Source organism: Octopus sinensis, unplaced genomic scaffold, assembly GCF_006345805.1.
Source record: "Octopus sinensis unplaced genomic scaffold, ASM634580v1 Contig15624, whole genome shotgun sequence".
Lineage (NCBI taxonomy): Eukaryota > Metazoa > Mollusca > Cephalopoda > Octopoda > Octopodidae > Octopus > Octopus sinensis.
This window is the reverse complement of record NW_021833832.1, coordinates 1-54,105: the sequence shown is the minus strand read 5'-3', so window position 1 is coordinate 54,105 and position 54,105 is coordinate 1. Positions and strand designations below refer to the sequence as shown.

The 54,105-nt window shown below is 41.7% G+C and overlaps 1 protein-coding gene across 1 annotated transcript; it reads left to right on the top strand.

Annotated features, from left to right (window-relative positions):
- Positions 1 to 2,946: 2,946 nt before the first annotated feature.
- Positions 2,947 to 51,723, top strand: LOC115230486 (CD109 antigen). The gene is made up of 16 exons (XM_029800651.2): positions 2,947 to 3,061; positions 6,512 to 6,672; positions 8,677 to 8,702; positions 10,996 to 11,128; positions 13,291 to 13,361; positions 15,416 to 15,464; positions 20,007 to 20,080; positions 21,150 to 21,189; positions 26,673 to 26,775; positions 28,772 to 28,850; positions 34,542 to 34,754; positions 36,204 to 36,377; positions 41,190 to 41,300; positions 44,993 to 45,052; positions 48,638 to 48,826; positions 51,545 to 51,723. Exons 1-16 carry the CDS (start codon positions 2,985 to 2,987, stop codon positions 51,707 to 51,709), a joined length of 1,725 nt encoding a protein of 574 aa, XP_029656511.2. The 5' UTR covers positions 2,947 to 2,984; the 3' UTR covers positions 51,710 to 51,723.
- Positions 51,724 to 54,105: the final 2,382 nt, after the last annotated feature.

Genomic DNA, 54,105 nt, shown 5'->3' with positions numbered 1-54,105 from the left:
TTGTGTACATTTAAACTAATTAAATATTATTTTACAGAATAATAGAATTAAAATTTCTTTGTTTAAAACCCTTTCTAACATGGAAGTATCCAAAGAGCATTTGAGGCACATAATGCTTTATGAGTACAAAAAAGGAAACTCTGCAGCCGAATTGACTCGAAACATACTCTCAGTTTATGGCAAGAATGCTTGAATGAAAGAACTTGCAGAAGATGGTTTGCAAAATTCAGAAGTGGAGATTTCAGCCTTGAAGTTAAAGATCAAATAGCACGTTTCGCTACAGCTCAGCTACTGGGAAAGATTCAAACAGCTAAGACTCTACTCCCTGGAGAGTAGACGGGAGAGGTATGCAGTAATATATATCTGGAAGATCCTGGAAGGAATTGTGCCAAATTTTGGCATTGTAAGCTACACCAATGCCAGAACGAGATAGTACCAAAGATCCCAGCAATGCCATCACGCTTCAGGACCTGTTACTGCAACAGCCTGGGTTTCAAGGGCCCACAGCTTTCTAATATTCTCCCAAAGAGTCTGAGAAACTTGCACAAAGTAGATGTAGGGGTTTTTAAATCAAAGCTGGACCTCTTGCTGTCGAGAGTCCCATACGAACCTACCTCATGGCAAGTGGTGCAAATGAGGGTCGCTATATCAAATTCCATTCTTCACCAAGTGCCACATATTAGAGGAGGCTCCTAGTAATAACAGTGTAGTGCAAAACAGCGGTGCATCAGCACGGCCATAGCTCTGAACTGAAACTAGAGAGAAAATATATATATATATATATATATATATCACACACACACATACATACATATATGTATAGATACATATATCATCGTTTAGCGTCTGCTTTCCATGCTGGCATGGGTTGGACGGTGCAACTGGGGTCTGGGAAGCCAGAAGGCTGCGCCAGGCTCCAGTCTGATCTGGCAATGTTTCTACAGCTGGATGCCCTTCCTAACGCCAACCACTACATGAGTGTAGTGGGTGCTTTTTACGTGCCAGATGAGGCTGGCAAACAGCCACGGTCGGATGGTGCTTTTTACATGCCACTGGTATCACAGCTACAATTTCCATTCATGTATCAGTGATATTGGCTAAAGGAGAGCTAACAAAATTCCAATCATTTTGGATAATGTGAGAGTTATTATAAGTTAAATGATGTTTTGTTACTTTGAATACAAAGCTAGTGTAGGCAACAGGAGCTACAGCTATTATTAACATTGCTTCAATATTCAAATTTCAGTATTTGCATGGGTCAGGCAAAATTTGCTAAGGCAGATTTACAATGGTCAAATGCTCTTGTTCTCACCAATCGACACCTTTTTTCCAAACATGACAATTTACCTAGTTCTTTGAACACAATACAAAGTCACGCCTGTCTCCACAGAAAACTGTAAATAAATGACACTGCTTGTACGATGATGATGATGTTTTGTTTACATTAGCATGCCATGTCAAGGCAGACCAAGATACACACAAGATAAAAATGTAACATTGCCCATGGGGTTCTACACTACCCTGCTTTAAACCAGCCATATTAACCAATGTACCAAAGCAACACCAGATCTGTAACTACCCAAATTAAGAAACTTAACCTAAATAACTAAAACTATATACTAGTGGCCTGTCAACAAAAATTTCAGTCCATGCAGTATCGAGGTTTGGTATTACATAAGTATCTAATATTGAAGATATGTATATGTGTGCACACGTATGTGTATTTTCACATTCATACACACACACAGAGGCTCCAAAGACACTTGCAGAAAGCGAATGCAATGGGACAGATTATATATATATATATATATATATATATTATATATATATACAAAGAAGTAAATATATGGCACAACTAAGTACCGATATTTACTGGAAATAGCGAACGTAATAATACGACGCTAATGTATAGCTTCACCGTGTATGTACTAGCAAAAATGCGTGAGTGCAACAAACTTGAAAAAAATTGTCTTACCTCCAGGGAGAACGTCTGAAAGATGAAATACCTAGAAAAGGATAATGTGGGACCGGCACCGGTTTCAGATTTTTCAAGATATATCTGCACCCATAAACTTGATCTATCTTCATCAGCCAAACATATACCACGACAACATTTCAGATGTTACCACATTAATGCCAATACACTCGACTGAAACGCCGAAACGCTAACAGCACGAGAAAGGTGAAGAAGTTTCAATAAATTAGCAATGCAATTCTAGAGTATTGCTTTCCAGTAAAGAATAGCCCATGAGAGAAAAATATACAAAGAAGTAAATATATAGCACAACGATATACATATATATATATATACACACACATACATATATATGTCAATATATATATGCACACACACATATATATATATATAATATTAATTAGAGACAAAACCACTATTTTGTAAAACAAACAAGGAAAGACTTAATCAATACATAAAATTTTAATAAATTGAAACTGATTTGAAAATCGGAAATCCACCTGAAGATTGTCATTGAGGACATGAAACAATTGTAGTGGCGGTCTTTTTACTTTTTATTAAAATTTTATGTATTAAGTCTTTCCTTGTTGTTTTACAAAATAGTGGTTTTGTCTCTAATTAATATTATATAATATTTTACTATAAAATTGGATTTAATCCTAATCTGATTTTTTCCCTGTAAATTTGGATTTATTCCCTAATATTATTATTATTATTATATATATATATATATATATATATATATATACATACACACATATATATGATGCCCATTAATTCCAAACTCCAGAAAATGCTGCACAGCATATCCCTGGCATGAAGTCATGCCTTTTGAAGGTTTACAAAGCAAGTAAAGACTTCTTGGCAATATCCTCCCGATTTCTCAAATTGCTGCTGAAATGTTCTTGATGTGGTTTTGGGGTTTTCTCCTTTGACATGGAGTCATGAGAGAGTATCTTCTATAACCTCAGGTTTGTAAACTTTTGGCTTTTTTTTTTTTCAGTTCAAGATGGTGTCCGTGCTCCAGTTGGGCATATTTTTGACCATATCCATTTGCCTGGTTGGTTCTACCAAAACAATCAATACGTAAGTTATTTATGCCACTCTATCGTCAGGATTTGTCTGCCTGCATGCCTGTCTGTCTGCATGCCTGTCTGTCTGCATGCCTGTCTGTTTGTCTGTCTGTCTCTCTCTCTCTCTCTCTCACACACACATGCAAACGTGCGTGCACACACACACACACACACACACACACACACTGCTTGTGTGTGTGTAAGTTCCAAATTCGGAATTCAATGTAGCATCAAATATTCCAGGAATATTCTTATCATCATCATTTAACATCCATTTCCCATGCTGGTTTTGGACTGGATGGTTGGACAGGGGCTGGCAAGGCTGGAAGCTGCACCAGGCTCCAATGTCTCTTTTAGCATGGTTTCTACAGTTGGATGCCCTTCCAAATGCCAACCATTTTACAGAGTGTACTGGGTGCTTTTTACATGACACCAACACAGTTGCTTTTTACATGACACCAACACAGTTGCTTTTTACATGGTATCAGTACTGACAGGGCAGCGAGCTGGCAGAATCGTTAGCACGCCGGGCGAAATACGCAGCCGTATTTCGTCTGCCATTACGTTTTGAGTTCAAATTCTGCCGAGGTCGACTTTGCCGGCAGCGAGCTGGCAGAATCGTTAGCATGCCGGGCGAAATGCGCAGCCGTATTTCGTCTGCCGTTATGTTCTGAGTTCAAATTCTGCCGAGGTCGACTTTGCCGGCAGCGAGCTGGCAAAATCGTTAGCACGCCGGGCGAAATGCGCAGCCGTATTTCGTCTGCCGTTACGTTCTGAGTTCAAATTCTGCCGAGGTCGACTTTGCCTTTCATCCTTTCAGCGGTCGATTAAAAAAGTACCAGTTCCACACTGGGGTCGATATAATCGACTTAATCCGTTTGTCTGTCCTTGTTTGTCCCCTCTATGTTTAGCCCCTTGTGGGTAATAAAGAAATAGGTATTTCGTCTGCTGTTACGTTCTGAGTTCAAATTCCATCGAGGCCGACTTTGCCTTTCATCTTTTCGGGGTCGATATAATCGACTTAATCCGTTTGTCTGTCCTTGTTTGTCCCCTCTATGTTTAGCCCCTTGTGGGTAGTAAAGAAATAGGTATCAGTACTGACAGGGTCACCTAGTACTTTGCAAAGCAAAAACCTCTCAAGTACCAATAGGGTGTGGCTTTGTGCCAGTTGAGAGATTTCAGGTATAGAGGGTAAGGTAAAGGTAAAGTTACCTTCTCAAGTCCTACCAACTCATAACGGCTGGTTTCCTGATGTGTATATTCCCCACCTGGACGGGACGCTGGTCCGTCTCAGGATTACTAATTTTGCCAGCTGAGTGGACTGGAGCAATGTGAAATGAAGTGTTTTAGTCAAGAACACAACTCATCGCCATATTCAGGAATTGAAACCACAATCTTATGATCATGAGTCCAACACCCTAACCACTGAGCTAAGCACCTCCACTGAGGTACAGTGGGACAGATATATAAGGCGGCGAGCTGGCAGAATCGTTAGCACGCCAGGCGAAATGCTTAGCGGTATTTCGTCTGCCGTTACGTTCTGAGTTCAAATTACGCCGAGGTCGACTTTGCCTTTCATCCTTTCGAGGTCGATAAATTAAGTACCAGTTACGCACTGGGGTCGATATAATCAACTTAATCTGTTTGTCTGTCCTTGTTTGTCTCCTCTGTGTTTAGCCCCTTGTGGGTAGTAAAGAAATAGATATAGGTGTCTTGCTGGAGAGTAGATAAGTATATTGTTACTTCAGTTGGAGAAGAGTGATTTGAAGTGGAGGAGGGTGAGAGAAGGATGCATGGTGACAAAAACAGAGGCTAGAGGTATGTAGCATGGATATAATGAATGACATCCAACGTGACCTGGGTGTTATTGTCGACAGTGATTTGCGTTGGACAAAAACACATCGCTAAAATTGTCAAGAAGGCTGAGGGTGTCTTGGCATCACTCACCAAATCCTTTGTGAGCCGCTCTCCGGCTATCTATCTGCGGCTTTATATAGCTATGGTAAGACCTCACCTGGAATTTGCATCACTGGTCTGGAACCCCTATCTTGCCCAGGATATCAATCGTCTGGAAGCTGTTCAGCGACGTGCAACCAAAAGAATACCCTCCATCAGGCATTTGCCATATTCTGAGTGCCTTACTTTCCTGGGCATGGACACATTGAAACTCCTACGTCTGGCAGCTGACTTCGCAGACACCCATAAAATTATCAACCATCGTACAAACAATAACTCTGAGCACCTTTTCAAACTCCACCCATCTAACACCCGTGGACATATTTACAAAGTAAGTAAACAGCACAGCTCCCATGACTTTCGGAAACATTTTTTCACGCTCAGAGTTGCTGAAGCATGGAATAAACTGCCTGCGTCAGTTGTTGACTGTCATGACACTGCATCCTTTAAGGCCCTCATGCTTTCCGAAATCCACCGAAACTACACCTGATTATATATACACTTTAGATGAGTTGTAGTGCACCTGAGCACTGTACACAATGTTTATTATTATTATTATTATATAAAGTGCACTAGTTTCATTCCTCTCTGGTCATTGCATATCCTCTGCATTCAGAGTCCACATCTTACTACCATGTAGAATCATTGTTCATACACAAATGCCATACAATCTTCCTTTAACTTGGAGAGGGAGACCTTTAATTACAAACAAAAGCAAAAATTCTCTGAATTTTTCTCCCCATCTTCATCATCATCATCATCATCGTTTAACGTCTGTTCTCCATGCTAGCATGGGTTGGATGGTTCAACCGGGGATCTAGGAAGCCAGAAGGCTGCACCAGGCTCCGGTCTTATCTGGCAATGTTTCTACAGCTGGATGCCCTTCCTAACGCCAACCACTCCGTGAGGGTAGTGGGTGCTTTTTACATGCCACCTGTACTGGTGCCAGGCGAGGCTGGCATCGGCCACGGTCGGATTGGTGCATTTTACGTGCCACCTGCACGGAAGCCAGTTGAGGCGGCACTGGCTTCGGCCACGATTCGGATGGTGCTTTTTACGTGCCATCGACACGGAAGCCAGTCGAGGCGGTGCTGGCATCGGCCACGATTTGGATAGTGCTTTTTACGTATCTCCAGTCCAGGGGTCCTGGCATCTGCCGGGTGCCAGTCATAGGATTGGTTCAGTTTCGATTCCGATTCTTATTCTTATTATTAGCAATTATACTTTTGGAACATTCTCCTCCTCTGCTAATTAGGTCTCCGAGGTAACAGAAATTATCTACAACCACTAGAGGGCCTCTGGGGCATTTGGGGAAATTAATTTCCTGTGTATCAGTAAATTTGATGGCTCCTGTGCATCTTCTACACAAACACTACTCTCTCCATTAGCCTTCTTGTGATTCCACACCACCTCTTATGTGTATATGTGGATGTATGTTTGTGTATGTGTCCATGCATAGTTGTATGTATCTATGTATGTAATGTTGTGATATATTCTTTTTTTCTAGTACGTACTATTTGCTCTATGCACCAAGACGCTTCAGTATTGATGATGGACTCAACATCACTATTGTATTGTTCGGAAAGGTTGAACCTACTACAGAAGTTGCTATTAAACTCAAAGATGGTGACAAAGTTCTTAAAGAAATATCTCAAAATGTTTCTGCTGGTAAGTAATCTTGTTTTTATTGTTTAATTTCAGCTGAACTAGGTTTACTCCTTTGGTTACCATATTTTTCTTGAAATACACTACTTCTGTTTCAATCCTCCTCATCATCATCATCGTTTAACGTCTGCTTTCCATGCTAGCATGGGTTGGATGATTTGACTGAGGACTGCCGAACCAGATGGCTGCACCTGGCTCCAATCTAATCTGTCAGAGTTTCTACAGCTGGATGTCCTTCCTAACGCCAATCACTCTGAAAGTGTAGTGGGTGCTTTTACGTGCCACCAGCATGAGGGCCAGTCAGGCGGTACTGGCAACAACCACGCTCAAAAGGTGTTTTTTACGTGCTACCTGCACAGGAGCTAGTCCAGCCGCACTGGCAACAACCTAGCTTGAATGATTTTTCATGTGCCACCGGCACAAGTGCCAATAAGGCGATGCTGGTAGCGATCACGCTCAAATGGTGCTTTTTACATGCCACCGGCACGGAAACCAGTTAGCTGCTCTGGCAAGGATCACGCTCGGATGGTGCTCTTAGCGCTCTCCTAGCACGGATGCAAGTCATCGAATTTGATTTCGATTTCACTTGCCTCGACAGGTCTTCGCAAGCAGAGTTTAGTGTCTAATGATGGAAAAGTACGCATAAGCGGGTTGGTTACACCCCTGGCATAGGCCACAAGGTTATGGTCTCACTTGGCTTGCTGGGTCTTCTCAAGCACAGCATATTTCCAAAAGTCTTGGTCGAATCACCTTCAAATGAAGACGTTAGCATTTAGCATTCAGATTACTCTGCCAAATGTAATGCTTATTTATTGTTTTCTCTTGTAGCTTTGAGGCTTCAATGATGATGATGATCATCATCATCATTTAGCGTCCGTTTTCCATGCTAGCATGGGTTGGACGGTTCAACTGGGGTCTGGGAAGCCAGAAGGCTGCATCAGGCCCAGTCTGATCTGGCAGTGTTTCTACGGCTGGATGCCCTTCCTAACGCCAACCACTCCGCGAGTGTAGTGGGTGCTTTTTACGTGCCACCTGCACAGGTGCCAGATGGAGCTGGCAAACGGCCACGAACGGATGGTGCTTTTACGTGCCACCGACACGGGGGACAGGCGAGGCTGGCAATGGCCACGAACGGATGGTGCTTTTTGTAATTACTTATTATTAGAACGACATTATAGGGTAGGCATGAGAAGCCAGATCCGGCCATATTGAACGTAAAAACAGGTAGAATATTTAGGCACACCTGGTTAGTTTATATGTTGTAGGATTAACCCTGTAGTATTCAGATTGCTCTGTGGTATGTAATGCACATTTATTCATACTTTCAAATAATCGTGCACTAATTCAAAATATGCAGAATATGGATATATATGTAGGGGCAGGCATAGCTATATGGTAAGAAACTTACTTCCCAACCACATGGTTCCGGGTTCAGTCCCATTGCGTGGCACCTTGGGCAAGTGTCTTCTACTAAGCCTCGGGCTGACCAAAGCCTTGTGAGTGGATTTGGTAGATGGAAACTGAAAGAAGCCCGTCGTATATATGTATATAAATAGGCGTAGGAGTGACTGTGTGGTAAGTAGCTTGCTTGCCAACCACATGGTTCCGGGTTCAGTCCCATTGCGTGGCACCTTGGGCAAGTGTCTTCTACTAAGCCTCGGGCCGACCAAAGCCTTGCGAGTGGATTTGGTAGACGGAAACTGAAAGAAGCCTGTCGTATATATGTATATATATGCGTGTGTGTGTTTGTGTGTCTGTGTTTGTCCCCCTAGCATTGCTTGACAACCGATGCTGGTGTGTTTACGTCCCTGTTACTTAGCGGTTTGGCAAAAGAGACCGATAGAATAAGTACTGGGCTTACAAAAGAATAAGTCCCGGGGTCGAGTTGCTCGATTAAAGGCGGTGCCCCAGCATGGCCGCAGTCAACTGACTGAAACGAGTAAAAGAGTAAAGAGTATGCAATGAAATAGAAATCTTATTTTACCTTACAATTTCTTTCTCTTTCAGACAAAAAGATAGCATTCTTCAAGATGGTGAGTACAGTTCTTCGTTCTTCCATTTCACCTCATTTCTTCTGTGTATATGTATGTGTAGGTAGATACCTATGTAATGACTGACTGGGTGGCTGGTCAGTTTAAATAAATGTCTTGATACATACCACTACCTGCTCCGGAGAATATCTTTATATATATAAAACTGTAGTTGTGTGAGAGTCTGTCTACTCCGATTTAGATTCCTAACTACTCCCACATTTTGCGGTGCAGTTTAACCAAATTCGGGTATCTTATAGTCGTGATTAATATTGAGCCCGTCTGGGTATTAGCGCGCGTCTACGATGAGTCTACGATTTTAAAAATAATTTAACATTATTTTTTTCCATTTTAATGCATTTTTTCGATATTATATAAGGGAAGTAACCCTCTAAAAATGTCTATGATGAGTCACCGATTTAAAAAAAAAATTTAGCATCATTTTTTTCCCATTTTTAATGCATTTTTTGCTATGTTTTGGCTATAACTCTCTAAAAATGCTTATATAGTTATTTCCCTTACAAACCCGAGCAACGCCAGGTGATACTGCTTGTTACTGTTAAATTAAATGATGGCAAGATATTTTCTAAATTGGATCTCTCTGACACCTACCTGCAAATTAGAAACTGGTGTTTCAGGAAAAAAATATTTTAAGGGTGAATTGATAAGTAACATTACATTTCATGAAAAAAACCTTAAAAGCTAAAGTTTTTGTATTTAATACAACAGACTTGTTCAGTACTGACTGAATGGAATTATTTAACTCATGGGACCACCCCATAAATCTTTTCTGTAAAAAAGTGAAAGGTTTTTCCGCCAGCACAAATAAGTCATCAGACGAATTGAAAAAGAGATTTTTTAATATTTTTCCTGAAGTTCTGTCTGATAAATTAAGTCTACTCTTTTACTCTTTTACTTGTTTCAGTCATTTGACTGCGGCCATACTGGAGCACCACCTTTAGTCGAGCAAATCGACTCCGGGACTTATTCTTTGTAAGCCCAGTACTTATTCTATCAGTCTCTTTTGCCGAACCGCTAAGTAACAGGGACACAAACACACCAGCATCGGTTGTTAAGCAATGCTACGGGGACAAATATATATATATATATTATATATATATATATATATATATAGGCGTAGGAGTGGCTGTGTGGTAAGTAGCTTGCTAACCAACCACATGGTTCCGGGTTCATTCCCACTGCGTGGCACCTTGGGCAAGTGTCTTCTACTATAGCCTCGGGCCGACCAAACCCTTGTGAGTGGATTTGGTAGACGGAAACTGAAAGAAGCCCGTCATATATATGTATGTGTTTGTGTGTCTGTGTTTGTCCGCTCAACATCGTTTGACGGTGGTGTGTTTACGTTCCCGTAACTTAGTGGTTTGGCAAAAGAGACCTATAGAATAAGTACTGGGCTTACAAAGAATAAGTCCCGGGGTCGATTTGCTCGACTAAAGGCGGTGCTCCAGCATGGCCGCAGTCAAATGACTGAAACAAGTAAAAGAGTGAAGAGTATATATATGTTGGAGAATGAAGAATTTGAACATTCAAACTTTAGGTTTATTTCCAGTTCATTTACCTGGATATCCCTCCTTTTACTATATACATATATTCCAGCTCAGTATTTTGTCATTGCTGGGCAATTTTAAGAATAGAATACCTTTATTTCAATTCTGTTTTTGTTCCATGTCTGACCAATTCTTCTCTAAAGGATAGGTCTGTTTAACAGGACATATTTCTGCATTATTTGAAGGAATTTATAATTTACTAGCAGTATCACCCGGCATTGCTCGGGTTTGTAAGGGAAATAACTATATAAGCATTTTTAGAGATGTAAAGTATAATAGCCATCTCAATATGGCTAACCACAAAGGGGGGGGGGTGTTACTGTGGCTTTTTACGTTCTGAGATTTAATAATACATTTTTAGAAAGTTACTTCCGTTATATATGCCAAAAATGCATTAAAAATGGGAAAAAATTATGGTAAATTTTTTTTTAAATCGTAGACTCATCGTAGACGTGCGCTAATATCCAGAAGGGCTCGATATGAATCACGACTATAAGATACCCGGTTTTGGTTGAACTGCACCGCAAAATGTGGGAGTAGTTGGGAATCTAAATCATAGGAGACAGACACCACACAACCTCACTTTTATATATATAGATTGGTAAACTAAGTTTTTGTTTTTCATTTGGTGTATAAATGTAGCTGGGAAGCAAACTTTTTATCATACAGTCATACCTTTTCTTATTAAAAGTGAATATTTTGTGTAATAAACTTTCTTTCTGTTGTAGTATACTGGAGACCTTAATGTAGGACACTACACACTAGAGCTTAATCTTGGTGGCTCATTGAAAGTCTTCTGTGATTATGGGTCTACAACAACCATCCTGACTGCCAAAAACATACACAAGCCAGGAGATACAGGTAACACACCATACATCACTATATCTGCCCATCCATCTTCAACCACTATTTCAGGGAGGTTATTTTAACTAATGGGATTAATGGAGAATCTTTGCCTCTCACAATATAGAAACATTTCTTGTAGCACCAGCAGACAAAATAGAAAAGGTGAAAAACCATTCTGACTCACAAGGCTTGAACTTGCGGATAGCAATCACTGCCCTGATAATGGTGAGCAGAGATAATGTCCAGGGGCCAAGAATACCAGAGGTCTCAAATAAGTCGGTGTCGAATCAGCGTCACCAAAACAGCTCTGCCAAAACGTTTTATACCCTTCTAGAAAAATCTACACAGTGTGATGAACCAGGGTGTTGTATGTGCAAGTGTAGGGAGATATGGAAGTTATAGATGTATTAAAATAATAAAAATAATAAAAATAATAAAATAATAATAATAATTGTGTACAGTGCTCAGGTGCACTACAACTCATCTAAAGTGTATATATAATCAGGTGTAGTTTCGGCGGATTTCGGAAAGCATGAAGGCCTTAAAGGATGCAGTGTCGTGGCAGTCAACAACTGACGCAGGCAGTTTATTCCATGCTTCAGCAACTCTGAGCGTGAAAAAATGTTTCCAAAAGTCATGGGAGCTGTGTTGTTTTCTGACTTTGTAGGCATGTCCACGGATGTTGGACACATGGGGATCAAAAAGGTGTTCAGTGTTGTTGTTGGTGAGGTGGTTGATAACTTTGTGGGTTTTTACCAAGTCCATCGCCAGACGCCGGAGCTTCAGTGAATCCATGCCCAGGGAAACAAGGCGCTCAGAATATGGTAGGTGTCTGATGGAGGGTATGCGTTTGGTTGATAAAAGCATTCAGTACACTCTGTAAAGTGGTTGGCAACTCTGAGCATGAAAAAATGTTTCCGAAAGTCATGGGAGCTGTGTTGTTTTCTGACTTTGTAGGCATGTCCACGTGTGTTGGACACATGGGGATCAAAAAGGTGTTCAGTGTTGTTGTTGGTGAGGTGGTTGATAACTTTGTGGGTGTTTACCAAGTCCGTCGCCAGACACCGGAGCTTCAGTGAATCCATGCCCAGGGAAACAAGGCGCTCAGAATATGGTAGGTGTCTGATGGAGGGTATGCGTTTGGTTGCACAAAGTGAGCTCCTCTGTTGTTAACCTTATGATTGAAATGGATCCATACAGTGGACGTATTTACAAATCCCACTGTGGTTGTCTTCATATTGCTGTTGTTGATGTTTTTGTTGTTTTTGTTCTTTCTTTTCTCATTTTATTCTTTCTTTTCCTCTTCTCATTCTTCTTGTCCTATTTTTATTCTACTTCCTCCTCTCCCCTCCTCCATCCTAATCTTTTCTCTTCTGTTTTCTTCTTCCTTTTCCTCCCTCTCCTGCACCTCCTCCTCATCTTGCTTTACTGCCTTCCCCTTTTATCCCCTCCAGACTCCCCCTTTTTCTGCTCACCCTGCTTTCTCCCCCATCCTCCTTCACCCCCCCATCATCATTTTTATTCTACTTCCTCCTCTCCCCTCCTCCATCCTAATCTTTTCTCTTCTGTTTTCTTCTTCCTTTTCCTCCCTCTCCTGCACCTCCTCCTCATCTTGCTTTTCTGCCTTCCCCTTTTATCCCCTCCAGACTCCCCACCTTTTTCTGCTCACCCTGCTTTCTCCCCCATCCTCCTTCACCCCCCCCCATCATCATTTTTATTCTACTTCCTACTTCCTCCTCTCCCCTCCTCCATCCTAACCTTTTCTCTTCTGTTTTCTTTCTTCCCTTTTCCTCCCTCTCTCCTGCACCTCCTCCTCATCTTGCTTTTCTGCCTTCCCCTTTTATCCCCTCCAGACTCCCCACCTTTTTCTGCTCACCCTGCTTTCTCCCCCATCCTCCTCACCACCCCCCCATCATCATTTTTATTCTACTTCCTCCTCTCCCCTCCTCCATCCTAATCTTTTCTCTTCTGTTTTCTTCTTCCTTTTCCTCCCTCTCCTGCACCTCCTCCTCATCTTGCTTTACTGCCTTCCCCTTTTACCCCCTCCAGACTCCCCCCCTTTTTCTGCTCACCCTGTTTTCTCCCCCCCCCCCCCCTCATCATCATCACCATCATTAACACCAAACGCTATCATCATTATTGTCTTCATCTTTGTAAATTCTCTTCTCTTTTGCCAGTGAAATTCCGTGTCTTGAACCTTTACCGAAATCTCACCGCCAGAAATTCTTCTGCGAAAGTCAATATAAAAGTAAGAACTTTTGTGAGCCATTTTCCATGCATCACCACATCCATCACAACTAGTATCACTGCAACCACTTCAACCACCACCACCACCACCACCACCAGTGCCTTCACTGTCCGTCTGCAATCACTACCACCATTTCCACCATCACCATCACAACTACCACCACCACCACCACCACCACCGTCACAACTCCCACCACCACCATCACCACCACCACCACCAGTGCCTTCACTGTCCGTCTGCAATCACTACCACCATTTCCACCGTCACCATCACAACTACCACCACACCACCACCACACATCACCACCACCACATCACCACCACCACCACCAGTGCCTTCACTGTCGTCTGCAATCACTACCACCATTTCCACCATCACCATCAACAACTACCACCACCACCACCACCACCACCGTCACAACTCCCACCACCACCATCACCACCACCACCACCAGTGCCTTCACTGTCCGTCTGCATCACTACCACCATTTCCACCGTCAACCATCACATCACAACTACCACCACCACCACCAACCACCCACCATCACAACTCCCACCACCACCATCACCACCACCACCACCAGTGCCTTCACTGTCCGTCTGCAATCACTACCACCATTTCCACCATCACCATCACAACTACCACCACCACCACCACCACCACCGTCACAACTCCCACCACCACCATCACCACCACCACCACCAGTGCCTTCACTGTCCGTCTGCAATCACTACCACCATTTCCACCGTCACCATCACAACTACCACCACCACCACCACCACCACCATCACAACTCCCACCACCACCATCACCACCACCACCACCAGTGCCTTCACTGTCCGTCTGCAATCACTACCACCATTTCCACCATCACCATCACAACTACCACCACCACCACCACCACCACCGTCACAACTCCCACCACCACCATCACCACCACCACCACCAGTGCCTTCACTGTCCGTCTGCAATCACTACCACCATTTCCACCATCACCATCACAACTACCACCACCACCACCACCACCACCACCGTCACAACTCCCACCACTACCACCACCACCACCACCACCACCACCCACCACCACCACCACCGTCCACCATCACAACTACCACCACACCACCACCACCACCACCATCACAACTCCCACCACCATCACCACCACCACCACCAGTGCCTTCACTGTCCGTCTGCAATCACTACCACCATTTCCACCATCACCATCACAACTACTACTACCACCACCACCACCACCACCACAACAACCACCACCTCCACCACCACCAGTGCCTTCACTGTCTGTCTGCAATCACTACCACCACAACTATCACTAATACCACTACCACCATTTCCACCATCACCATCACAACTACTACCACCACCACCACCACCACCACAACAACCACCACCTCCACCACCACCAGTGCCTTCACTGTCCATCTGCAATCACTACCACCACAACTATCACTAATACCACTACCACCATTTCCACCATCACCATCACAACTACTACCACCACCACCACCAGTGCCTTCACTGTCCATCTGCAATCACTACCACCACAACTATCACTAATACCACTACCACCATTTCCACCATCACCATCACAACTACTACCACCACCACCACCACCATAACAACCACCACCTCCACCACCACCAGTGCCTTCACTGTCCATCTGCAATCACTACCACCATTTCCACCATCACCATCACAACTACTACCACCACCACCACCAGTGCCTTCACTGTCCGTCTGCAATCACTACCACCACAACTATCACTAATACCACTACCACCATTTCCACCATCACCATCACAACTACTACTACCACCACCACAACAACAACAACCACCACCACCACCAGTGCCTTCACTGTCCATCTGCAATCACTACCACCATTTCCACCATCACCATCACAACTACTACCACCACCACCACCACCACAACTACCACCACTACCACCGCCACTACCATTACCAACACAACTTGTTTTTGTTTTTAAATTAGTGTTTATTTTTCTCTTTCTTCACTTCTGACTTCACTCAATAAAGGATGCAAACGAGAATTTACTGTCCAGAATGCAGCTTACTTCGGAGAATGGTAAGTGGAATATTATTTAACTAGCAGTATTGCCCGGCGTTGCTCGGGTTTGTAAGGGAAATAACTATAAAGCATTTTTAGAGAGTTATAGCCAAAAAATAGCAAAAAAAATGGGAAAAAAATGATGGTAAATTTTTTTTGATAGTTAAAAAGGTCGAGTTGCGTCCCCTAGACCATCTGTGGTTTGTGTTTCTGATTGTCGACCCCATGTCGAATTTATCGATTTTTTTCAGAACTGGGGAACTTTTCAAAATTTTCGCTGCATTAGTTTTGAATTATGACATTGGGCTATGTGTGTGTCAAGTTTCATCAGAATCGGTTGAAAGCCGTGGTCAGGGTGAGGGTACAACCAAACAGACACACAGAAACACAGACAAACTGCCGTTTATATAGAGAGAGATTTTATTTTTATTTTTTGTATCTTTTATTTATTTGTGGTTCAGTCCCACTGCTTAGCACCCTAGGCAAGCACCTTCTACTTTATCCGCAGATTGGTTGCACTTGGTAGATGGAAACTAAAAGAATCCTCTCAGAGGCGCAGGAGTGGCTGTGTGGTAAGTAGCTTGCTAACCAACCACATGGTTCCGGGTTCAGTCCCACTGCGTGGCATCTTGGGCAAGTGTCTTCTGCTATAGCCCCGACCCGACCAATGCCTTGTGAGTGGATTTGGTAGACGGAAACTGAAAGAAGCCCGTTGTATATATGTATATATATATATATATAGGTGCAGGAGTGGCTTTGTGGTAAGTAGCTTGGTAACCAACCACATGGTTCCGGGTTCAGTCCCACTGCATGGCACCTTGGGCAAGTGTCTTCTGCTATAGCCTCGGGCCGACCAATGCCTTGTGAGTGGATTTGGTAGACGGAAACTGAAAGAAGCCTGTCGTGTATTTGTGTGTCTGTGTTTTACCCCCTAGCATTGCTTGACAACCGATGCTGGTGTGTTTACGTCCCCGTCACTTAGCGGTTCAGCAAAAGAGACCGATAGAATAAGTACTGGGCTTACAAAGAATAAGTCCTGGGGTCAATTTGCTTGACTAAAGGTAGTGCTCCAGCATGGCTGCAGTCAAATGACTGAAACGAGTAAAAGAGAGTAAAGAGTATATATATATATACTGAGGAATTACAACCGTGTTTCATGGTCTGGTACCACAACAGCTCCTTTATAGGATCCAGTTAGCTCAAGACATCATCAGGAGGAACCACGTCCGGTTTCGGCCCCTACTCCTCTATCGTTTTGATGTGTCGAGGCTCCACCTTTTGGAGGTGTCTTCAGATCTGGTGTTGGGTGGTTCAGTCCCACTGCTTAGCGCCCTAGGCAGGAGGAACCACGTCCGGTTTCGGCCCCTACTCCTCTACCGTTTTGATGTGTCGAGGCTCCACCTTTTGGAGGTGTCTTCAGATCTGGTGTTGGGTGGTTCAGTCCCACTTGCTTAGCGCCCTAGGCAGGAGGAACCACGTCCGATTTCGGCCCCTACTCCTCTATCGTTTTGATGTGTTGAGGCTCCACCTTTTGGAGGTGTCTTCAGATCTGGTGTTGGGTGGTTCAGTCCCACTGCTTAGCGCCCTAGGCAGGAGGAACCACGTCCGGTTTCGGCCCCTACTCCTCTATCGTTTTGATGTGTCGAGGCTCCACCTTTTGGAGGTGTCTTCAGATCTGGTGTTGGGTGGTTCAGTCCCACTTGCTTAGCGCCCTAGGCAGGAGGAACCACGTCCGATTTCGGCCCCTACTCCTCTATCGTATTGATGTGTCGAGGCTCCACCTTTTGGAGGTGTCTTCAGATCTGGTGTTGGGTGGTTCAGTCCCACTTGCTTAGCGCCCTAGGCAGGAGGAACCACGTCCGATTTCGGCCCCTACTCCTCTATCGTTTTGATGTGTCGAGGCTCCACCTTTTGGAGGTGTCTTCAGATCTGGTGTTGGGTGGTTCAGTCCCACTTGCTTAGCGCCCTAGGCAGGAGGAACCACATCCGATTTCGGCCCCTACTCCTCTATCGTTTTGATGTGTCAAGGCTCCACCTTTTGGAGGTGTCTTCAGATCTGGTGTTGGGTGGTTCAGTCCCACTGCTTAGCGCTTTAGGCAGGAGGAACCACGTCCGGTTTCGGCCCCTACTCTACCGTTTTGACGTGGCGGGGACACACCTTTCGTAGGTGTCTTCAGCTCTGGTGTTGGGTGCATGTCTTCTTTCTTCTGTTCCCTGGCCTCCTTGATGTAGCATCAACGAGTGTCAGCTCACAAGCTGCACTCCATGTGGACTTTCAAGCTAGCTCCTGCAGAGGAATAATGTGGCCTGCAGCCCAAAACTAAAGAGATCTAAATAGCATGATGATAACATGTCTGTAATGACTATATGCTCCAGTGGTGTTTGATCGGAGGTTAAGGATGGATGAAAATTAATTCTCTAATGTGACCATTCTATTGTTCTAGTTCCAATTTGAATTCCAGCTATTGGCCAGTTTATCCCAAAATTGAGATAAGCCAATCTCAACTTAAAATTAAGGAAATGAGTGTCATTTATCTCCCCCTTAATCTTTGACATCATCTGACAAACGCCATCCAAGATGGTGTGAAACAACCAAACTTTACCTGCTAGAAATAGCAACCCAAATGCTTTTAAATCATATCCCAATGCTGGATGTTGAAGAACCAAATGAAGGGCAGACTTTACTGCAGTTTGAATCACTTTAACCCCTTACCCAACAATTATTTTGAAAATAAATGTATTTTTTCAGACATATTTTTTAATTGTTTTACTTTACTGTTTTGAATGGTGATTTCGAGGTATATTTCAAACCTTATTTATTATTTATTATTTATTATTCAATAATATTGATTTTAAATTACCGCTTTGGGCAGAAACGAGTTAACCCGTTTTTGGACGAAGGAACTCGTTTGCTATCGATTTTGGCGAGTCTATCTTTTGACGAGTTAACTCGCCAGAGATAGAAAAAAACGATTTCGGTCAAAACGCATATATTCGTTTCTGCCGGGTAAGGGGTTAACCAAAGTTTAGCAGGCCGAATTTTTGATCATCACGATACATCGCCAGCGACTCCCTGAAACTTTTCCCTGAAATCCCCGTTGAGAAATCTATTATATATATACCGCCCGGCATTGCTCAGGTTTGTAAGGGAAATAACTATATAAGCCTTTTTAGAGATGTAAAGTATAATAGCCATCTCAATATGGCTAACCACAAAGGGGGGGTGTTACTGTAGCTTTTTACGTTGAGATTTAATAAATTTTTAGAGAGTTACTTCCCTTATATAATATCGAAAAAATGCATTAAAATGGAAAAAAATGATGGTAAATTATTTTTTAAATCGTAGACTCATCGTAGACGCACGCTAATACCCAGAAGGGCTCGATATGAATCACGACTATAAGATACCCGGTTTTGGTTAAACTACACCGCAAAATGTGGGAGTAGTTAGGAATGTAAATCGTAGGAGACAGACAGCAAACAACCTCACTTTTATACGTAAAGACTAGCAGTATCGCTCGGGTTTGTAAGGGAAATAACTATATAAGCGTTTTTAGAGAGTTATAGCCAAAAAATAGCAAAAAAAATGCATTAAAAATGGAAAAAAAATGATGGTAACTTTTTTTTTAAATCGTTGACTCATCGTAGACATTTTTAGAGAGTTACTTCCGTTATATAATAGCGAAAAAAATGCATTAAAATGGAAAAAAATTAAAGGTAAATTTTTTTTAAATCGTAGACTCATTGTAGACGCGCGCTAATACCCAGAAGGGCTCGATATGAATCACGACTATAAGATACCCGAATTTGGTTAAACTGCACCGCAAAATGTGGGAGTAGTTAGGAATCTAAATCGTAGGAGACAGACAGCACACAACCTCACTTTTATATATAAAGATAATACTTTGAATGTGACTCCTGAGAAAGAGTAAAAGTAATTATCCGATGAACGACGGATATTACTGCTAGTGATAATTAAAAGTACTTGCTGACAAAGAATAGAGTGTAACAGGATCTGGAATCGGTATCACTGAAGGGGTGTCGATCCGATCCCGTCACATACAATTTAGTTAGATATAACAGACGAAGTCAGGTTATCTGGGAAAGACAGCAAATTGTTGTTTATTACTCGTGATGGTGTACGTATTTCTGAAGGGAAAACGACAGCCGAATCTGTTGTACAGCTTCTTGTTGGTTGGTTGAAGGGATTTGATGTCGTCCGCGGCTAAGTCGGTATAGTTATCAGAGACTACCAAATGCACGTCTGTTCACGAAGGCTGAAATGGCCAGAGAGGGTGATTGAGTTTACTGGGCCTTAGGGGTTAGTTTCCCCGCATATACGCATGGGGAAGACTTCCGGTGGCCACTCGGAAGTAGTCCCATTCTGCGCATGCGCGCTGAACCTTACACAGTAGCATCACTACAAGAGCTTCAAAACCAAACGAAAACACTCTTTAAAAAATACCTATTGTTTTAATCCCAATAACATTGGGAAGAAAGAATTGAATTTATCTGATAAACCTATACATTACAGGTATGTATAACTTCTTATTTTTCCAGGTGTTTCTGTAGGTGAATTTCCAATCTCTAGCCGACCTGTTTTGGGTACTTGGACCATAGAAGTGGAGCAGGATGTAAGTTACTTTATCATCATTTATTCATTACTAGCAGTATCGCCCGGCGTTGCTCGGGTTTGTAAGGGAAATAACTATATAAGCATTTTTAGAGAGTTATAGCCAGAAAATAGCAAAAAAATGCATTAAAAATGGAAAAAAAATTATGGTAAATTTTTTTTTAAATCGTAGACTCATCGTAGATGCACGCTAATACCCAGAAGGGCTCGATATGAATCACAACTATAAGATACCCGAATTTGGTTAAACTGCACCGCAAAATGTGGGAGTAGTTAGGAATCTAAATCGTAGGAGACAGACAGCACACAACCTCACTTTTATATATAAAGATTTAGCTTTCTGTAACACTTTTCTGACCAAAAGAGAAGTAATGCATTTGAGCTTTGGTGTTGGAGAAGACTTTTACGGATTCCATGGACAGTGAGGCTCACCAATGGAGAAGTTCTTAATATGTACTGAACTTAGGACCGTCGCTAAGCCCCTGCAACCCCTGCATCCTGGGGTCTCTGCGGTTGAGAGGCCCCATGTTAAGATCAAAGTACATAATTGATGATTCACCAGTATGATTGATGAAAGGGTTAGAGACAAAAGTGGGCATTTGTGAAAGTTGCATACTCTGGGAAGCAGAAGCTGTTGGTTAATGATGATGATGACTGCTGATTATTATGATTGGTGGTGATGATGATGATTGATGATGATGACTGCTGATTATTATGATTGATGGTGATGATGATGATGATTGATGATGATGACTGCTGATTATTATGATTGATGGTGATGATGATGATGATTGATGATGATGACTGCTGATTATTATGATTGATGGAGATGATGACTGCTGATTATTATGATTGATGGTGATGATGATTGATGATGACTACTGATTATTATGATTGGTGGTGATGATTGATGTTGATGGTAATGGAGGTGATGCTGATGTTAATGACAATAGTGATTTTGATGACTATGGTGATTAATGATGATGCTGATTGATGATAATTGATGGTTAGGATTGATGTTTATGATGATTAACAATGATAATGATGACTATTTCTATTTCTGTATACAGGAAGAAACAACGAAAAAAACAATTGAGGTCATGGAATATGGTGAGTGAATTTTTCTTTTTTTGTGGGGATCAACATATTTAATTTCCTGCCTTTCTAACATCTAGCAGATTAATGGTCAAAAATATTTCAACCATGGCCATCTGTTCAAAAACTCATCTTACTCCTCTTCAGCAAGAACCTATTTCTTTACTACCCACAAGGGGTTAAACACAGAAGGGACAAACAAGGACAGACAAACGGATTAAGTCGATTACATCGACCCCAGTGTGTAACTGGTACTTATTTAATCGACCCCGAAAGGATGAAAGGCAAAGTCGACCTCGGCGGAATTTGAACTCACAACGTGGCGGCAGACGAAATACTGCTAAGCATTTCACCCGGCGTGCTAACGTTTCTACCAGCCGCCTGCTTACTTCTGCTCTTTTTTCTCATACATTATCTCTCTCTACACCTTATTCTCTTCGCATAAGGTTCCCCTGCCCCTTGCAGTCTTGAAGGCTGCATGGTGCCCTCACTAGTGTAAAAAGCACTCACCACACTCTGTTAAGGGGCTGGGAAGGACCTTCAGTTGCAGAAACCATGCCAAACAGTAACTGGAAAATGATGCAGTCCTTGAGCCCATCGGATCCTGACATAACATCCAACCCATGTCAGCGCAGAACACAGACGTTAAATGATGAGGAGGAGGAGGAGGAGGATGAAGATGATGGTTTGCAAGCATAATATTTTTAGGATTAGAAATATTATGCTGGTAGAATCGTTAGCACGCTGGGCGAAATGCTTAGTGGTATTTCGTCTGCGATAAGCTGGGGAGCTACACCAGGTTCCAGTGCATAACTGGTACTTATTTAAGGTGGCGAGCTGGCAGAAATGTTAGCACGCCGGGCGAAATGCTTAGCGGTATTTCGTCTGCGTTACGTTGTGAGTTCAAATTCTGCCGAGGTTGACTTTGCCTTTCATCCTTTCGGGGTCGATAAACTAAGTACCAGTTACGCACTGGGGTCGATGTAATCGACTTAATACCTATGTCTGTCCTTGTTTGTCCCCTCTGTGTTTAGCCCCTTGTGGGTAATAAAGAAATAGGTATTTCGTCTGCTGCTATGTTCTGAGTTCAAATTCTGCTGAGGTTGACTTTGCCTTTCATCCTTTCAACATCGATTAAATAAGTACCTATTTCTTTGCTACCCACAAGGGGCTAAACACAGAAGGGACAAACAAGGACAGACGAACGGATTAAGTCGATTATATCGACTCCAGTGTGTAACTGATACTTATTTAATTGACCGCGAAAGGATGAAAGGCAAAGTCGACCTCAGCGGAATTTGAACTCAGAACGAAGCGGCAGACGAAATACCTATTTCTTTACTACCCACAAGGGGCTAAACACAGAGGGGTCAAACAAGGACAGACAAACGGATTAAGTCGATTATATCGACTCCAGTGTGTAACTGGTACTTATTTAATCGACCGCGAAAGGATGAAAGGCAAAGTCGACCTTGGCGGAATTTGAATTCAGAACGTAGCAGCAGATGAAATACTGTGAAGCATTTCGCCCAGCGTGCTAATGTTTCTACCAGCTTGCCACCTTAAATAAGTACCAGTTATGCACTGGAACCTGGTGTAGCTCCCCAGCTTATCGGTTTTCAGTCCAACCCATGCCAGCATGGAAAACAGATATTAAATGATGATGTTTTTCTTTTTTTTTTTTTTACTTGTTTCAGTCATTTGACTGCGGCCATGCTGGAGCACCGCCTTTAGTCGAGCAAATCGACCCCTGGACTTATTCTTTGTAAGCCCAGTACTTATTCTATCGGTCTCTTTTGCCAAACCGCTAAGTGACGGGGACGTAAACACACCAGCATCAGTTGTCAAGCTATGCTAGGGGACAAACACATACATACATATATACATATATACGACAGGCTTCTTTCAGTTTCCGTCTACCAAATCCACTCACAAGGCATTGGTCGGCCCGGGGCTATAGCAGAAGACACTTGCCCAAGATGCCATGCAGTGGGACTGAACCCGGAAACATGTGGTTGGTTAGCAAGCTACTTACCACACAGCCACTCCTGTTTATGCAGATATTTCTCTTGACTTTTTGTAGTGATTACTGGTCCCTTTTTTTACCATCTTAAGGGTATTTTACCTGATTTTCTAAAATCTATCTTCACAGTTATTCCACCCTCGAGTTCAAGATTTCTTTCATTTCTAAAAATATTTCAACTCACTGAGAACTTCAAAGTTCTCACACCATATCTGTTTATCCTGTCAAAATTTCATACAAATTTTATATTTGAAGTTTCATTTGGTTATACACAAATATATATACACTAGCAGTATCGCCTGGCGTTGCTCGGGTTTGTAAAGGAAATAACTATATAAGCATTTTTAGAGAGTTATAGCCAAAAAATAGCAAAAAAATGCATTAAAAATGGAAAAAAAATTATGGTAAATTTTTTTAAAATCGTTGACTCATCATAGACATTTTTAGAGAGTTACTTCCCTTATATAATAGCGAAAAAATGCATTAAAATGGAAAAAAATGATGGTAAATTTTTTTTCAAATCGTAGTCTCATTGTAGATGCGTGCTAATACCCAGAAGGGCTCGATATGAATCACGACTATAAGATACCCGGTTTTGGTTAAACTGCACTGCAAAATGTGGGAGTAGTTAGGAATCTAAATCGTAGGAGACAGACACACAACCTTACTTTTATATATAAAGATATACAGGGTGTAGTGAATATATTGTTGTCTAAATTACACAACATCTCATTTTAACAAATATATTTACCAAAATTACATAAAAATATCTTGAAATACTAAAGAGTAAATTTATTCAATAAAATCGCCACTGGTTTCAGCTACAGCTTCCAGACAACTTCGGAATCTCCTGCAACTCTTCTGGGCAGTCTCCTTGTTTAAGTTGGTGAATGCTGCCATAATCCTTGCCTTCAGTTCATCTTTGATGTTACAAGGAGTTTTGTTAGTCTCTCGCTCAACTGTGCCTCATACATAATAATCAAGGGGGTTGCAGTCTGTGGAGTTAGGTGGCCAGATGTTAGGGGTGATGTGGTTGCAGAAATTGTCCAACAGCCTTGACTGGGCTCTCCCGCTTGTGTGGCATAGTGCAGAGTCCTGGGTCTTCCAGCAGCCACCCCCTTCACCCAGAGCAGCACTCCCTCCTCCAGGGACTTGATGTAGGCCTCTGTGTTGAGTCTGAAGCTGTGTGGGAAGATGAATGGAGACATAACAACGCCATCACTAGAGATCACTCCAGACACTATAGTGTTGACAGGCTGTTTGATTTTTTATCACTCTTGGTGTATGTCCTCAGATTGACACCCAAACACTCTGAAAAGATTTCGCCGGGGATTTAACAATACTAAAAAAAATCATACTCTACACAACATTGCAAATTTTATTAACTGTCTTTTTATTAACTGTCTTTGATGATGATGACTGCTGATTATTATGATTGATGGTGATGATGATGATTGATGGTGATAATGATGACTGCTGATTATTATGATTGATGGTGATGATTGATGATGATGACTGCTGATTATTATGATTGATGGTGATGATTGATGATGATGACTGCTGATTATTATGATTGATGGTGATGATTGATGATGATGACTGCTGATTATTATGATTGATGGTGATGATTGAAGATGATGACTGCTGATTATTATGATTGATGGTGATGATTGATGATGATGACTGCTGATTATTATGATTGATGGTGATGATGATTGATGATGACTACTGATTAGTATGATTGGTGGTGATGATTGATGTTGATGGTAATGGAGGTGATGCTGATGTTAATGACTAGTGATTTTGATGACAATGATTATGGTGATTAATGATGATGCTGATTGATGATAATTGATGGTTAGGATTGATGTTTATGATGATTAACAATGATGAAGATGACTATTTCTGTTTCTGTATACAGGAAGAAACAATGAAAAAATCAATCGAGGTTAAGGAATATTCTAGACATTCTTCAGTTATTTTGAAGTTGAAGCTAGATTTACAGATGTAAATTCACAACTGCTTCCTCTCAATGTCAACCGTTTATATGTTTGGCAGTTTGATTCTTCAAATGTTTCGCCTTTTTCTGCCGTGGCATCATCTCTAGACTAAATATATTAAAGAGAGCTTTGTCTTTTGCTTTTGTTATTTCGTCGAGAAAATAAAATAAAGGCATTTTAGGATTTATGGAGCTTCCAGTGTGAATTCCAAGCAGTACAGCATATTGTTTCCAAATTTCTAGCCAAGTGAATTGCATCATGGTGCTGTTTTCCTCAGTTGGTTCGACATACATCATCTTGAAAGAGTCCAGAAGCATGTTTCTTCGTCTCAAGCATTTGTCTTATGAAGAAAGGCTGAAGACGCTCGACCTTTATTCTCTAGAAAAACGCCGCCGCCGTGCTGATCTCATTCTCGCTCACAACATCATAAGTGGAAAGTGTAACCTCTCGAAGGAGCTGTTCTTCACTCCTGCTCCAGAGCGTCGGCTGCGGGGTCATTCCGAAAAGCTCTATCTGCGACGATTTCATCTCAATCGAAGGAGAGGGGCTTTCTCCGTCCAGGTTGCGGATCCGTGGAATAAGCTGCCGGACAAGATAGTGAAGATGCCGACGACTGCTTGGTTCAGAAATGGCCTGAACTCTTTGCACGAACACCCTCCCTGTACATAACTCCATGTCCCCCTACATGGCCTTGCTATTTGCTTTTTGAGCCAAAAAATTAACTTAACTTAACTTCTCACAGACTGTCCCTAGTATACTCTGTAGTCAACAAAATCAGAAACGATGCACATGTATGAAATAAAAGATATAAAATAGCAGCAATTTACTCATTGCACCCTGTACATAATGCACCTGTAACAGGATCTGGAATCGGTATCACTGAAAGGGTGTCGATCCGATCCCGTCACATTCAATTTAGTTAGATATAACAGACAAAGTCAGGTTATCTGGGAAAGACAGCAAATTGTTGTTTATTAATCGTGATGGTGTGCGTATTTTCTGAGGGGAAACGACAGCCGAATCTGTTGTACAGCTTCTTGTTGGTTGGTTGAAGGGATTTGATGTCGTCCGCAGCTAAGTCGGTATAGTTATCAGAGACTACCAAATGCACGTCTGTTCACGAAGGCTGAAATGGCCAGAGAGGATGAATGAGTGATTTGTGCCTTAGGGGTCAGTTTCCCGCACATGCGCATGGGGAAGACTTCCGCTGAGTGATGGGGACGTAAATACACCAGCATCGGTTGTCAAGCAATGCTAGGGGGGCAAACACAGACACACAAACACATACACATACATATGCACGCTGAACCTTACACAGTAGCATCACTACACACCATTTGTTTCCACTTTAGAATCTTTCAACATTTTCTAGCCCAAATGTACCTGGAGGCTGGTGTTTCTGCTAGTACTTTAAATACACGTGAACTTGTCCATATTGGTCTCCTAGTTTTATGTATTTTTCTTTTTTATTTCAGTTCTCCCCAAAGTGGAAGTGACAGCAGAATCTCCTAAATATTTATATAGACTAAATGAAGATAAGTTGAAAGATGTAATACTCAGTGTTAAAGTCAAAGCCCTGTAAGTGTTCTAGTTTCTCTCTCCAATGCCCAGTCTCTTTTACAATCTCTTGAACAAGCCTCAAATTGTGTAGGTCTATACCTCAATGAGGCCAAAACTGAATACATAAACAAGTGCCTGTCCAACAGTGATTGCATCATCCATACTCTCAACAATGCGCCCCTAAATATGGTTTCTGATTACAAATATCTTGGGTCATACATATCATCATCTGGAAAAGACTTTCTAACTAGAAAGGGTGTGGCCTGGTCAGCCTGTAATGATATGCATAAGATCTGGTCATCAAATCTAAGTAGAGACTTCAAACTTGAAATATTCAAAGCCACAGTCGAACCAATTCTACTATATGGCTCAGAAACCTGGACGTTATCAAAGAAGCTTGAGAGGCAGTTGGATGGAACCTACACTCACCTCCTTATGAGAGCTCAAAATCTCTCGTGGAAGCGTCATCCAACCAAAGTACAAATATATGGGAAACTACCACCTGTGTCATCTCTTGTGAATGGTAGGAGAGTCCAGTTTGCTGGACATTGTTGTAGATCTGAAAACGAGGCAATTTCTACTCTTCTCCTCTGGAAGCCATCTGCTCACGATACCAGAGAGCGCACACTCTCCTACCCTGATGTAATCTCCAGGGATACAGGCATCCAGCAACAGGACCTCTGTAATGCCATGATGGACCTTGAAGTCTGGCGCAGCATGGTAAATTCCATTGTCTTGACCACGGTCGAACAATAATGATGATGATGATGTTCTAGTTTCACCTGGATTTGGTCCTTATCTAGTAAATTTCATATTCATCTGTTGGGGCAACAAAGACCATTAGTTATCAAGAATGAATGATTCATTAATTCTTGATGAGGGGGGGGATCACTCAACTCGTCCATCGATGAAGAACGCGGCTATCCGCGTGAACTGATGCGAATTGCAGGACTCAGTGAAATGCAATGAGCTGGCAGAAACGTTAGCACGCCGGGCAAAACGCTTAGCAGTATTTCATCTGCCGCTACATTCAGAGTTCAAATTCCTCCGAGGTTGACTTTCCCTTTCATCCTTTCGGGGTCAATTAAATAAGTACATTAAATTATTTGTTGAAGGAAAACCAAGACTTTGAATATCTTCAACAGCATAAATAATATTTATTTTTTCTGGATTTGCAATAATATATATATTACTCTTTACTCTTTTACATGTTTCAGTCATTTGACTGCGGCCATGCTGGAGCACCGCCTTTAGTCGAGCAAATCGACCCCGGGACTTATTCTTTGTAAGCCCAGTACTTATTCTATCGGTATCTTTTGCCGAACCGCTAAGTGACGGGGACGTAAATACACCAGCATCGGTTGTCAAGCAATGCTAGGGGGGCAAACACAGACACACAAACACATACACATAGATATATATATACACATATATACGACAGGCTTCTTTCAGTTTCCGTCTACCAAATCCACTCACAAGGCATTGGTCGGCCCGAGGCTATAGCAGAAGACACTTGCCCAAGGTGTCATGCAGTGGGACTGAACCCGGAGCCATGTGGTTGGTTAGCAAGTTACTTACCACACATCCACTCCTGCGCCTATATATATATATATATATATATATATATATATATTTCCTTCAGGGCGAACCGGTAGCCAGGGGGCCATGGAGCTAGTGACAGTAGTTAAATTGTGTGAGCCAAATGCTCTCTCGTTCCAGTGTAGAGTAGCTATGCCACGTGTTGGTTTGCTTGGGAGAGCCGTGAGGACATGTCTGTTCAATTCGGCTGCAGCTTCGAAAGAGATCGATACAGTGGGAAGTCTTGCCGTTGGTAGTTCTCTGCGCATGCGCGCTGAAGACTACCACAATAGCATCACTACAAAACCAATCCCCCGATGGTGAGGAATGCTCTGCAACCGTCCTGTGCTGGTGCCATGTAAATGGTTGAGAATCACAATTTAGATCATGAAACCGTAAGCTATTTTTTTTATTTCTTTTTCTCTTTTCTCATCAGGTACACTCAAGGTAAACCTGTGACAGGAATAGCAACATTACATATAACTTGTTTGAAAAAGAACTCTTTCTCTCAAAAGGTAAGCTGATCATTTTATAACCTTCGTTATTGAAATTAGACTCATCCTCACTGTTATAATTATTCTCATGTTGTTGTTGTTGTTGTTGGTTTATCCTTAAGGTTTTCAACCATGTGGATTCACTCACACCTTTGTATGGCCTGTGTCCAGTTGCGAAAGAAACTCCGCTGCCTCTGTTAGATTGGCCCTTCAAATAAATGGGTTTGAGATGTTTTGGCACAGCTGTTTTGACACCATCCATTTGGTGTTGCTGATTTAATGCTGACTTATTTGTCATCTCTCTTCTCTCTCTCTCTCTCCTCTCTCTCTCTCTCTCTCTCTATATATATATATTATATATATATATATATATATATATATATATATATATATATCCCTCTCTCTCTCTTTCGGAGAGGCACTGAGCAGCTATACGCACACATACACACACGGCAGTAACTTCCGCCTACCGAATTCAATCACAAAGCTCCGGTCGGCTCGGGGCTATAGTGGAAGACACCTACCCAAAGTGCCACGCAGTGGGACTGAACCCGAAACCATGTAGCTAGGAAGCAAGCTCCCTAACCACACAGCCATGCCCGTGCCTACATATCTATATATATATATATATATATATATATATATATATATACATTTCTGTGTTTTTTAACGCTTCACATGATGACCATGAGTGTAAACCTCACGGAAACTTTGAGGACTTTATAGGTGTAGGCATGGCTGTGTGGTAAGAAGTTTGCTTCCCAACCACATGGTTCCAGGTTCAATCCCACAGAGTGGCACCATAGGCAAATATCTTTAGTATCAGAACCAAATTCCCACAAGGACAAAATCCCCTCCAAGGACAAAATTATTATTGTTCTTATCAATAATAAATATTTTAATTTCTTTTATAAACTTACATTTTCCTAAAATATTTTTATGGTAAATAAAGAACAATATCCTGGGGGATTTTGTCTGGGTGGGTATTTTTGTTTCTCAGTGGGATTTTGTCCTAGTACCAGTATGTTCCACTATAGCTCAAGCCTTGTGAGTGGATTTGGTAGACAGAAATTGAAAGATGTTCAGCATGTGTGTGTATGTTTGTGTTTGTACCCCACCACTGCTTGACCAATGGTGTTGGTTTGTTTACATTCCCATAAGTCAGTAAAAGCAGACCAATAGAATATGTACCACTAAATAATGGAGGTCAATTTGTTTGAGCAAACCCTTCAGCATGGTACCCCACCATGGTACCCCAGCATGGCTGCAGTCCAGTGACTAAAACAAGTAAGCAATGAAAGATATGAGATGCTTTCTCGAGACGAATGCTGCAGTTTTAAGGCTTTCAACTGTAAATCTGCATTAAGTATGATATACAGTGGAGGCGCAATGGCCCAGTGGTTAGGGCAGCGGACTCGCGGTCGTAGGATCGCAGTTTCGATTCCCAGACTGGGCGTTGTGAGTGTTTATTGAGCGAAAACACCTAAAAGCTCCACGAGGCTCCGGCAGGGATGGTGGTGATCCCTGCTGTACTCTTTCACCACAACCATCTCTCACTCTTACTTCCTGTTTCTGTTGTACCTGTATTTCAAAGGGCCAGCCTTGTCACTCTCTGTGTCACGCTGAATATCCCCGAGAACTACGTTAAGGGTACACGTAAAGCTCTACGAGGCTCCGGCAGGGGATGGTGGTGATCCCTGCTGTACTCTTTCACCACAACTTTCTCTCACTCTTACTTCCTGCTTCTGTTGTACCTGTATTTCAAAGGGCCAGCCTTGTCACTCTCTGTGTCATGCTGAATATCCCCGAGAACTACGTTAAGGGTACACGTAAAGCTCTACGAGGCTCCGGCAGGGGATGGTGGTGATCCCTGCTGTACTCTTTCACCACAACTTTTTCTCACTCTTACTTCCTGCTTCTGTTGTACCTGTATTTCAAAGGGCCGGCCTTGTCACTCTCTGTGTCACGCTGAATATCCCCGAGAACTACGTTAAGGGTGCACGTGTCTGTGGAGTGCTCAGCCACTTACACGTTAACTTCACGAGCAGGCTGTTCCGTTGATCGGATCAACCGGAACCCTCGTCGTCGTAACCGACGGAGTGCTTCCCCATACAGTGTTCTGTTTTGAACTAATACTGCTTATGTTGTTAGGAATAAATTTGTATTATTCTTTTATTTGTTTCAGTCATTTGACTTTGGCCATGCTGGAACACCACCTTCAAGTTGAAGAAATCGACTCCAGGACTTATTCTATCAGTCTCTTTTGCTGCACTGCTAAGTTACAGGGACATAAACACACCATCATTGTATGTCAAGTGATGGTGGAGGGCAAACACATACATAGATATGTGCATATATATATATATATATATATATATATATATACACACATTATCATCATCATCATCATTTAACGTCCGCTTTCCATGCTAGCATGGGCTGGACGATTTGACTGAGGACTGGCGAACCAAACGGCTGCACCAGGCTCCAATCTGATCTGGCAGAGTTTCTACAGCTGGATGCCCTTCCTAGTGCCAACCACTCTGAGAGTGTAGTGGGTGCTTTTATGTGCCACTGGCACAAGGGCCAGTCAGGTGGTACTGGCAATGGCCATTCTCAAATGGTGCTTTTTACGTGCCACCTGCACAGAAGTTAGTCCAGTGGCACTGGCAATGACCTCACTCAAATGTTTTTTCACTTGCCACCGGCACAAGTGCCAGTAAGGCTCACATTCGAATGGGGCTTTTTACGTGCCACAGGCATGGAAGCCAGTCAGCTGCTCTGGCAACGATCACAGATGGTGCTCTTAGCGCTCCACTAACACAGATGCCAGTCATCGAATTTGATTTCGATTTCACTTGCCTCAACAAGTCTTCGCAAGCAGAGTTTAGTGTCCAGTGAAGGAAAGGTATGCATAAGTGGGCTGGTTACACCCCTGGCATAGTCCACGAGGCTATGGTCTCACTTGGCTTGCCGGGTCTTCTCAAGCACAGCATATTTCCAAAGGTCACTAGTCATTGCCCATGACAGGCTTCTTTCAATTTCTATCCACCAAATCCACTCACAAGGCTTTTGTCAGCCCAAGGCTGTAGTAGAAGACACTTGCCCAAGGTACCATGCAGCAGGCCTGAACCCAAAACCATATGGTTGGGAAGCAAGCTTCTTACCACATAGACACACCTGAACCTATTAAAATATATTTTTAGTAATTCTCTTTTGAAGTTGTATCTTGAAGTACATGTCAATAATAGCATGTAAAAATTAGGTTGAGAAGCTCTTATGAATAGAAAAAGTCAAAGGCTGCCAAAGGTACTCAAACCCACATCATTTTTAACCATGACAGCTGTTTTACTGCTGGACCAAAGTAGTCCTTAGAATTTTTCTATTGACTTTAAGAACTTGAATGTTGTTGACTTCATAAGAATCTATAAACGCAGGAGTGGCCGTGTGGTAAGTAGCTTGCTTACGAACCACATGGTTCCGGGTTCATTCCCACTGCGTGGCACCTTGGGCAAGTTTCTTCTACTGAAGCCTCAGGCCGACCAAAGCCTTGTGAGTGGATTTGGTAGATGGAAACTGAGAGAAGCCCATCGTATATATGAATATATATATGTATGTGTGTGTGTATGCTTGTGTGTTTGTGTTTGTCCCCCCAACATCGCTTGACAACCGATGCTGGTGTGTTTACGTCCCCGTAACTTAGCGGTTTGGCAAAAGAGACTGATAGAATAAGTACTAGGCTTCCAAAGAATAAGTCCTGGGGTTGATTTCAGTAGAATTTGAACTCAGAACATAACGACTGATGGAATGCTGCCTATATTTTGTCAGGCATGCTAATGACTCTGCCAGCTTGCTCCCTTAGTGGTATGAAAATACTAGGTGAAAAACCCCTTTTGGATAAAAAAAAAAAAAAAAGGCAATGGCTGGCTGTGTGAGATGGACTCACATCTCTTGTATGCACAACAGGTGTTCCAGGATTGAACGAGAGCAATTCTTGGAATTTTCCTTCCTTTTTTATAAATTCTATTCTGTAGGTACAGTAAGAAACTTGGTTCCCAACCACATGGTTCTGGGTTCAGTCCCACTGCGTGGCACCTTGGACAAGTATCTTTTACTATAGCCTCGGACCGACCAAAGCCTTGTGAGTGGATTTGGTAGACGGAAACTGAAAGTTAAGGTTGCAAGCTGGCAGAAACATTAGCACGCTGGGCGAAATGCTTAGAGGTATTTCGTCTGCCGCTACGTTCTGAGTTCAAATTCTGCCGAGGTTGACTTTGCCTTTCGTCCTTTCGGGGTCGATTAAATAAGTACCAGTTACACACAGGGGTCAATATAATCGACTTAATCCATTTGTCTGTTCTTGTTTGTCCCCTCTGTGTGTAGCCCTTAGTGGGTAGTAAAGAAATAGGTATTTCATCTGCCGCTACATTCTGAGTTCAAATTCTGCCGAGGTCGACTTTGCCTTTCGTCCTTTCGGGGTCGATTAAATAAGTACCAGTTACACACAGGGTCAATATAATCGACTTAATCCATTTGTCTGTCCTTGTTTGTCCCCTCTGTGTGTAGCCCTTAGTGGGTAGTAAAGAAATAGGTATTTCATATGCTGCTACATTCTGAGTTCAAATTCTGCCGAGGTCGACTTTGCCTTTCATCCTTTCGGGGTCGATTAAATAAGTACCAGTTACACACAGGGGTCAATATAATCGACTTAATCCATTTGTCTGTCCTTGTTTGTCCCCTCTGTGTGTAGCCCTTAGTGGGTAGTAAAGAAATAGGTATTTCATATGCCGCTACATTCTGAGTTCAAATTCTGCCGAGGTCGACTTTGCCTTTCATCCTTTCGGGGTCGATTAAATAAGTACCAGTTACACACAGGGGTCAATATAATCGACTTAATCCATTTGTCTGTCCTTGTTTGTCCTCTATGTGTTTAGCCCCTTGTGGGTAGTAAAGAAATAAGAAACTGAAAGAAGTTCATCACACACACACACACACACACACATATGTCTATGTATGCATGTCTGTGTTTGTCCCTCCTCCACGACTGCTTGACAACCGGTGGTGGTTTGTTTACATCCCTGTAACTTACTGGTTTGGCAAAAGAAACTGATTGTCTTAGTACCAAGCTAATTAAAAGCAAGTACTGTAGTCAATACATTCGACTAAAAATCCTTTGAGGTCGCAGGAGGCGCAGGAGTGGCTGTGTGGTAAGTAGCTTGTTTACCAACCACATGGTTCCGGGTTCAGTCCCACTGCGTGGCACCTTGGGCAAGTGTCTTCTACTATAGCCTCGGGCTGACCAAAGCCTTGTGAGTGGATTTGGTAGACGGAAACTGAAAGAAGCTCGTCGTATATATGTATATATATGCATGTGTGTGTTTGTATGTCTGTGTTTGTCCCCCTAGCATTGCTTGACAACTGATGCTGGCATGTTTATGTCCCCGTTACTTAGCGGTTCGGCAAAAGAGACCGATAGAATAAGTACTGGGCTTACAAAAGAATAAGTCCCGGTGTCGAGTTGTTCGATTAAAGGTGGTGCTCCAGCATGGCCGCAGTCAAATGACTGAAACAAGTAAAAGAGTAAAAGAGTAAAGAGAGAGAGGTCGTGCCCCAGCATGGCCACAATGAAATGACTGAAACAAATAAAGGATAAAAGATTACCAACCAGTGAGAATTGTATGCCATTGATATCGTATATTTTTGATGTTACAGATCACAAAAGAGACCACTTTCAAAATTAACCTGGGTGAATATGCTTCTGGAGTCTGCCATTATTTCAATATTAATGCTTCGGTTGAAAATGACTTGGATAAGAATGTCTACTATGCTGACTTAACGGCCACCTCTGTCACTTCTTTTCCAATTAGAATAATGCAGCACTATGAAGAAAACCTGTATGAACCGAATGTGACGTCAAGGTTTAAGGTAAGTTTCTCTAAGCGTAATATAGTTTTATGAAGTGCAGTGATGCTTCTGCGGAAGTTTCAGTGCGCACGTACAGAATTGGATTACTTTAACCCTTTCGTTACCATATTTACTTTGAGATGCTCTGTGTTTCTTTCAATTACTTGAAATATAACAAAGAATTTAGTAAAATAACTTAGTAAAATAACTTAGTAAAATAACTTAGTTATCATTCAGCTAGTGTTAGGAACATAAATTGTGACTAAGGTTTGGTGGAAGATTTTAATTCCAACCTTATGAAAACAAGACATTTGTACTACAGAACCAGGTTTGGTATTGAAAGGGTTAAAAATATCATGGGGACTTTAACTTTTTTGTTACCCTATTTCTGTTGAGATGCTCTGTGTTTCTTTCAATTAATTTTGAATATAACAAAGTAAAATAACTTGGTTATCATTCAGCTAGTGTTAGGAACATAAATTGTGACTAAGGTTTGGTGGAAGATTATAATTCAAAACTTATGAAAACAAGATATTTCTACTACAGAGCCAGAGGCGGTTTCAGCTGGATTGGTATCAAAAGGGTTAAAAATATCATGGTGACTTTAACCCTTTTGTTACCATATTTCTGTTGAGATGCTCTGTGTTTCTTTCAATTAATCTTAAATATAACAAAGAATTTAGTAAAATAACTTGGTTATCATTCAGCTAGTGTTAGGAACATAAATTGTGACTCAGATTTTAATTCAAAACTTATGAAAACAAGACATTTGTACTACAGAGCCAGAGGTGGTTTCAGCCAGGTTGGTAACGAAAGGGTTAAAAACTATGGGTATATAGCAGTGGTTTTCAACCAGGGTTCCGCGGAACCTTAGGGTTCTGCCAGATGGGGACAACTATCCATCCATTGTAAATAATGTACATAATTCCTCATCTCAAAAATATAGAATGCCCAGGTGCCTTTCTATAGAAGGGATACATGGCTACCCAACATTGCATAATGTGTCCCCAAAGTCCATCCCCTCCTCACCGTGGTGGGGATGCTGGCAACGGGTAGTGTCAGAGCTATGCCGTTGGGAACTTCGGTTCCTGGTAGGGCTACCCAAGGCAGATTGGTCTGATACTGAGTGGGATTAAGGCCACAACCCGGCAGATGGGGCTCTGGTGAAAATCCTCGGAGTGTCTGTTTCAGCAACTGGCGGCTCCTCGGTCGTTCTGCCCCTGCGTCTGCGGCAAACAGGATGTATCTACATGCGGGATTGTTGGGGACCGCTTGTGAAATCCACATATTCCCACAAAACTTCTTCCACTGCCATGGTTCGAGATGCCTCGAGGGTGGTAGAAGAAGCCGACTCGACCCACCCGGGGTGAATGTCGCCACAAGTACAAGTAAGTAAGCGTAATGTTGGGTGGGAGTAGCTGGAAAGCTCAAAAGAAGACAGAAATTATATTATTTTTATTTCTTTAACAGGTGACGGTGCAACGTGTTGATAGACAGCCTCTGACTGATGAAGACAGAAAGAACCCTTTGAAAATTTCCATTAACATTGAAGGCTTCAATTACAGTAAATCTTCTAAGATCCCTGAAGATGGCATTGTTGAATTTGGATTTACTCCACCAAATCGTGATAGGTTGCCAGTGGAGGTAAAACCTTTTGTTATCTTTTAATGTGTGACTGTCAATGTTAGTGTGTGTGTTGGCTTCTTTAATAAAGTCCAGGTTTCTGAGCCATGTAGTAGAATTGGTTCGACTGTGGCTTTGAAGATTTTAAGTTTGAAGTCTCTACTTAGATTTGACGACCAGATCTTATGCATATCATTTCAGGCGGTTGGATGGAACCTACACTCGCCTCCTTATGAGAGCTCAAAATCTCTCGTGGAAGCGTCATCCATCCAAAGTACAAATATATGGGAAACTACCACCTGTGTCATCTCTTGTGAAAAGTAGAAGAGTCCAGTTTGCTGGACATTGTTGTAGAGCTGAAAACGAGGTAATTTCTGCTCTTCTCCTCTGGAAGCCATCTACTCGCGATTCCAGAGGGCGCACACTCCCCTACCCTGATGTAATCTCTAGGGATACAAGCCTCCAGCAACAGGACCTCTGTGATGCTATGATGGACCATGAAGTCCGGCGTAGCATAGTAAATTCCATTGTCTCAACTACGGTCGAACAATGATGATGAATGACGTATGTGTTGGAATGTATTTGTGTTATTGTGTCTTTAACTTTAATCTTTTACTTGTGAAGGCACATGTAGCCTAGTGGTTAGGGCATTGCGCTCGTGATTACCAGGTCATGAGTTCAATTCCTGGACAAGGTAGCATTTTGTGTTCTTGAACAAAACACTTCACTTCACATTGCTCTGGTGCTGTGTGGGGGATCAGCATATCAAAAGAACAGAGCCAATGTTTCCTCTGCGTATCGTAAAAGGTAACTAAAAGAAGTTGAGGTAGGATTTGCCTTCTGACCTTGTAAAACCTTCACCAGCAACGAATACCCAAAAGGAACCCATGGGTTGGAGGGTTGTTGCCTGAATGATGCAAAGGGATCATCTATATACATATGTACATATGGCAGCGAGCTGGCAGAAACGTTAGCACACCGGGCGAAATGCGTAGCCGTATTTTGTCTGCCGCTACGTTCTGAGTTCAAATTCCGCCGAGGTCGACTTTGCCTTTCATCCTTTCGGGATCGATAAATTAAGTACCAGTTTCGCACTGGGGTCGATATAATCGACTTCATCCGTTTGTCTGTCCTTGTTTGTCCTCTCTGTGTTTAGCCCCTTGTGGGTAGTAAAGAAATATATATATGTATGTACATACATGTGTGTGTGTGTGAGAGAGAGAGAGAGAGAGAGAGAAAGGGTTGAGTTCTATTTCATTATTTACTTTGGGAGATTCCAAACTTAAATTTCTAATAAAGATTCTTGTGAAGACCTGTTGAGGCAAGTGAGGATCAGAATCGAAATCGATCAATGGAAATTGCAGATGTGTTACCAGTGCCGGTGGCATGTAAGAGAACCTTCCGTTTCGTGACCGTTGCCAACACCGCCCCGACTGGCCTCGTGCCGATGGCACGTACAAAGCACCATCCGTTCGTGTCCGTTGCCAGCCTCGCCTGGCCCTCGTGCCGGTGGCACATAAAAAGCACCATCCGTTCGTGGCCGTTTGCCAGCTCTGTCTGGCACCTGTGCGGGTGGCACGTAAAAAGCTCCCAACTATACTCACGGAGTGGTTGGCGTTAGGAAGGGCATCCAGCCGTAGAAACACTGCCAGATTTGACTGGGCCTGATGAAGCCTTCTGGCTTCACAGACCCCAGTAGAACCGTCCAACCCATGCTAGCATGGAAAACGGACGCTAAACGATGATGATGATGATGATGATGATATATTGAATTGGTAGATTACTGTTGTATTTTTCAAAAAAAAAAATGTGAAAATGTTAAAAGTATACGGTGTGTTATGAGTATTTATAGAACATGTATATGTTTGCTTGCGAAGACATGTTGGGGCAAGTGAAATCGAAATCGAAATTGAACCAATCCTATGACTGGCACCCGGTAGATGCCAGGACCCCTGGGCTGGTGGTACGTAAAAAGCACTATCCGACTCGTGGCCGATGCCAGCGCCGCCTCGACTGGCTTCTGTGCAGGTGGCACGTAAAAAGCACCATCCAAATCGTGGCCGTTGCCAGCGCCGCCTCGACTGGCTTCCGCGTCGGTGGCACGTAAAAAGCACCATCCGAATCGTGGCCGTTGCCAGCGCCGCCTCGACTGGCTTCCATGCCGGTGGCACGTAAATTGCACCAATCCGACCGTGGCCATTGCCAGCCTTGCCTGGCACCTGTGCAGGTGGCACGTAAAAAGCACCCACTACACTCAAGGAGTGGTTGGCGTTAGGAAGGGCATCCAGCTGTAGAAACATTGCCAGATAAGACTGGAGCCTGGTGCAGCCTTCTGGCTTCCCAGAACCCCAGTCGAACCGTCCAACCCATGCTAGCATGGAGAACGGACGTTAAACGATGATGATGATGATGATGATGATGTATCCTATAGAAAGAAACTCAAACAATTAAAGATAGAGAAGAGATGTTAAAAGTTTTATAAAATTTTAATCCTTGCATGCGATCGTTTCAAATGGTAATATTAACATGTAAGAAACATGGAAAAAATTTTTAATTGATTTAATTATAATTAAATTAAATTGCATATTACCATTCTCCTCAATGCAAAAGAAGAATACTTCAAAAAGAAAATATCAGAAGAACATTAGGATCTTTTCGGTTTGAACGGTAGTTTTTAACATAATTTCCAGGTAACTAAAAAATTTTAAACTTCGTATTCTGGTAGAATGTGTTTATAAAACATCTTTTTTCTCTTGGCTTTATTGAGAAAATTCTATAGTTTGTAAGATATTTGTTGTTTTTTTTCTTCAATTTCTGCAATTTCAACCAATCAATGACGTCCATTGAGGTAAAAAAAACATTCTGTGCCGTATGAATATGTCCCACATTTAAGAAACAGATTGGGTTTATTTACATTTGTGAAGAAAAAATTATACCCTTCCCCCACCCCTAACCCTAACTCACTCTAACCCTAAAACAGATTGAAATGCAATAGATTGATACTAGGGTCATAATTATGGGTGACAATTTCATATGACACCTCTAGAAAAAACTGCCGTTCAAACCGAAAAGATCCGAATATTATATTGTTACAGAAGACTAGATGGAGTTAGTGTCATATAACATATTAGGATAGTCATAATATGATTATGAAAGATGAAAGACAAAAACATGTTTAGGTAGTGTTGAGTCTAGTTGTGTAAGAACTGTAACTGATCTGGCTAACACATATTCTGAAATATCGTAAATCCTCGAGTATAATCTGCATTTTTCCCCCAAAATTTAAAGGCCAAAATCCCTAGTGCATACTATACACGAGGTTAAAAATGAAAATTATTTTCTAAGCAATGTCCGAATCTCTATTTGCTGTCCGGCAATGTTTATTCAGACGCATTTTGTGATGTCCAGCACAAAAATACCTTAAGCTAAGCCTGAAAGCAATGAAGTCAAAAGAATCATCCATGACTTGCAGTAAGCAACATTTATTAAATGTTATTACTGTTATTTCTTTATTTCCTGCAAACAAAATGCACAAAAAAGCTACACGTTTGCATTATGTTATATATACAATAATAATAAAGGACGTTACTGTATACAGTTTTACAAACCAAGGACGTTATATAGACCTCCTTGACTCAAGTTAGAGAAGGGGTGCGTATTATACGCAAGGTTTAGGTTTTCCAGAGGTACAGCCCCTAAAAATCCCCTTTGTATTATACTCAAGGGCAGACTATACTTGATGATTTACGGTATAAGTAAAAAAGGTTTAAGAAACATTCTCTCTATATGAAGATAAATAATATAGTGTATGTGTATATATATATATATAAATATATTATATATATTGGGTTATCTGGAAAGTTCGTGCTGATTTTTAAAGGAAAGAAAAAGGTCAATAAATACTTGCCATTACATTTTTAATCAACCAAATATGAACCATTTTGTTGCACAATGCATCTCCATTTTTCCTTTAACTTGAAAATACCCTCTTCCCAGAACTGAGGTGGTTTCATGGCAAAGAATTCATCAAGGTATCTTTTTACGTCATCCAAGGAATTGAAATTTTTACCATTAAGACTATTCTGCAGAGACCTGAATAAGTGGAAATCCGAAGGAGCAATATTTGGTGAATATGGAGGGTGGGGTAACACATCCCCGCCGAGCTGCAGCAATTTTTGTCTGGTTCCCAAAGCATCAAGTGCCGAAAAGGAACTTTCTTATCTTCCATTTTAAAGGGTTACAGAATTAACACAGGTTATAGGAACATAAACCTTCTTCCACGAAAAGATAGCTTAAACTGTGCTCTAAATGGAGGTGTAGTCAAATCCTATTTTATGGATTCAAACATGTTCTAAAATAAGTCAAAAGCTAAGCTACTATAAATCGGCGTAAACTTTTCGGACAACCCAATCTCTATATATAAATGGCAGTTTGTCTGTCTGCGTGTCTGTTAGGTTGTACCCTCACCCTGACCACGGCTTTCAACCGATTCTGATGAAACTTGACACACACATAGCCCAATGTCATAATTCAAAACTAACGCAGCGAAAATTTTGAAAAGTTCCCCAGTTCTGAAAAAAATCGATAAATTCGACGTGGGGTCGAGAATCAGAAACACAAACCAGACTGTCTAGGGGACGCAACTCGACCTTTTTAACTCTCCAAAAAAAAATTTGCCCATCATTTTTTTTGCTATTTTTTGGCTATAACTCTCTAAAAATGCTTTATAGTTATTTCCCTTACAAACCCGAGCAACGCCGGGCGATACTGCTAGTATAATATATATGTTGAACCCAATTATATAGATGGTACTTTCTGGTCCTCTCTTTTCAGGTTGTCTATGACGGTGTAGATCAGTCAAAGAAGTTTCAGGTAAAACAGGAGGTTATATTAGTACATGTAACAGCATATGGATCAATGTCCCTGATCAGAAAAGATGATGAGGTAAGAAGAAAGAACTGTCATTTCCCTCCTGAAGAATCTTTTGTCTGTCTTTTACGCCATGCTGGGGCACTGCCTTGAAAGTCTTTAGTTAACCCTTTCATTACTGTATTTATTTTGAGATTCTCTGATTTTCTCTCAATTATTTTAAATATAATAAAGAATTTAGTAAAATAACTTAGTTATCATTAAGTTAGTGTTAGTAACATTAATTGTGACTAAGGTTTTAATTCAAAACTTATGAAAACAAGACATTTGTACTACAGAGCTAGGGCCTGGTACTTACTCTATCGGGTTTAATTCCTGAACACAACACAACCACTAAGACAGATGGACAGACAGACACACACACGCACACACACACATGTTCTTCACTTTCCATCTTCCACATGCAGCCACATGGCTTCAGTCAGCCCAACTCTATAGTAGGGGATACTTGCCCAAAGCGCCACATGTGGGATTTGGAAGCAAGCTTCTTACTGCACAGCCTCACCTATTTCTTTATTGCCCACAAGGGGCTAAACACAGAGAGGACAAACAAGGACAGACATAGGTATTCAGTCGATTACATCGACCCCAGTGCGTAACTGGTACTTAATTAATCGACCCCGAACGGATGAAAGGCAAAGTCGACCTCGGCGGAATTTGAACTCACAACGTAACGACAGACGAAATACCTATTTCTTTACTACCCACAAGGGGCTAAACACAGAGGGGACAAACAAGGACAGACATAGGTATTCAGTCGATTACGTCGACCCCAGTGCGTAACTGGTACTTAATTTATCGACCCCCGAAAGGATGAAAGGCAAAGTCGACCTCGGCGGAATTTGAACTCACAACGTAACGACAGACGAAATACCTATTTCTTTACTACCCACAAGGGGCTAAACACAGAGGGGACAAACAAGGACAGACATAGGTATTCAGTCGATTACGTCGACCCCAGTGCGTAACTGGTACTTAATTTATCGACCCCCGAAAGGATGAAAGGCAAAGTCGACCTCTGCGGAATTTGAACTGACAACGTAACGGCAGACGAAATACCACTAAGCATTTCGCCCGGCGTGCTAACGATTCTGCCAGCTCGCCGCCTTTAGCACAGCCTCACCTTTGACTTATACCTCACAGTCATGTTTGTGTATGTGCCTTTCTGCCCTCATTTGTGCTCCACCCCTCACTGCTAAACAGCTTCTGTTGGTTACTTTATGTACCCATAACTTAGGTGGACATAATCGAAGTGAGAACCAGACTTAAAAGATTAGTACTGGAGTTCATTTATTTGACTAAAGTCCTTGGAGGCAGTGCACTTGTTTGACTGATAGAGTCCTTGTTTGACTGACAAAAGTCCTTGTTTGACTGATAAAAGTCCTTGTTTGACTGATAAAAGTCCTTGTTTGACTGATAAAATTCCATGTTTGACTGATAAATTCCATGTTCGACTGATAAAAGTCCTTGTTTGACTGATAAAAGTCCTTGTTTGACTGATAAAAGTCCTTGTTTGACAGATAAAAGTCCTTGTTTGACAGATAAAAGTCCTTGTTTGACAGATAAAAGTCCTTGTTTGACAGATAAAAGTCCTTGTTTGACTGTTAAAAGTCCTTGTTTGACAGATAAAAGTTCTTGTTTGACTGATTAAAGTCCTTGTTTGACTGATAAATTCCATGTTCGACTGATAAAAGTCCTTGCTTGACTGATAAAAGTCTTGTTTGACAGATAAAAGTCCTTGTTTGACTGATAAAAGTCCTTGTTTGATAAAAGTCCTTGTTTGACTGTTAAAAGTCCTTGTTTGACTGATAAAAGTCCTTGTTTGACAGATAAAAGTCCTTGTTTGACTGTTAAAAGTCCTTGTTTGACTGATAAAAGTCCTTGTTTGACTGATAAAGTCGTTTGACTGATAACAGTCCTTGTTTGACTCATAAAAAACCAACCTCTACCAACTACTCTGCCTATATATCTGTGCACACCTGTAAATGCCATATTTGCTATAAGGTTTACAAATCTAACAGAGGGCCTCAAAATATATTTTTTAAGATCCACAAAGATGAGAGCAACTGTAGCTCTTGTTGGTCTAAAGCAGATCTGTAATTTATGAGGGTGTCTTTTCAATACATTGCCTAGTTCAAAAAGCCACATCAGACGCCATCATAGATCTAAGGTGTAAGTGGAAGAAGTGACCAGACACTGCATACGGTGTAGACAACTATCATATCATACGTAGATCTGAATATGTATATCAATAAATTGCTGTGCTTACTTTGGATCATAGGGTGACCTGCTGTGCACGAGGAGACCTATTCTTTTTTCTTTTTCTTTTTTTTACTTGTTTCAGTCATTTGACTGCGGCCATGCTGGAGCACCGCCTTTTAGTCGAGCAAATGTCTTTTGCCAAACTGCTAAGTTACAGGGACGTAAACACACCAGCATCGGTTGTCAAGCAATGTTGGGGGATAAACACAGACACACAAACACACATACATATATACGACAGGCTTCTTTCAGTTTCCGTCTACCAAATCCTCTCACAAGGCATTGGTCGGCCCGGGGCTATAGCAGAAGACATTTGCCCAAGAAGCCATGCAGTGGGACTGAACCCGGAACCATGTGGTTGGTTAGCAAGCTACTTACCACACAGCCACTTGAGTCAAGTATATCAACAATGCTAGGGGGACAAACACAGACACACAAACATATACACACAGATACATATATATATATATATACATATATACGACAGGCTTCTTTCAGTTTCCGTTTACCAAATCCACTCACAAGGCTTTGGTCAGCCCGAGGCTATAGTAGAAGGCACTTGCCCAAGGTGCCACGCAGTGGGACTGAACCCGGAACCATGTGGTTGGTTAGCAAGCTACTTACCACACAGCCACTTGAGTCAAGTATATCAACATCAAAATAAAAATCAAATGGAAATTGTAGTTGTGATCCCTGTGCTGGTGGCACGTAAAAGGCATCATCTGAACGTGGCTGATGCCAGTGCCGCCTTGACTGGCTTCTGTGCCGGTGGCATGTAAAAAGCACCAACCGATCGTAGCCGCTGCCAGCCTCCCCTGGCACCTGTGCCGGTTCCACTTAAAAAGCACCAACCGATCGTGGCCGCTGCCAGCCTCACCTGTGCCGGAGCCACATAAAATGCACCAACCAATCATGGCCGCTGCCAGCCTCCCCTGGCACCTGTGCCGGTGCCACGTAAAAAGCACCAACCGATCGTGGCCGCTGCCAGCCTCCCCTGGCACCTGTGCCGGTGGCATGTAAAAAGCACCATCCGTTCGTGTCCGTTGCCAGCTTCCCCTGGCACCTGTGTCGGTGCCACTTAAAAAACACCAACCGATTGTGGCGGGTGCCAGCCTCCCCTGGCACCTGTGCTGGTGCCACATAAAAAGCACCAACCGATCGTGGCGGCTGCCAGCTTCCCCTGGCACCTGTGCCAGTGCCACGTATAAAGCACCCACTACACTCACGGAGTGGTTGGCATTAGGAAGGGCATCCAGCTGTAGAAACACTGCCAGATCAGACTTGAGCCTGACGCAGCCTTCTGGCTTCCCAGACCCCGATCGAACCGTCCAACCCACGCTAGCACGGAAAACGGACGTTAAACGATGATGATGATAATGATGATGATGTTTCAGAACTCCAGTACTTTTTGTCTCATAGTTTTATTCATCAATCTTTCTTTACAGACCACGAAACCTGAGTTCTTGGTGGTTTTTCCTGCGCCAGTAACCGACTATTTCTACACTGTAAGTATCTCTTTTACTCTTTTTTTGTTTTTGTTTACTCTTTACTCTTTTACTTGTTTCAGTCATTTGACTGCGGCCATGCTGGAGCACCGCCTTTAGTCGAGCAAATCGACCCCGAGACTTATTTTTTGTAAGCCCAGTACTTATTATATCGGTCTCTTTTCCCGAACCGCTAAGTGACGGGGACGTAAACACACACCAGCATCGGTTGTCAAGCAATGCTAGGGGGACAAACACAGACACATACATTATATATATATATATATTATATATATATATATATATATATATATATATATATATATACGACAGGCTTCTTTCAGTTTCCGTCTACCAAATCCACTCACAAGGCATTGGTTGGCCCGGGGCTATAGAAGAAGACACTTTCCCAAGATGCCACGCAGTGGGATTGAACCCAGAACCATGTGGTTGGTAAGCAAGCTACTTACCACACAGCCATGTTCTTAATCTTTATTGATTTAGTCATGGATTGGCTCTGATTCACAAGACTTATGATTAATGACGACCCAGTCATAGCCCTCCTGTCTTTTTTTCAAACTTTAATATGTTCCTGTTCTTGCTCAGCCCTAGGTCAGTTCTGATCCACTAGACCTATGATCAAAACCCTTCCACCCATGACCATCTGATGATTTTTTTTCTCTGCCACGATATATCTAGGACTAAGTATCAGTGCTGGTTGTTCATTGCCTTTCCCATATAAAATAGCTATAAACAACTCTCTCCCTCTTTTTCCCTCTCTCTCCCTCCCTTTTCTCTTTTAACCCCTTCTTTGTCTCCCCCTCTCTCCCACCTATCTCTCCACATCCCAATCTCCACTCTCTTTCTTATAACTTTGTGTATTTTGAGAGTCACTCTGAAACAGAATATATATAATATATATATATATATATATATATATATATATATATATACTCTTTTACTCTTTTACTTGTTTCAGTCATTTGACTGCGGCAATGCTGGAGCACCGCCTTTAATCGAGCAACTCGACCCCGGGACTTATTCTTTTGTAAGCCCAGTACTTATTCTATCGGTATCTTTTGCCGAACCGCTAAGTAACGGGGACATAAACACACCAGCATCGGTTGTCAAGCAATGCTAGGGGGACAAACACACACACGTATAACATATATATATATATATATATATATATATATATATATATATATATATATATATATACATACATATATATGACGGGCTTCTTTCAGTTTCCGTCTACCAAATCCACTCACAAGGCTTTGGTCGGCCAGAGGCTATAGTAGAAGACACTTGCCCAAGGTGCCACGCAGTGGGACTGAACCCGGAACCATGTGGTTGGTAAGCAAGCTACTTACCACACACACATTGATGTATAATGGACTCTACTGTTGAAGACAACATATGAGCATTCAGCTTTTTGCTGAACAGCTTGCATGATTAATGATCAAAAGATCTGTGCTGTACAGAAGCTCGTTTCCTCCATCAAATTGAAGTTACCTGAACAGGTACACTGTGTGCCATGAGTCAGGTGTTGAATTGATCGCAGAGCAACATGTGATAGTGTTTTGCTCAAGAATGCAATGCTTCCTGTTCTTGGAATTGAAACCATGATCTCCTGATCTGGAATGCAACAACCTAACCACTTGGCCATGTGTTCTCACTATATATATGTGTGTGCATGTGTGTGTGTGCATGTGTGTGTGCATGTGTGTGTGTGCATGTGTGTGTGCATGCTTATGTTTGTCCCCAACGATTGCTTGACAACTGGTGTTTTTTTTTTTTTGGTTTATGTGCCCCTAACTTAGTGGTTTGGCAAAATAGACTGACAGAATAGGTATCAGACTTGAAAGAAAAATAAATACTGAGATTAATATGTACTGAACACTTCAAACATGGAGGCACGTGGCTTAGTGGTTAGGGTGTCAGCATCATGATCGTAAGATTGTGGTTTCGATTCCCAGACCGGGTGACACGTTGTGTTCTTGAGCAAAACTCTTCATTTCATGTTGCTCCAGTTCACTCAGCTGGCAAAAATGAGTAACGCTGGGGAACACATATGCCATCAAAACCGGGAAACCGGGCCCATGAGCCTGGCTAGGCTTTAAAAGGGCGCATTTATTATTTTTTTAAAACTCTTCAAACCAGTGCCGCATTATGGTTGTACATTCCAGTGACTGAAACAAGTAAAGGATAAAAGATGTGTTTGTGTGTGTGTCTGCACTCTCAACAATACACCCTTAAATATGGTTTCTGATTACAAATATCTTGGGCTTTGAAATAAAACCAAGAAGTTGTTCCAGACACCCAGCTAAATACTTGACAGACACTGACTTTGCTGGCGACATCGCTCTTATCAGTGATTCTCTCTCCAATGCCCAGTCTCTTTTACAATCTCTCGAACAAGCCTCAAATTGTGTAGGTCTTTACCTCAATGAGGCCAAGACTGAATATATAAACAAGTGCCTGTCTAACAGTGATTGCATCGTCCATATCTCAACAATGCGCCCTTAAATATGGTTTCTGATTACAAATATCTTGGGTCATACATATCATCATCTGGAAAAGATTTTCTAACTAGAAAGGGTATGGCCTGGTCAGCCTGTAATGATATGCATAAGATCTGGTCATCAAATCTAAGTAGAGACTTCAAACTTGAAATCTTCAAAGCCACAGTCGAACCAATTCTACTATATGGCTCAGAAACCTGGACGTTATCAAAGAAGCTTGAGAGGCGGTTGGATGGAACCTACACTCGCCTCCTTATGAGAGCTCAAAATCTCTCATGGAAGCGTCATCCAACCAAAATGCAAATATATGGGAAACTACAACCTGTGTCATCTCTTGTGAAAAGTAGAAGAGTCCAGTTTGCTGGACATTGTTGTAGATCTGAAAACGAGGCAATTTCTACTCTTCTCCTCTGGAAGCCATCTACTCGCAATACCAGAGGGCACACACTCTCCTACCCTGATGTAATCTCCAGGGATACAGGCATCCAGCAACAGGACCTCTGTAATGCTATGATGAACCGTGAAGTCCGGCGTAGCATAGTAAATTCCATTGTCTCGACCACGGTCGAACAATGATGATGAATGACGTATGTGTTGGAATGTATTTGTGTAATTGTGTCTTTAACTTTAATCTTTTACTTGTGAAGGCACATGTAGCCTAGTGGTTAGGGCATTGCGCTCGTGATTGCCAGGTCATGAGTTCAATTCCTGGACAAGGCAGCATTTTGTGTTCTTGAACAAAACACTTCACTTCACATTGCTCTGGTGCTGTGTGGGGGATCAGCATGTCAAAAGAACAGAGCCAATGTTTCCTCTGCGTATCGTAAAAGGTAACTGAAAGAAGTTGAGGTAGGATTTGCCTTCCGACCTTGTAAAACCTTCACCAGCAACGAATACCCAAAAGAAACCCATGGGTTGGAGGGTTGTTGCCTGGATGATGCAAAGGGTTCATCTATATATGTATGTACATACATGTGTGTGTAAGAGAGAGAGAGGGAGAGAATGATGATGATATGTGTTTGCATGTGTGTGTAATAACTACTAAAATTCCTGTACTCTGTATGTATTTCTTTTACAGGTTGTGAGCCGTTCCAAAGTCTTCATCTCGAAACATGTCCAACAAGATGCTGCAAAATTTGCTACAATTTCATTTGATACCAATGGAATGTTTTTAAAAGCCGACTTAGTGGTTGGTTACAATGAGAAATATGGAGAACTTCTTAGTGCATCAGCTAGTGTTGATGTGAAAAGACCTACAAATGTATCAGTAAGTTGGTGTACCTTATTTTCTGTATACATGCATGGGCACAGGTGTAGCTTTGTGCTAAGACATCTACTTCCCAACCACATAGTTCTGGATGTAGTTCTCTTGAATGGAACCTCGGACAAACGTCTTCTACCTTGAGAATGGATTTGATTGGCAGACAGACCTGCAACAAGCCTCTTGCTTGTGTGTGTGTGTGTGTGCGTGTGTGATATGAGCTGTTATTCATTTCCAAGCTTCCATATTAACCTTTTTGTTACTAACCCGGCCAAAACCACCTCTGGCTCTGAGTACAAATGTCTTGTTTTTATAAGTTTTGAATTAAAATCTTCCACCAAACCTTAGTCACAATTTACGTTCTTAACACTAGCTTAATGATAACTAAGTTATTTTACTAAATTCTTTATCATATTTAAAGTAATTGAAAGAAACACAGAGCATCTCAACAGAAATATAGTAACAAAAGGGTTAAGTATATCTGGGCATGGGAAACTATTACCTTTTGTGGGGGAACAGGTGAAGGTTGGTGGCAGGATATGCATCTGTCCATAGAAAATTTGCTTCAAATAAATTCTGTCAAACCCATGCAAGCATAGAGAGGTAATGATATTACAATGATGTATACATATTCCTGGGCCTGTTTCAGTGTACCCAAACCTGCTTCGATACCCTGGTACACACATCCTTTATGATTTACTCTACGCTTTCCACAAGAATTTACAGGCTTTTTTTGCTCATTATACCAGCACTGGACGGAGATTGCAATATATGTTTCAAATCAACCCCTATACTTAAGGCCCAAACATCTCCCATGTTTATCTATGCAAAAGATGATGCAATATGGCTGTTATTTCTTTTTCTAACCCTTTTCATATTGTAGCGTTTAGTGATTTTATTTGTGCCAGGCTCCAAGCTTGTATTTGTAATGGATCTGCTACTTCTCCACAGTGAGAGGTCACAGCTCTGGAACTATGGACATGTAGTTAGAATGTCACAGGAAAGAACTGCAAGATGAATTCTTCAAACTGAGCCAACTGGCAGATGTAGGGGTAGACCAAGAATGAGCCTGCTCTATAATATCCATAGTCTTGGTTGATCATGTTTGGAAATCCAGCAGAAAAGTGTAATAATGGTTGCATCTGCAGGACCCTATAGAGGAGTTGTTTGAAGTCCCTAATCCAATTACATGCAGGAGACCTTGGTAGACCAAGTCGAAATGGTTACATAATATCCATAGTCTTGGTTGATCATGTTTGGTAATCCAGCAGAAAAGTGTAGTAATGGTTGCATCTGATAGGACCCTATAGAGTAGCCTGAGGTCTCTACCCACATGACACTCCCAGGAATAATGGGTGTCAAAAATGGATGTTTCAGCCCTTTCCACTGTGACACCACCTTTGCCCAGGGCCACCCACGAATGTAAGTAACAAATCTCCCACACAACGACACGAGTCAGTTGTTGCAACTCTTGGCCAGATGTTTCTGCCATCTGCAATGCTAATTCTTATTGCACCACTGGTCCTCTCTCTTGAGATGGATGCAATGGCTTCCTTTTTCAGCAGCTTCCTAAAATTTTTTTAGCAACATCTTTTGTCTTCTTTGCAGTAAGTCCAAGACTCCTGAGTATCCAACAAATCCTTTAATGCTCATCTCAACAGAAATGCACGTTGCCTACCATTCATTGATTTCCGACTGTTCTACCAACTCACTCTATTTTCTGTCTTTACTGATTGATTTATTACTGCACGTAAAAAGCACCATCCGATCGTGGCCATTGCCAGCCTCACCTGGCCCCCGTACTGGTGGCACGTAAAAAGCACAATCCGATCGTGACCGTTTGCCAGCCTCGCCTGGCCCCCGTGCCAGTGGTACGTAAAAAGCACCATCCGATCGTGGCCGTTTGCCAGCCTCGTCTGGCACCTGTGCTGGTGGCACGTAAAAAGCACCCACTACACTCATGGAGTGGTTGGCGTTAGGAAGGGCATCCAGCTGTAGAAACACTGCCAGATCAGACTGGGCCTGGTGCAGCCTTCTGGCTTCCCAGACCCCAGTTGAACCGTCCAACCCATGCTAGCATGGAAAGCGGATGCTAAACGATGATGATGATGATGATTCATCAGACACTTAACCGGTTAACTGGTTAAATAGTTAAAACCAATTGACGAAGGACAAAGAAGTGAAAGAGAACAAGATTGTGTGTATTTATTATTGGCATAACTCTTTTACATGTTTCAGTCATTTGACTGCGGCCATGCTGGAGCACCGCCTTTGGTCGAGCAACTCGACCCCGAGTAGTTATTCTATCAGTCTCTTTTGCCGAACGACTAAGTGACGGGGACGTAAACACACCAGCATCGGTTGTCAAGCAATGCTAGGGGTACAAACACAGACACACAAACACATACACACATATATATATATATACATATATACGACAGGCTTCTTTCAGTTTCCGTCTACCATATCCACTCACAAGGCATTGGTCGGCCCGGGGCTATAGCAGAAGACACTTGCCCAAGATGCCACACAGTGGGACTGAACCCGGAACCATGTGGTTGGTTAGCAAGCTACTTACCACACAGCCACTCCTGTGCCTATGCCACTCCTGCGCCTATAAGCGTCCCATGATGCAACAAAATCTGTTTCACTACAGGAGTTCACATCAAGTTTCTTGTATATCAACATGAAAAACTCATTGTCTTTGTTTCAATTATATTTCAGCTAAATGCTAAATTTAAAGAATCCCCTGTGGAACCAGGCAAGGAAGCAGAATTGATAATCCAGAGCAGCCCTAATACAATGGCCTTTGTCGCTGCTGTTGACAAGAGTGTCTTTTTACTCTCTAAGAAAACCGATTCGATCTCTGAAATAGTAAGTTGTCTTTAAAAACTTTCTGATGCCAAATCTATGACACGACTATTCTGTCTTAGAGTGTCTTTTGTAAATTATAACTGTAAATTGTAATTCAAAGTAATATTCTAAACATCATTTTAATATACCAATGTATATTCATCTTTACAATTACTACCAGAAACATTGGCTCAGGGGTGTTTTCTTCTGACACATATATATTACCCAATGTGACCCTTGCTAATGTAAGATGCTTGTGTATAAATATATACATATACAACCCCACCACCCATATATATATAAGAGGAAAAAAATCTATCAGAAAAGAACTCTATCTCTCTTTAAAAAAATTATCTTTTGATAAGCATAACAAATGTGCAACCGGAAAAAGAACTTTCACCTAATTAAATTACTTAAATTACTTAAATTTTGTCAGCATTTTCTCATTTCCTTTTTTATATATCACAACTCGTGTTCCACATCTCCTTTTTTAAATATATATATATATATATATATATATATATTATATATATAATATAAGACCAGTGCTTTTCAAACTTTTTGCTGGAGCGGAACCCCAAGGAAACATTCCACTGGCTCGAGGAACCCCTGTGCAATAATTTAATAGTCTTATGGACACATATCTGCTCAGGAGACTTAAAAATTACTGCCGATTTTAGCAGTTTTGTAACTTCTTGTGGAACCCCTGGACTGTACTGGCGGAACCCTAAGGTTCCATGGAACCCTGGTTGAAAACCACTGATATAGACAGTTGAAACATTCCTGTCACAACCTGGGACCTTGAAGACTGCTTAAATGCAAGAAAGTATACTAGTCCCTTAATATTTTATATTCAATATTTCATCTATTCAATAAGACAATCAATATTTCATTTCATTTTACTATAGATATATTATTTATACTATATATTCTATATTCTACATTAATATTATAAAGAATATAAGTAAAACATAAAAAACAGACAGAGTTGGAATTCCTTTGAATAATTATATATATATATATATATATATATATAGAAGTGTATTCCATTAAGACTGTAAAACCCAGTGTCTCTTACACCCTCCACAACACTATTCTCAAAAAGTCTTCATGTGAACGTGACCTGGGTGTTATTGTCGACAACAATTTGCGTTGGACAAAACACATCGCTAAAATTGCCAAGAAGGCTGAGGATGTCTTGGCATCACTCACCAAGTCCTTTGTGAGCCACTCTCCGGCTATCTATCTGTGGCTTTATATAGCTATGGTAAGACATCGCCTGGAATTTGCATCACCGGTCTGGAACCCCTATCTTGCCCAGACTATTAATTGTCTGGAAGCCATTCAGCAATGTGCAACCAAAAGAATACCCTCCATCAGGCATTTGCCATATTCTGAGGGCCTTACTCCCCTGGGCATGGACACATTGAAACTCCGACATCTGGCAGCTGACTTGGCAGACACCCATAAAATTGTTAACCATCTTACAAACAATAACTCTGAGCATCTTTTCAAACTCCACCTATCTAACACCCGTGGACATGTTTACAAAGTCAGAAAACAGCAGAGCTCCCATGACTTTAGGAAACATTTTTTCATGCTGAGAGTTGCTGAAGCATGGAAGAAACTGCCAGCATCAGTTGTTAGTTGTCGGAGCACTGCATCCTTCAAAACTTCCATGCTTCCTGAGATTCGCCAACACTACACTTGATTTTCTCCCCTCCATACACACAAGCATGTATCTGACTCATACACTGTTCGCTTTCCAGACATTTGTACATTACTGCATACACCTTATATGCACTTTCTGACAAGTTGTGGTGCACCTGAGCACTGTATACAATAATTTCATTATTATTATTATAAATAAAGAGGGATATATAGATGTTGGATCTACTAACAGTTTTTTTAAAATACTTAATAGCATTCTGTTTATCATTTATGCAGTCATCAAAATTGTTATAATATCTTGTTGTTGAGATAGGCTCTCTTTCTTCCCTGATGAGAAGATTACATTATTTTACACCGTTTATTCCTTTGGAATAAAACCAATGTTGTCTACGAAACATATGTCGAAAGTAAAAGAATTTGAATAACACCTGCTTTCAACTCCATTTATTTACTTATACTACACAAATTACTGCACATTAACCTGGAGTTTCTACCTTTGAATAGATCGCTACTTATTATTTCTTTGCCCCTTCTCTTCCTAGGGTCTGCCTTTGACATTATATTTATATATATATATATATATATATATATAGGGAGATGTACTCGCATAGCAAGTGATTTGATCTGAGATCGTGTCTGAAACGAAAACAATTGCAGCGTGGAAGGTGTTTGAAAGCCATTTAAGAAACACACAAAAGCCGTTCGATTCACTTCAACATTTAGTTAATTTGTCAAACTATTTTCGTTGCTAAATCCGCGAC

Excerpts from the sequence above, each read along its gene's own strand:
- LOC115230486 (XM_029800651.2), top strand. The coding sequence starts at position 2,985 with ATGGTGTCCGTGCTCCAGTTGGGCATATTTTTGACCATATCCATTTGC. Across the intron at positions 3,062-6,511 it reads TCTACCAAAACAATCAATAC|TACGTACTATTTGCTCTATG; the intron begins GTAAGTTATTTA and ends CTTTTTTTCTAG. Across the intron at positions 28,851-34,541 it reads AGAACTCTTTCTCTCAAAAG|ATCACAAAAGAGACCACTTT; the intron begins GTAAGCTGATCA and ends TTGATGTTACAG.